Here is a 71,927-nt window from a genome sequence, read left to right as displayed (position 1 = left end):
TTTTGAAAACAAAACAATACAAAACATTCTAATGTTTCAGCCACAGGTTACATATTCTGTTTTCACAAAGGTCACTTTTTCCATAAAGTTTTATTTAGTACAAGTTTACTGTACAGAGACACTCTTTTGTCTTAATATCTATTATAAATGTCTTCTTTAAATCTAGCAAAATATTTTCCCCTCACAACTTAATCTGCCAGAGATGCAGAGCACAGCTACTTTATTCTTCACGGGTCGAGTCCTGAAATCTAATAAAAAAAGCAAAAGAGGGACATCTAGTGGTACCATGGACAAAATTAAGATTGAAGAGAGGGAAGAAAAACCTACTGCCATGCCCATGGATCTGAGATAACTGCTGGTTTTTCATCGGGAATGAGTAAAGCTTGAAGGGAAGACTGAAATAACAGGAAAGAAGAATCTGGCTATTTTACTCTTTTCTAACACATTGCCACTCACAGTGGGAATAACTGTGAGTCTGATGTGTTGGAAGAATGTTGGATTCCTCTAAATGAACTGAATCTAAATGAAAGTGCCATCATCAAACAATACTGCCACTGAACTCCAGATTGAAATAAGGACACTGTAGCCTGGCTTTCACTTGCAAAATAATCCCCAGGAAAACCAAGAGGACCTGCAGAACTAATTTCATTTACCTTGAAAGTAGGTACATCAAACTCCACCCAAGGGCCGAGCATCAAAATAAACTTCAGCCTGACAAAACTTCTGAACGCTCACCCAATGAGCCAATGATAAAATGCAGTGTTTGTCACTTATACTAACAGTGAATATGTCATTATAATCACCATGGAGTACTCATGCAGAACTAGTGGAATAAGCCATCTGTCAGCTAATGAGGCAGAGCAGCAGGACTGGAACCCTGTCCAGCTGAAGACAAGGAGAGATCAACAGCAAACCCCAAATTGCTGGAGAGACAACAAAACCCCATGAGCGACATGGTCCTAACTAACTTCAGCACCAGAGTACTCCCAACAAACTGATTCCTGTGAAAACACCCTTCAAGAGTAGAGAAGGAACTCTCACATGATGAGTATGGGTGCTGCCAGCCCTGCTCTCTGAGAAATGCAGCCTGGACCACACCTGGTTTGATGTGAAAATCCCATAGTAAACAACTTTCCACTGTATAGTTGTCAGTATTAAATAAATGAGGCAGTCATGCACACTTAGAACATAACTGCAGGCTCTTTAAGGAAAATTGAGGTTTTAGTGTCACTTTCTATCAGAAGAGGAAGCAGATTAAGTTCTACCTTTATAGCAATTATTTAGGTCTCATAGATACTTAGAGATTAAGAATTTTAAACCTACCTTGAGCGCTTCTGCAGCAATTCCACATGCACTAATCCCTACAGCTCCCACAGTGAGGGTTAAAGAGATGAATCTAAGAAATTCTTCCAAGAAATGTGGAACAACCTCCAGAGCTGACACCTTTCTGCCCAGTTCCCAGACTCACCCTTCTGAAGGTCCTTTCTGGTTCCCATGAAAGCATTGTAGTGAAAAGGAATTGTTTGATGTCAATTTGAAAGCAAGTGCCATGTAAGACTTTCCAGGCAAAAAGGAAATAATCATCCTTTCCCTCTTGCAGGTGTGATGTTATTTTGGGGGCAGTTTTTTAGTCACACAATGTCAAGAGCCATCTCCCACTGCAGTGGTCTGTGCACCACAGGCACCTAAAGGCAATGATTAAACAGAATTAGCTACACATGGGTCTTCTCCATCCTGATCTGAGGTATTTATAATCCTCTTTGCAGATATTTAAGGACTGGATACACAAAGAAAAACATTCTTAAAAATGAATTTGTTTTAAATAGATAGTAAAGCAATTTTCTAAAGCAGAAAGATACCTACCTCTCTTACCACACTTCATCCAGTTTATTCCTTGATGCTGTTCTAAGCTATCATTTCCTTCCTTTCAGTTCTCTCTTTTCCTTTTTCTCCTCATTTTTTCTACAGGACTGACACTACCTTCTGAATTTATTCCCCCTCACTGGACAAGCAGTACCCATAAAACAGTCTTCTTTTTGTCTCCTTTTTTTTGGTAGTAAAAAGACAGGTTCCTTGGAACTTCCTCTTAAGCTCTCTCCAAGTTCTCCCACATCTCCCACATATGAGAACAAAAAATAAAAGAATGATGCTGTCAGTGGTGATGCACACCAGGGCCTACCAGCAAAGAGTAAAAGCATTACATTTACACCTGGTAAAAGCATTCAGTTGTGGAGATTATATGGTACTGCTAAATTTGAGCAGAGTGCTTAGTAGGGGGAAAATGCATTATTAAAATATTTCATATTCCACCTTGCACTGCAACAATGTCATAAGAGCTGCCTTGATTAAAAAAACCAAAACAGAAAACAAAACAAAACCACCAAAAACCCCACAAAAACAACAAAGCCAACAAAACCAAACTATCTTATGTTTAAAGCTAAGTTAGTGTTCATACACACCAGAGAGAACCAATGTCACAGGAAAGAGTGAATCAATGCCTGTTTTCCTAAGCCTCTGAATGAGGATCACACACCTTTCTGGATGTCATGCTGTGACTGAACCACCCTCAGCAGAAGGGCAGCCATTCCATGGCTTCTTTTCCACCAGAGGTCAGACTGAAGGAGCTAATGATCTATTTTAGCCTTCAGAATCTATGAGTGGGAGACACTGACCAAGATTTGGAAGCCTGACTATCACTTAAAGCGAATCACAAAGAGGTATTAGGTTTCTAAGTGTCCAGCAGGCAGAGATATTTAATCATGAGAGTATTTTAACACATGTCAATAGAATCTTTCAGAGAACACTTGGTGCCATCTCAGTTGGCAGGACAACATTTGGAAAAAAGTTCTTCTTAATCTTCAGCCTTGAAAGGAAAACTCCATTAGCTTGAATAGCAACAGGCAACACATTAAAAACTATATTCTAAAAGTTCTGGTTTTATTTTTTGCTCTTAGAAAAGATATACAATACAAGCATTTTCCATGAAAAAAATCTAGATTGGATTTGTTTCTGTAAATAACTAGGAATAGACACTAAAGAATTTTTCCAAACCCCAAAGTGATTTAAGAGCCCAGGCTTTTCTTTTTCTGTATTTTGATGACAAGCAATTCTATCACTTACAGAAGCATTGACCCAGCTTCTTGAAATAAATACCTTGAAGGCGGTGAAGCTCAGACACACACTCATGTCTGAAAATTCCAGGAAATGTTTAATGTATCATTTATAGTTTTAAACCCATTCTTCATTGTGACAGGACAAAAAGTCATGATCAAACAGCAAGTCCTAGCTCAGGGCTCTTCACCAGTCATCATCTCTCCCAACATGCACCTTCAGTGCATGTGTCTGCAGCCAGGAAAACCAGCACAAAGTCATTTTGCCCAAAGGCTTTGAAGCAGTTACCCACACAAACAAAAACTAAACGGAGGAGTTGCTCAGGTTCACACTTCTGAAAACAAAGCAGCCCATGAAATTCCCTCAGAGAGGAACTCAGCTAACCAGGTTATGTCAGCTGGCATTTTGAGGTGCTTTATGGCCAACTGTTAAGAGCCACTTCAAAGATACACAACATACCTGGGAGAAGAACACAAAATGCCAGGAATAATGAGAAGATGAAAGAAACCCTGTAGTTTCTCCAGTTGCCCAAGACTGGTGGTGGGAATAATGGGCATAATAAACAGAAATGAGCATAGAAGCTGATGGTTTGTCCTCTTTTTCCATGGCTCCCATGGAACAGCCCTTTCTGTACTTTCACCAGGTCAAAGGGAGCACACCTGTTGATAACAGTCAGGTGTTTCATCAGTTACAGGTTACTTCATTTCATGATTTTGCAAGGGAACCTGATACCAGCAGGCTGAAATCCACGTGCATGCTTTAAAAGGTTAAAATTCAGTTTAGCCAAGCAATAAATTCAACTAAAACACCCTTCCTCCTTTGCTAGCTCCCCTGAAATACACCAACCCTTCAAAATGTACAGCTGTACAACAGGCACAGTGCACCTCTACAGGACAGGGAGCAGAGAAATGCAAGAGCTGTGTGACAAGGATCACTCCAACAGAGTTTTTGTGAAGCTGGCAGTCGGCATTTGATGGAATCTGGTAAGGCACATTTCCCAGATTGAGCACGTACCCCGCCCAGATGCACAGATGGTATTTGTGGGAGCAAAGGAAAATAAAATATAGGTTTAAAATAAATGCAAGAGAAACACAGAATAATATTGAATCACTCTAGGTATTTCTAAGGGTTTCCAGTTATCTTTTCTCCTTCTCAGCACATACGAGTGTACGTTCCGAGCTTTGCAACCACTGAGCAAATGTAAGGGATTTAAAACCAGTTTTGTTTCAAATATAAGATCACAAAATTAAAGACAGTCTCCAGGAATGAGATTTCTGTACAGAAGCTTGATGCAAAAGGAGCTGAAAATGCTGCTCCTGCATATGCCTGGCATTGACAACCAGGCTTGTCTGAAGAGCCTTTTCCATGCTGAAGGAGAGGACTCGCTCTGCTGCTGAATTTCAATCAGGGCCCTCTGCACAGTGGCTACATTCCCTTTGTTTGAAATGGATGCAAAGACACACAGCTGGGAGGAAGAGACAAGCCATGAAGTAGCAAGGAAAGAGTTTTAGATGCTGTTGTGATGATATAAGGAAGCCACAGTATATCATGATATAAAAGGAGCCATAGACTGACGAGAGCTGGCAGGCTGACTGACCATGACTGGTTTGGGACACAGCTCCAGGCTGCAGCCTTGCTCCATCACTGCCCCTTCTCAAACCAGAAGAGCTGCTGGCCTCTGTCACAATGCTACCATCCAAGGTAGCTGCTCTCAAGATCCCATAAAACCTAGCAGAAGAAGAAGGAACAGGAGGAAAACAGCACAGGTTGGAAGTGGTGAAGAAAGGTGTGAGAAGAAACAAAAAAAGCCCACGTTTTCTGTTGGAGCCTGTGCTAACCCAGAGATGCTTATGAGTGCTCACTCTGCCATGGCAGCCATTGAAGCACCCCAAGGTTCAACTTCAATTCATCTTCTCCTCCCATCCCCCTTCTAGAGGACCCAGCAATTTGTTATTTTACTCATTAGTTAGATTTAACTTTTGGTAAATCAGTGTTAACTTCTTGATTTCAAGTTCCACCCTCTCCTCTTTAGTAGGCATGACCCAACACTACACTTAAATTGCAATAAAAATCCTCTTTCTTTGGATTAAACCAGTCTCTCTGAATTCTTCCCCATTCCTCCTGCCACCCTTCTGAGTTGCAGCCTAACATAACATTGAACCAACCTCCACCTCACAACTGTGGGTAGGTAGGAAAGCCCTCCAGTGTTATTTTTTGCAGTACTACAATTACTGTTCCCATGTAAAAAGAACAAAATGTTTGACAGGTGGAAGCAGCAGTGAGAACTCTCCACCTCCTCTCTGGGCCATCCCTCAGGGGAACAGCTTCTGGGGTAGGAAAGGAAACCAAATGTGTTGTGCCCTAGCTTCTGCCATTTAAAACTTCTCAATGATCAGCACACTGTATGTAAAGACCTTTCTGGGTCACTTGAAATCTCCTGCTATTATTTAAGCCAGAGCTACTAAAGAACCCCAAAATAACTTACCAAACAAAAAGAAGCCAAGGAAAGTCTTTAAAGAATGTACTTCAAATTAACACATCATAGAAAGATGTATGCAAAGAGCAAAACTTCCTATCAGAAACATATTTATGACAGTATGACACACAAACTAATTATATATGTACATCTGGATTACTTGATAGCTACATTTGCAAGTGTCACTCATTTTATGCTGAATTTATTCAAAAATGAAAAAAAAATCCTCTACAAAGGATCTACACTTTATGCAGTCACAAAACCTACATTTGCAGGAACTCCAGCAAAAATAATTACTTAAAATTTTTTAACAGTGTCTCCAAACAGTACTTAGCACAAACACTTTCTCTCTTTTTCATCTACTCAACTGAAAGAAATGGAGCTGCAACACTTTAGGTTTTTTAATCCCAAAGTGGATTATATAAACATTTTCATCAAAGATTTTTTTACAACAAGACTAGCATTACTGGTTATATCTTATTATTAAGGTAAGCTCTCTTCAAAGAACTGCATGATTGGAATCTCTTCCTGATACATAGTGACATGCTATTTGCTGGCTGCAGTGAAGAGTCAAAATGAAAACAAAAATACAAACAGGCTTTTTTTTTAATCTTGTCTTTATTGATTTAGACTTCAGAGCTACAGCCAAAAATAGTGCATCTGTAGAAAATTATCAAACACTCTATCAATACAGCATCATGGCATGTTTAGAATTGTAAGCACTTGACAAATCGCAAAGGGAACATCCAATCTAGTATTTGGCAGTGCAACCCATGCACAGGGAATACAGGGAGAAGGATTCTTTTTTCCTCCAAAAAAGAAACATTTCTGAAGAGGAATAAAAAGCTTTTGTTTAAAAGAAGAATTCCAGTTACCACAGAAGCCTCATTGGCTAACTCAAGACATCATGGTACAGTGCCAGGAACTTTGTGTGGAATGTCGAAGGGGGCACAGAAACTACAGCTCTGCTACAGGAGCCACGCTGTCTTCAGGACTTTGTAGGCCATGGAGAAGGTCACTGAGTAGCCAACTGCCCAAGACAAACCTCTGCCAGGCTGGGGAAGAGGGATCAAGTATGCAAAAGTGTGAAAGATCCTGGCCCCTGCGAAGATCCTGAAGTGCAGCAGGGCCGTGGACAGCTCAGGGCCGCTCAGAGCATACAGCAGTCCAATGCCAACAAACGGGACAATGTTTTCCAGGTCATTCAGGTGGCCTCTGGAGGAAGAAGCAAAGTTATTTTTTAAAGTGTTGTATTTTGTTGAATAAACCACTTCAAGCCCCATTATTTTTCAGTATCTTCAGAGCGTGTGACCATTCAACAACTCTTGGCTTCCCCTGCAGAGGGGACCAGATTCAGCTATTGAAACAATTTTGGCATGTTCACCTGACCTCATTCTGCATCTCCTGCTGCACCCCACATTTTTAAGCTTCTGATTTTCTATATGAAAGGTATTAGTTTTTCCCCAGAATCTTGGTAATATTAAGGACTTACATGAGGTGTCTGAGTGCACCTGGATGTGCAAGAATGCAAAGTCAGGGAAGAAAAGAGGTAGCTGTTTTCTTGGAGCCTCTCTCAATTAACATCAATTAACTGGAGGGCCATGACTGAAGCTATTACAGTTCATGGCCTAGATGGTCTATTCTAATCCCATAAATCCAGTGTGTGGTGTCCATAAAGAAAATATGAAATATTCTACATATGAGCTGCTATGTTCTTCAAATGTTCATGAAGTTCCATCATCTTGAAGAAGATTATTTTTGAACATCTAACAGGTGTGACAGTTACGCTTTTCGTTCATTTTCTTCACTTTGAGCACTAAAATAACTGAAAAAATGTTTGAAATTTTGAAACCATAATTTACTAAAAATGTGTTGAGACTGAACTCCTATATCTTGAAGTGTTCTTTCACACCCCTTCCTAAACCTTCTCAGCTCCCTTCACCTCTTTAGATAAATTATACTTCCAGCCCAATTTACTGATTGAAACAATGTCCAAGCCTTACTAATGATGTCAAATTTCAGAGCCAACTGGAATCAAGTCATGGCACTGTCTTGCAGCTGCTTTTAGAATATATTTATAATTACAAGGAAACATAGCCCTCCAGATTTTTTATTCTCATTCCCCATAAAAGTACTCTGAAGAAAGTAATCTTTTTTCTTGGGAAAAAAAAATCTTTTTTCCCCATAAACTGAACACATTCCAATCACTTATACAAAAGAGAAACCATGCTAAATGTATGTGGCATTATCTGTTGCCATGAAGCTTGCAGAAGAAAATATATTAAACTTCCACTAAGAACCACAGTTGGGAGGAAAATATGGATGCTGCAACACCAACATAGTAACTAGAACCAAGCTTACCTGCTATGTCTGGGGATGTCTGAAAAACTCTACAAAACAGTAAAATAGGATTTGAAAATTCAGTGTTTTAAAAATCTATTCTGTGAAAATTACTGAGGTGGTTGTCATTTCTCTACCACAAGAGTTTGAGTTAAATGGGTCATAAAGTTAGTCTCAACTTAGCTGGCCTCTTACAATTTACAAAGAGAAATGAATTACCCCTCACCAAAGAAGTTTCCACTTTTATGTAACACCCATGAAATTAAGCAACAACTTCCCTGAACTACTCAGGGGCAGAAAAGGAAGGAGAAGAACAGTTTTACAGCCCACTTAGATTAGGCTCTTCTTTCTGAGATTTTAATCCATAAGAGGCATACAGAAATATGCCTTGTGAAACAATAGCCATTATTTGCAAGGATGCAGTGTTCTTAAAAAAGCACTGGTATATATTTTCAAGATCTTCCCTAATGGAGCTTTAAATGAGAAGAGTTCACTGACATTCAAGTTTTTGGTATAAAAATAAACTTAGCTTCATCAAGCAAGCATGGAAGGCATTCAACTAAAGCTCTTCTTGTTAGCACAGGTGTATCAGACAGCATCCTGAAATTAAGGATTTTGGAAACAGAAAATTTTGCCATGAGCTACATCAATTTATGGTCATATTTTACAGTGTTGTCACCACTTTGCCCATCTGTCCTTTAGACAGGACACTACCCAAGAGTCAGATACTATAACTAGAGAGTGGCTTATTGTTTTGAGAATGCACACTGACCATTTGAACGTGGAATGGTTTGTTCATTTAAACTAATTAATGTATTAGATTGCTACATAAAGCACCATAAAACAGACACAGGCTTGACAGAGAATGGGGTGGAATTAACTCCTTGATTTAATATTATTCTGTTATTTAAAATAACTTTTTCAGGTTCCTGTGTATTACCTGCGTACACGTTCAACATCTGGATCAGTCCTCAGGAATTTCTTAGCACTGTCCCCTTTTCCAAATGATGCTGTATCTTCTGGGTTGACAAATGCCTGTTTCAAATACAAGCACACAAGTGACATTAGCAGCCAAAATGCTTTACCCAGTCAAGGCAGCCTGCTGTAAAGGTTACTCTTTTTACCAATGCCTCAATAACCTCACTTAACTTACCTGAAGTTAAAAGCACAGGGAATAAAACAATGTTTGCTGCATTACTGTTTTCTTGAGCCCAGCCTGTACATTTGTGTGCTGACAAATTAATGCAATGCAATTTAGGCATTTAGATAAAGCCTTCTTGTGAGCTGGACAAGCCTGAAGTAAAGCCAGTAGGCTGACAGAACATAGGCACCTACAAGGTGGGAAGGTCTCAAGTCTCTTTTTCACCATTCCTGACAATTATCTGAAAGTGCTTTTGGATCCCTTCCTTCTGCAGAAGTCAACACAGCAATAGCATCCAACAGCCTTATTCCCATTCTCATTTATGACCAAGGAATGTCTCCCTTTTCTCTTAGATGCATGAAATGACCCATTATTACCTCAAAATACTGCAAGACACTACTTGAAGACAACATTTGATTCAGGCAGTGCAGACTCAATGTACTGTTGATTTCTCCCTGCTGACACATGTAGTAACACATGCATTCTGCGGACTGCTCAGGCTATGCAGATGTAAGTCAAGAAAATATTTTGATTTTAGGAGAGCTACATGACTGCTTTCCAAGGCAGCCTTGATCCCTATTTGTGAAATATCCTCAGCCTCAGAATTCTAGAGGTACATTAAGAGTATCACGAGCAACATTTTACATTCTCTTGCTTCACTTCTTTCCTGTTTTTCTCTTCCAAGATTTTTTTTATATTTAATAGAAAATTAAAATTATTTTACTATTTTTTCTGTTTGCAATATTACTAACACAATGAAACCAAGACTTCCAAATTACTGAAGGCCTTATTGTCATCTGCATCCACCTGGAGCAGTTCAGCTGGGTTCTCCTGCAACAAGCAGGAGCAAAAATCAGCTCTTCAGCAAAAGGACTGCACCAAAATCTTGAAGCACAGACCATCTTGCAGAAGCAGATCTCACAAAAACAGCCAGATGAAACCCACTCAGGGCTCTTTCAGCCCAGGACCAATATAAATGTCAGTCTGTTCTCCCAGCCAGTATTTCCAAAAGATTACCTTCCTTGTGATCCTGAAGTATGCTGTTATCAGACTCATTAGCATCATCTTTAGAAGAACAATGGCCGTGTAAGTAGCGTAAGCCCGGAAGACTTCATTGTCAATTAACTGCGTAGATTTGGCCATTTCTCCCCTTCTCACTGATGACCTCTAAAAAACATTAAAGTTAGTTAAAGCTAACATCGTTGCAATCCAAAGTTCTGACAGCAACATTGTGTTAATAGCCTTGTTTTTTAGCATCGCTGCAATGACAACATGATTTTGCCACCATAGAGTTTCTTTTTAAGCCATTTTCTACTCTCTTTTTTTTCACAATAGCATAATATAATACCTTAAGATGATAAATTATAATATTTTGCTTCCATTATAAGTGCTTATTAAACTGTCAAAGTACAAACTACCAAAATATTTAATGTAATTGCAGAAACAACACTTAGTCACAGAAATTAGCACTCTTTTGAAATAACACAAGGATTTAGACCAATTTTAGACCAATTCATTTGAATTAGCAAATTTCCCTAAGCAGTTACCAGGATAGGAGGAGTATGTGACAATACTACGAACTATGAAATGTAAAGAGGAAAATTAGTATTGCCTACCCTTTTTTGTGTGTAAAATGACACAATTATAATTGCACTTCAGCTTTCAAACTAACCAGTATCTTCCTACCCAGCAGTAACTTGTGATCAAACCGAGTTGAACAGCAATTTTTCCCCTTTGAGACCTTGTTCTTAAAAATTGCTTTTAGCATGACTCACAGGCAAAGATTAAGTTGTAATGACAAAAAGGAGAGGACTATTTCTGCTTTTATCATGGGAGGTTTAAACTAATGAAGTCTCTTTCCAATGAGACCTTACCAAATCCACAATCCTATGGAGGCAGTACCTTTTATCAACACCAGAAAGTTAAGAGGTGCTGAGGAGTGAATGCAGGTGGAAAAAAAAAAAAGCAAATCCCCGTGCACATTTATTTTTGCCCTGCACAGACCCAGGCTATTGCCTCACCAAGTGCTTCAACCATGCATTTAGTGACTAGGAATCCATACAACTAGGATGTCTTAGCTTCACTAGAGACCGAAATAAATGAATTTTTTTTGTTACACCTAACTCACTTCTTGTGATATAATTTTAACAATAGCAATAAAAATGTTAACATTCACTTGACTACACTTTTAACAACCTCTCATCTCGCTTTCAGCACAGTCAGCTATTGCCAAACAAGGGGAACTTGACGAGCAAAGAGCACGATGGCAGACTTGCTCTGAAGGCGTGTCCTCGGTAAGGAAATGAGGAGAATGGAGGTAAGCAGATGTTTGCTCAGTGAAAACAGAGCTCGCCTTGCCTGGATCTGCCTGCTGTGGTGATGGGATTCTGCTCCCTCTTTTATCCTTTCTGAAACAGTGCTTGGGTCACTGGGCCCAGCACAGGGTCTGTGGAGCCTGGGAAATTAACTCAGTGTAACTCGCCCTCCTCTCTCATTACAGTCCAGCTTCCAAGCTGGACTTGGGAAAGAAATGGACAGTAACTGTTCCCATTCATTTTAACAATCTTGTTACAACAGAACTGTCCTGCTACTCTTAACTTTGTATCACAGCAAAAAGCACACAGTGTTCCGCACAACAAAAAATAAAGTAAATCCACGGCGTCAGAGCATTTTCCCCTAAACTATGCTGAAAATGCATCCGAGAATGATGCCAAGTCATTGTCAGGGACACTGTTCATCAGCACTTTGGGAGCTCCGCCACATTTCTCCATCTCCCCTCGCTGCCCTCCGAGCTCCCAGCATGCCCAGGCCCTGCCTTCAGCACAAAATGGAAGGGCTCCGAAAAACCCGCGATTCCCGCGCCAGCAGAAACTGCAAAAACAAACCCCAAGTACGCCAGCAGCACGGGGTTTTCAGGGATGTGCTCATTACGGTTACAAACAGCCTGATGTACATGGGTAATAGTAATAATAACAATGGTAATAAGAATGGTATGGCTCGGAGCAGCGGCTCAGACCCTCCCGCCGCCCCCACCACGCGTGTCCCGGGGCCGCGGGCCAGCACGGCCCACGGGGGCCGCTTTTTTGTGCGTGTTTCAACCGCGACTTGTCCAAGCGCCGTGTGGCCGCAGGCTCCGCTCCCAGTCCAGCTGCAGATTCCCGGCCCGGCCCCGCGGCAGATGTCGCCTCCCCGGGCCGGCCCCGCGGCCCCTCACGCCGCGCTCCCCGCACCGCCCTCCCGCACCCCGGCGGGCTCGGTTCCCAGGCCCCGCCGGGCCCCGCCGCCCCCGCGCAGCGCCCGCACCTCGGCCCTGCCCGCACCTCGGCCGTGCCCGCGGCGATCCGAGCCCCGCTGCTCCCCGGCGGACACTGCTGCCCGGCCCGGCCCGGCCCCGCCTCGCCCCGCCGGCCGCGGAGGCGGGTCCCGCCCGGGCCGCCCTCACGGAGCCCCGCGGGCGCGGGGCGGGAGCGGCGGGTCAGGCCCGGAGCGCGGCAAACCTGGGAGGAAGAGAAGGAGAAGGTGTGAGAACGAGCGAGGGAAAGCTCTGCTGTCTGGACGCTCTTGGGCAGCGGGAAACCGAAGGCTGTCCGTGCAAACAGGCACTTGTAGTGACAGCCAAGGCCAGCGACTGTGCAAATTCCCAAGAGGGCTCAAAGCTACTCTAAAAGTCTCAGTACTTAGTCCCCTCTCTTGTTCTGGTGGGCCTTAACTTTTAGCAAAGGGCAAGAAAATGAAACTTGTATTGCCAAGCTGTTCCAATAGACATGCATCATGTTGCTTTGCAAAGTGAAACAGAAATTTAAGGAGCTCCGCTGCTGGCCACAGACTATTCGTACCAATGTGCCACAGTGCGATGAACAGAGGGAGCCTGGTGTCCGAGCTTCCCTGTGGTTCTTCAGAGAGAATTATGTTCTCCCTACTGCACTCCCCTTCAACAGGAGCAATGCTTGCGACTAAGCAGTCTTGATAAGCAAGACTAAAAAAATAGCCATTAACATATTGCAAATCAATGGCGACTCCAACATTGGAGAGGGAGACAGAATGATGCATCTGACTCCATGGATATCAGAAGGCTAATTAATTAATTTATTACACTGTATTATTCTATACATCTAAAACTGAACCTGCCAAGCACTCAACCCTGCACACCTCTGCTCACACTGCACAGAATCTCGTGGCTGTCACCCGACAGTCCCAACACACACACACACCTGGCCCTGACAGGCCAAGGAAACAAAACACCATCACTGTGGGTAAACAGTCTCCAGACTGCATTCTACTTTGGCACAAACATAGGCACCGCAAATGATAAGAATTGTGTTTCTTTCTCTGAGGTTCAGAGAATGTGAATCCCAGAAATATTCTTGGGAAGAATTGTGCCTTGCTTTTCTCTGTAAAGAGAAATGTGGGGCTACTCAGATGCCCAGAAAGGGTTCAAAGCTAATCCTAAAGATGTGTACACCATAGGAAAGGGATTCAGTTTTTAAATCTGCATTCTTATGGAAAAATCTTTACTTTTAGGTACATATATTCAGTAGTCACTGATGTTGCTTCTGTGCTTCGTGTCATGTCAAACTCCTGTGTAGCTCTTCTCTAAAATCATAAACCACAGTAAAACTCATTTGAGCAAGAGCTCAAATTTTAACAATCTTGTTAACATGTTATAACAGAACTGTCCTGCTAGTCTTAACTTTGTATCAGAATTGTTTTGAAATGCTGGTAGGAGTTGGGTTCAGCAACCTTCGTTCTCACTAAGAACACAGCAAATACTGCTTCTGCTGAAATCAACCAAAAAACTCACAGGAGTGTGGGTCCATCCCAGGGAATGGATTTATTTCAAAAACATGGAAGAATTTCTGCAGCTCATGCCTTAGTTCAAGGCAGGAATTGTGTCTTCATAGTTTTTTTACCACACCTAACACATATCATGAGCACATGGTGTGACTGAAATGAAACTGCAATTATCTTCTCTTGCCACCTTTTTGTTTGTTTGGCATTCTAATCCTTACCCGCAGTCAGTTTAAAAAGCAGATAAACCTATTAAGTTAACAGTAAAACTAAACACACATTATTACACTTGAGAAGAAAAGCTGGTAATTGATTTACATGAGTTCTCAGAACTACACCTGGAAACAACAGAAAACCAGGGAAAAGGTGATTTTCATTCTTTGTAGGTAGGATATAAAAAGAAGCAAAAATGCATGTAGAAATTCTACTATTTCCATGCTTCCCTTTGGATTTTACATTCCAGTTTTTCAGATTTTGGAAATTCAGATTGATTTATGTGACTTTAAAAAAAACATTTCTGAAACTGGGAAAGCTGCTATACTCTCAGTCTTTGAATTTTGAGACAAACACCTTGTTAATTTTTTCCTCTTTGAATACCCCTAATTCTGAGAAAGAAGATTAGGAGGAAGAGAGAAGGACAGGAAGGGATGAAAAAGAAGAAAGAAAGGGAAAAGAGAAAGAATTTTTTAAACAAAACAGGGTAGGGAAAAAATACTAAAGAGAGAAAAATATAAACAAAATGAGAAGGAGAAGGCAACAGAAGATAAGAGAAAGGATAAAAAGAAAAGATAAAAGGAGACTAAAAAAGGAAAGAAATTAGAGAAGCCAAAATTTCTTGCAGAGCCTGAACCACTTGAAAGGTTCAGGTTCTTAGAGGGAAGACTCTTTGAGGGCAGAGAATAAGAAGAGTGCCAAAGTGGGGCCATAGCCTGTAAAGCAGAAGTGAACTTGTACCCAAGGTCTATTTTCTCCTCTACAGCATAAAGTGCCTGCAGAACATTTGGACAGGGCTGTGAGGCAGGATCTGAGGGAGGTTGGATACATAACCGCGCTGGTAGTTGCTCCTGAGGGGCCCATTCCCACAGTTCTTACTCCTGTGAATTATCCCTTGGATGCTAATGGGATTACTCCTGTAAATCAGGGATGCCACATCAGCCCAGAGCCGTAGTGATCATGAAGGGCTTGATCTTGCAAGCCTCATTCATGTCAGCAACCCTTTTTCATGACAATTTTCTCATTGACTTGAAGAACTATCTGTGTAGCCAGAGACAGTAGAATCAGGACACGAGTTTAGGGTCAGCATAACAGTAAGAATAAAAGAGTTTTTCATTTAACCTCCAACAAGGAATGGATACTCCCCTAGAAGGCCAGATAAGTGCAGTCATTCTCTTTTAACTGCAGGGAGGGCAAAAGAGAGGCAAGTATTGATCAGACTTGTTCTGTCCTGTCTCCTTCTCTGGCTCCATTTATTCACCATAATTAGAGTGGTAAAGAAGGTAGCAACAGTACATTTTCACCACACCTCAAGCTTTTGTTCACCACCCCCTTGAAAATATAAATCAGTTTTTTTCTTCAAGTAAAACTGGCAAATTATGCTTGCTTCATTAAATAAACCAGTGCTTTGCAGAGCACTGGTGAACACTAATCAGATCATGAACACTAAGATCCATTCCATATTTTAACCTAAAATCTGAAATGCTGTTTAAATACTACAAGAAAAGTGTACAAAAATGTTTAGTGTGATGGACTAGAGTAATTTTTTGTGCTACTCTATTAAAACCTGCACCTTCTGGTTAGCAAGCACTTTCACTATATTAAATGTCGACACCTATGTAATTTCACTGTGATTCACACACTTCCTCATAAGATCTCAAGCTGCTGTCTGGTTTCTTTGGGGAACTGCTTCAAAAACAGCAAGAAAGTATCCTTTGGGAATTCTTCCTGCTGGGTATAGCTCAGTGAAGGCTTCTCTGGCATAAGTTGCCTTTTGGTAGAGCTACTAATACCAAAACAGCAGCGTCCATCCAATCTTTTATCCATGCCACTGTTTAGAGGACAACGTTCTCAGTATTGTAATTTGCCATTTTTTTTCAGAATTCCAGATGCTCACTTGTGAGACAGAAACAGAAAATTATTGAAGTGACCAATCACAATGGGTGGTGACCAACAGGCAGTGAGAGAAAAGGGTGCAAACTCCACAAAGCACAGGAGTGGTTACATCTGCTGGTTATATGTATACGATATATACATCATTTATCATTGTGCAGAGACCCCACAAAGCTCATTTACTGATCAAGTTACCATCTAAAGTTGCTTAAAAACTTCCAGATCAAAAGTCAGGTGCAGAGCAATCATAACAAACAGTACAACACAGGAAAATTATCTGTAATCTGTAATTCCGACCAACTTTCTGTTCCACTTGAGGAACAACCCAGAAAGGGATTGGTGGGCATATAGGAAATCCTTTTTAGTAGGTCTAAACATGGACCTTTCTGTTTTGCCTTGATTCCTTTTTCACTGTGCAAGAATACTGCAACAGCCCTGTTGCTCCTGAAATCAGTCTGCAGCACAGAACCACCTTTGCAGTTAGCATTAATGCATGTGTGGTGGGGTGTTTAAAGCCCCATGCTGAATTGGAAGGGAAAGCTTCACTCAGATTTTGTGATGCTATTTGAGCTGTACAATTGTTTTGGTTAGGAAAACAAAATATTATTACCATTAAAGGACATAAGAAAGATGTTATATGATTTTGCAGCCACCATAGCAGCTTTCTTTTAAACTAATGCAATGAGAGAGTTATTTGTTAAGCATTATTGCATACAGCTCACAGAACAAAATCTGATCCTTTAAAATAACACTGAAGTGGCAGAAGGAGAAAATATTCACTATAAAAGCAGAACACTTTTCAAATTTCACTTCACAGATTGAAATGACAGAGTGTTGAGAGCAAAAGGATTTTTAAGACACTGAGGTTTTGATCATTTATATAGGAGTCCAGTGGGTTTTACTTGTTATTGTGCTACTTCTCTGCTCCAGAGACACAAGGAAATTATAAAGCTGGAGACCAGACTGGAAGATTTCTTACCACAGTGACATTCCAACTGCATGCAGAAGGCTTGAGTGAGCTACTGAGAAGTCGGAGATGATAAAAAGTATCTAGCAAGAGGTTGCTAATTTATCTCTGCAGACAAGATATTTCTGTAAGTAAACAAGCAAAAGCTTTACAGTTATTGGAAATACCTGCAAACACGCAGGCCTAGTATGTCTATAGATAAATTGATAGAGTTATAAAGTTGATTTCTGAAGCTCTCCCAGATCCTACATTGTACTGCTTGTGTAGATCTACCTATTTATATAAGGCAGTGAAAGAGCTTCGTCCTGGGGATTGCAGCAAGCTCATTTTCTCATGAGGTTTCTATTCCACTGTAGGATGGTTTGAACCTTTGGTTTCTGTTAATCTTAACTGGATTTATATCACAGTTGGATGTCAATAGGCTAAATGATCCTTGCACATTATGAGTCATCTAAAATTGGAGTTTCTAAACTCTTTATTTGTACATATATATATATCACTAATGGGATGTGAACCATGCTTAGCTAATAGAGCAGCTTCTCCCTGGCATTTTAGTGATGATTGTGAGGGCTGGAGGCAGGGAAGGAGAGGGATATTATTGCCCAGATGGTTATTTTTGTGGAGTAACCATCTGAAAGATTTAAATGTTCCATATAAGTAAAATATTGATCAGTAGTAATCACTTGTCCTTCCAACAGGCAGGTATCACTACCTGGTGGATTTCACATAGGATTCAGCAGATATTCTACATCAGAGGATGTGGGTTGAAGAAACAGGCCCCCCAAATTTGGGGTGTCTATTTTCATCCTGCAGGAAAGAAAGACAGGAGATTTCTGTCTCCAACCATTCAGCTGTGTCCAACTCCAAGACTGAAAGGAGCTGTGTAATGAATGCAAAGTGAGTAGATTTTGCTAAGTTAGAAAAGAGTGCCCAGAGAGTGCTTGTCTGGGAGTTACATTTGTGTGGGAGTTGTTCCTACAGAAGGGTTAAGAGGCAGGTTGTGTAGTCAGTGTGAGGCAAATGTCACTGTTTTAAAAATCAATTATCTGCAACTATAGGACCTAGTCTAACAGTACCTTTGCAGTATGCAGAGCTTCCCCAGGTAGCACAGCTAGTTTTATTAGTAATCTCCCCTCCTCCAGCTCTCTGTACAGAGCCAAGTTTAGAGTCAGCAAAATTACTTGGAACCAGCTCATTTTATCCCCAACAGCCCAACCAACCACAATTAAACTGTATTACCATACATCAGGCTTTAAAGGGGTTCCTTTAGTGCAGTGTATAAAAGGCTTTAAGGAGAAACAGAGAGGCAGAGGGGAAGACAAACATTCCACGTGTAACAGGTTAAAGTCCTCCTCCGTGTCTGTCCATTGGCTTCACTTGGCCAGGGGTGAATACAGACAATTCAATATTTAGCAATCAGCAGCTTTGCTTAGTCAGCAAGAAAAGAAACAATTTAAGGTCCAGAGCCTTCCCTGTGCTCCTTCTGCTTTCCTGAATCTCCACTCAGTTGCAGCAGCTCTCTCCTAACAGAAATGACACTCTGCAGGGTTGGCTCTTGGATATTTTCTGCTGTGGTGCAAGATTACTCCTCGTGGTTTTATGGGGCAGCAGCAGACTTTAATAGTCACTTGAGACAATTATTCAGATGCTGTATTGTGCAGTCAGATTGCTTTTGAACAGCTGCAGAAATACTTAGCAGAAATATACTCCCCAAAGCCCTGGGATGGGAAATAAAAACAAACAAGCCACTGTAGCAAGACGAGAGTCTGTGTCTTACTGCATCTTTTAGCTTGTAGAAAAAAGGAGTTGTGTAATTGATTTAAAAGTTAATTGGGGCAGGGACCATTTTTCATTTAGTGGTCTTTATAATGCCCAGTAATAATAGGCTACAAATACATACTCAGTCACTACTCAGACATAAATCCTCTCTGGGCAGTGTTGTGACCAAGTGTATGGTTCTTTGCCAGGCAATTCTCATTAAAAAGATAAAAAGGTGATAAGAAAGGGGTGCAATTATTCTCTTCAGTAGTGATGGTCTTCTTTGGTACAATCCTATTTACAAAGAACATCACAAAATCACACATTCCTCTGAGAAATATGGGCAATTTCTTTTCTTTAAGCTTCAGCCTTGCTATTCTGAAGAATACCATGCCTTAACAAAAATACCATTTATATTTTTTTCCCCTCCAAACCACTATAACCACTCTGCTGCAACTAATTAATTTCCTTGCCATTGCACTTCTTACTAGTCCTGGTGAATATCCTTTGGTTGTTACAACATGTTGTGGCTTGATGCTGTTGTTTTAAGTGTTAAAATACAAAGGTATTTTCAGCTGCACTGTCAATTTTGCTTGAATAAAAAGTGCTCATAAACACATAAAATTTTATGGAATCTCTTAACAGGTATCTGGTCAGGAGTCAGGAGGATCTGAAGTACAGCAGGGGAACAGAAGTACACTTGCTTAGTTTGGACTCTGAGAGGCTCCCTGTTTCTTTTAAATTCAGCTGGGCAGTTGGTGGGGGCTCACAGGGCTCTGCTAACCCACTCCTCTGCTGAATCATAACTCCTTTTCTCTTAAGATACACTTTGAATATATCCTCACCATTTTGTCCCAGGATGGCCATGCAGGCAAAGTCAAGCTGGGACAATGTTTTGTACAAAATACAGTGCATGATATGTTGGGAATTTAGTGGCTGAAAGAACTGCTTGTTCACTTTTTACTCCTGTGTGCTTCAGTGAAGTTGCTCTTGATTTATAGCTGGATCAGCAAAATCAGAATCAGACCCTTGCTGCTCATTTTTTGTGGGAGCAGGACTGGGCCTCATGTGCTCCTGTGCTCATTATGTATCTCAGCACCAAGTCTCAGCTTTGATTCATAGAGCTCTCTTTAATTTGGTACATGCAGCCTTTCAGACTAGATCACATAGCAGCAGGATAACAATCCTCAGGAGAGCATTTCAGTTTGAGAAATTCATGAAGAGGGTGACTTTGCTGCTTACCTTCAATGACACTTGTGGAATAGGAAAGAGAAGAGTGAATGAAATGGAATTGCCAGCCTGTTTCAAAATGTATGCTCTGTTATCCAGCAGATGACAAATAGCATCCTCAATAACGTAATTCTGGGAGCTGTGCAAGTTTTTTTGGGTTGTTGTTTTTTCTTCACTATAATCTGTCTTTTCACACTTAGGTTTTTCTTAGCTGTGTGCACTGCACTCAGGAGCTCTGAAATACTTCTTATGCCCTTCTGCAGAGAAGGCATCCACAGGCCTTGCCTGGGGTAGAGGCAAGCAGGAGGAGCAGAGAATTTTTAACATGTAGCAGGAAAAGGCCTTGAATTCACCCCTTTTCTATTCCCATCTCCAGCACTCTGACAAGGAGTGTTGAATTCAGAGTTGGATAGAAGTCATACACAGATTTGTAACAACAGATGTTATAGATCTGAGGTAGGTCACTTCCTCTTGGTGCAAAACACACTGCTTTTCTGAGCCTTGAAAAGCCATGTCTGTGCCTCCTTACATGGCAGGGATGGCAAAGCAGTAACCTTGCATTCTTCCAGCAGGAATGAGCCACTTTCCTGCAGGAGAAGGCATTTTACTACATATTTGGGTGTGCTGAAACCGAGAGGAAAATGTGTCCTTGACAGTAGCAGTAGTGAATCATCAATATATGCATATGTATAGAATGAGTGTTGGAGCTGTACAGCAAGAGAGAATGAGAAAGGGTTCCTAAAACAAAAGTGAGCATCTTCCCACTTTAACAGCAGGATTTTTCTCCTTTCTGTGGAAGATTTGCTTCCTACCCTGGTAGCTGCACCAAAACTATTTGGAATCGTGCTCTTGGTGTTTTTCACCCTATCCTAATTTCCACACAGGTCCCTGTTGCAAAAGGCAATGTTGGCCTCCGATGGCAGCATTAACTGCCTTTGTACAAGAAAAATTACTTTCTTGTGAAGCAAAATAAAGGATTTCCGTGGTATTACAGGTTGAAGAGTGTTGGAGAAATGTGCTTGGCTGTATCCCAAGAAAAGATCAAAGCAAAGATACCTGACACACCACCTCCTCCCAGTCCATGCCATACTGCCCTGGCAAAAATCTCTCCGAGTATGCAGATCACAACCTGGACTCTACCTCAGTAATGACCTGAAGGATCTACAAGAAGAGGTGAGAGAAGCCTTGAAGAGGAAGCTTCAGATGAACGATGGAAGCCAAGTTTGGTCTTTTCCTTGTGTTGGAGCTGACTGGGCAAGACTACAGGATTTGCCCCTAACTTTGTAATGTACTTAATAAATTATTAACAGAGTTAAGTGGTTATCCTTGAGTTGGAAGTGTGGACTTTTTCCACCCTTTTATCATTTTTTTCCAGCTGTTAACATTGCCCTGCATGATACACTCAGACATGGCATTGCCTTCCCAGTCCAGAGCAGCCAAAACAAAGAGCTGCTCATAAGTGAGCCCCTTTGGCTGCCCTGCATAACTTTCCAAGACAAGGTCAAATTCTAGCCCCATATTCTTAGACTTTATATAAGGTCGCCAATACATTTAATTCATGTTTTCTACAAAACTTCTGTGAAATTACTTCAGTCATTTAGTTCTGAAATGAAAGTGCACCATCTCATTTTTAACCTCTGAAAAGCCTCTCTGAAACTGTGCCTCCTCTACTTTGGAAACCAGTTCAGGGACTCTTATCACTCATTCTTGCCACTCAGTATTCCCTCTACTCTTCCCTTGACAAGGCAGATAAATTGATATTAATGCTACATCAGGGAGGTCAAGGGCACATCAGAGTGGCCAGATTTGCCTGAATGCAATCTTTCTGCTACTGGCTTTCTACAGAAGGTGCTGTTAAAATCTGTGGACATTCCATTAATTCCATGAAGAGGAGTGCAAGTTTTCTTCCTTCACTAAATTTTATTGAATAAACAAGCCACCTACAAGGTTTCATGACCTTTTACAATATGTTCAGAAACACCTAAAATATAGTTACTGCTTGATGAGCTGTACTGACTTGAATTCAAGTTTTTTGACTACTATTCTTGCAGAAATAAATGTCGTTGATTTGTTTCTTCCACTGCAATAGACCCAATCCAAGGCCTATGAAACACAACAGATTTTTTTTTTCTTAATTTTTGGGACATGGCTCACATCCAGTGACACACAAAGGATTTCACTAATTTTCACAGTTTTGAAAAATAACCACAGTCACAAGTAGTGGCACCTCCTTCAACCTGAATTTTCTTGGTGATGAAGAAGATTAAGAGTAGATGTTGAATGAGTACAGCCTATCTGCAGCTCACCTCTCACAAGTGCAGAAAGCAACAGCTTTCTGAGAATTTTACCCTGCAACAGCTGGAGATAACTTATCAGAATAAACACTGATGGGCCAAAGTTTCCAGCTAGTTAGTCCATGCCAGCCAGTAAATTTGGTACCTCTGATAAAGCAGTGAACTTGATTTTTCACTCCTGTGCTTCTGTGCAATAGTTTTAACAAAGAATAGTGGGTGGCTCCCTGTGCAAATTCCTTAGAGAATCAAAGTTCATTGTGTAGCACTGCAAGGAAAGAAAATAGTATTTTATTGTGTTGTATTGTACTGTACTGTGTTGTAATGTCTTCCTACAGAATGGATGGTTAAACCAGAATTTCTACATTTCTCCAGAATGGTGGTTAAAATGTGCTGGCCAAAAGTTTTCTTAATGTTTTGTCAGTTTGATTTATGTATTGGGAATGTTGGAGGTTTAAGACTGGTTGTAAAGAAACAAGTTTAATTTCTCTATTTTCTTGGTGGTATCAATGTTCTAAGTGTAGCATTCTGCATTAAAATGAGTATTGTTTGATTTTTTTAAATGGATAAATAGCTACAGGTTCCAGTCTAGCTACATCCTTCAAAAGCATAAAATAAAAGTCTGACCTAAAATGGATATATATGCTTAACTGTGCAATTGCATTAATGTCAGTAATGTGTACATTGCACAAAAATTTAGATATGACCATAACTCATTGCAACATTCAGGCTTATTGGAGCAGTAATAATTTTTTAATTTTATTTTCCTACTCATTTAACAAACAATAAGAGAGGTGACAGGAAGACAAAAGTTATACCTGGCAAAGTCTGATTATAAATTGCACAACCTGGTGATGATTCCAGTTAGATTTGTGGAAATACATGAAAGAAACTGCAGAGGGATTTGGATAGAAGGAGCTGAGGTGTTTATGGAAGCTCCCTGTGTTGGCCCTATGGGGGCTGAGTGAGGTGAGTTTTTCTTTAACTTCTTCCTTGTAACCTGCAGGTGTTGTCTCATGCAACTCAGCACTGCTGATGCTTGGGATCATGTTGCAAGTTCTTTGATACTCTATGTTTTTCCTGAAATCTGAGTTCTTCAGGCAGATGAATCTCTGAAAATTTCTCTTGGTAATTCTTTGTGCTAGTAGGGAAGGAAAGAGTTCCTCAAAAAGTATGGCTGAGTACAGCCCTAAAGGTCAAACAACAACACAGGCAACACTGAGAAACATAATCCTCATTCAGAAAGGCAAAATGATAAATATTTTCATTTAATTGATTTAAATGAAATTAATTTATTTTTTTATTATAATATTTTCACTTAAAGACTTTGCCTTTTCTAGACCTGTTTTTTTTTGAAACATTGATTTACTTCCTGAATCAGTTCCTTTGGTTTTAACTTGGGTTAAAGGTTTGGCAACTGTTTCCCCATATTTTTATTTTAATGAGACTATCCCTGATTTTTATATTGTCTATTAAAACAGTATTTAAAAACTGCAAAGTCTGCAAGGCCTACTTTTCTGGTCACTACGGAGTGCCCTCACATCACATTGCTCTTAATGTAAATTAATTGTATCATGCTTATAGACCTTGGAGCAGTTTTGCAGATATTAGATTCTTAGACATCTGTGGTGTTTTATTATTGATTAAAGAATGAGAGGAAATCTCATGGTTTAAGACCTTGTAGTGGGATTTATGAATTAGTCCTTTTCCTATGTGACCCTTGGCAGGTCATTGAATCTGTCTTTCAGTTTCCCATCCGTGAAGCAGGGAATAATGATGATTTTCTGCTGCTGCTCTTTGTCCATCATGCCTGCTTAAATAGTTCACTCTTTGGAACAGAACTTGCTATGGGTAGTGCAGAAAAATTTCATCCTGAGTTCAGATCTGCAGCTGTAATACAAATAATTAATACCAGCATTAAACAGTCAAAGGTATTACATCCAAGATGCATTTGGCCTGAGGCCTGCATAGTTCTTAAAATGATGGATTTTTAATTGATTATTTGGAATGAGACCTTTTCTCAGGCTAGCTAAACTGCTTGAGACCCACGCACACCAGCTATATTTAGAGGTGAGGAGGTGTCAGAGTAATGCTTAAAGTGCTCTGTTTCTAATAACCCAGGTGAGTGACAGCCTGGGAGTGCTGCCTCTCTTAAAGCAAACATGACTCACAGCCCCCAGGCTGCAAGCATGTGCAGGTTAGAAATTGTGTTGAACTGTCCCCATTCAAGGAGCCAGGAAATGCAGCCAAATTCATAAACATGTAATTTAATAATTTCAGGTTAGTACAACAGGGTAGTCACACTAATGGCTTAGCATTTCTAGCAGCAAAATGCAAAAGGACTGTGTAAAATTGGGGCAAGGTTAGGGTGAGTCTGGAGTAAATAAGGCAATATCTTCATCCCACAGCACATGTTGATGCTTTCAGAAAGCATTGTGAAGAAATTGCATTTTTATAAGAATATCTCCAGAGTCCAAATAAAAGGCAAAATGGGAATGGCCATTAATTCTTGTTGAAATGGACACACACACACACACACACACACACACACCATTGGCTGCTTCTGCTTCCAAGGCATTCCTTGTCCCCAGCGATTCCCAGCACCCATGAATGGTCTCTCTGTCCCACAGGGAGTGTACATGGTGAGATGAAACCATGCCATGAGAAACTGCCAGGAGTGAGCACCACCCCATGCCTTTTCACATCTCTGATCAAAGCTAAAATAAGCAGCAAAACACAGAAAAACTGGTTTCCCAGTGGGAGAAGAATATTCTGGCTTCTTGAAAGATGCTTTATGTCACTGGGGCTCCTGGAGACAATGGACCCAATAGATTCTTCTTTTGTGTCCTAAGCTTGTCACTGACCTTGGCACCCAGCCACATTGCAGTGTTTCTTTTTCTGTGAGATTACCCAAGGCAAGCTCTTCTCTGGGAAACTGAGTCTTGCCAGGAACTCCCACTGATGTAACCAATCTCTTTCATCACAAGCTGCAAAGAGCACACACTCTCAGCTTTAAATGCAATATCAGTCCTCAGCCAGGCTCTGGAATAGCTGCAGCTTTGTTCCAGGAGATTCTCATTTAAGAAGTTAATGGCTACTTTAAAAATTAAGCTAATTCTAACTACTTTTTCTTTTAAAGGGAGTTTCACTAGAAATCAGATATGGTCCTTCTTCCCTCAGTCATTGCCTCTCTTTGAGTAGTTGAGTAGTAACACTAGTTTAATGTTTCATTCCCAAATATTTGCATTTAGTAAGTGTGAAGATAGGTGGAAGACACAATGGTTTTGGTTGAGAGTTTCCTCACTTCTTTTCTTCCTTTAGAGCAAGCACAGTATTGACTTTGCAGTTGCCTCCCAGTTCTGCTCCTGGTCACTGAACCCAGTGACAGGTGAGAGCAAGGCAGAATATCTGCTAAACAGCCAGTGCACACCCAGCTCTGCCAATTTCTCATGTCAAAAAGCCAGGTAGCCATTACTCAGACTAGGAATCTCTGCATTTTACAACCTCTCCTTCTTGTGAACCTGAGGGAACCTGACAGGTCTGAAAAATGAAGACCAGTACCATGCTGCAAGAATCTGGTGATGAAGGATGCTCAGTGTCCTCCCACCTACCTGCAAACACACCCTCAACTCTGACCCTCTTTGCTGGGTGCTGTCTCATGTATTCCTTCACCTTTTTAAGATTTGTGCGTGTAAATAAAGGAATAATATATATATGCATCTTTCATCATTGTAAAGAGGCTGCCAAGTTCTGAAGCTACCAGGGTGTACTAGATGTAAGGTTCATCTGGTTCCTGTAAAAGCTGGATGTTGTAAAAGCTAAGATCAACTTAATAAAAGTACTGGGAAGGCTGAGAACCAGTAAGAAGTGCAATGTGTAGTGCTTTGTGTAACATCTCTTAACTGGAAATATTTTCATGCAAGTTATTGCCAAAGATTCAGATTTTTTTTCTACTTTCAGAAGTTCCTTTATGTCCACAACATACAGTTAACCATTTATTTGGGGGAACCTAGTTAACTACTTTTTGTCAGTTTAAACTGCTCAGTTTATAGTTGCCAAACGTATGAAGCATGAAATTTAATATCTTTTCCTCACATTTGTTCCTCAAAATCAATGATTCTATAGATAATTTTCATTGTCTGCATAAATATCCGGTTCCTTTTTGTACCCTGTCAAGTTCTTGGCTTCCAAGAGCAATTAATGGCAAAGTCCAATTGTAAGATGAGTAAAAAAAGTATTTTTTTCTCAGAGTTGGATTTTATTCTTCCTAGTGGTGTTGAACTGAATTTGTGTTCTGATTCTGTGTTAGGAGACAGTGAGAAAATAAGCTCCCTGTATCTTTGTTAGTGATACTCACTTTCAGGATTTGCCTTTTTATAAAGGGCAGGCTTATTATCCTCATTTAACCAGGAGACAACAGTTTCAGGGATAGATGGAGTGATTAGCAGTTGAATCATTATGATTCAGGCTAATATTCTCAGGTTTTTCTTCCTTAATATTTGCTTTTATCACAACCAACTTCCAAGAAAGGCTTTCCATCTGCTTCCTGTGCCCCCCCTCTTTACCTGCTATAGTTAACCCTTTCTCTTCCAGGCACTCTGCCTCTAAAGCCCCAAAGAAATTGTGGGAGGTCCCTATTGATTGCAAAATGCTTTTAATCTGGTGATTACAGGGGAAGTGAGGTGTTAAAGGGAAAGTTTTCTTGATTGTTTTTCTCTTCTGACTCAGCCTGGGAAGATGTGGCACCATTTCCAGACTGTTTCAGTCTCTCTGAGAGAGGATTAGGATTCAGTTTTGTTAGTTTATATAGAAAAATTATAATACATAAGCTGACCTTTTCTCCTAAACCCAGGATTCTTTTGGTGTGTGTTTATTCCCTTTAAGATTCTTCTTAATGGGTTGTTGCCTTGAGTTGTAGGTTCTGTTTACTACAAGATCTAACTTGCTTCATTTGTTTGCCTCCACGATACAGGACTTTAATGTTGAAATCATATCCCCCATAAGCCATTAGTCTAATCAGCCCAGCTCTTGAGGAAGCTGATAAATCAACAGTAATCTGAAGCCAGGTTCCCTTCAAGGACCCTGTGTCAAAGGGCTTTGGTGTTCATGTCCTTCTGTGAAATGAGCTCTGCCCTAGAAGGACAGAGAAAATATGGCTTGATAGCTGATGAATGTTTGAGATTCCTTCTCCTGTGATCCTCCTGCATTTCAGTAAAATACTTACAAGCTAATTTAGTCAGTGTGTTGGTGGTGGTTAGCTGTGGATGCTTGACCACTAAAAACTGAACTGGCAAGCTACATGCTCCTTTCTGCTTAAAGTCACTTAAGAGAAGGGGAAGTGATTATCTAGAGTGAGCTGTCAACCTTTATGCCAGCTTTCCTCCTGATATGATTTATAAAACAGCTAAGATAACCTCTGGGGGGGAGCTTTGCAATGGAAATAGCAAGTGATTTTTATTCTAATGAACATAACACTGTCACAAGTTTAAAGTTCAAATCTGAGGTACGAAGGTTGGGGGGAAAAAAAGAGGTCGTAAAATATAAATGTGACAGCATATGTGTTCCTTCCCTGCACAGTGTATGAAACAGGAGAAATAGGCAAACTTTATTTTTCTAATGAGGTTTAAAATGTTTTTCAGTCTTTATCAGGCAGAAGGCCCTCAATACCAGTTGTTTTTTGGTGGCTGAGTTTTTTTTTTTTCCTTCACAAGCTTCCCGATTAAGATGAGGCATTTTTCTCGTGGCACGTTGTGCTGTGCCCTTTGGTCCTTCAGCATTGCAAAATGTCCTGTCACTATTGGCACTCAGTAAATAACCCTTGGTTGGCAGCTGTGGCCAACAGGCAGAAGGCTGAATGGGCTACAGGAATTTGAACTGCTGGAGGAGGCTTGTCCTGACCAGCATTTAAAACCACCAAATGACAATTTATTGCAGAACTTATTTCTTCCCATTCTATTAAAAAAAAAAATAGGCATCAATTACTGGGCATTTGACAGTTTTCATTGCTATCTAGCCTACTTCAGAGCTGCTTTAAAAATAAAATCAAACCCTTCTCTAGAAACAGTTACATGCAAAACAAAAACAACAACTAATTAGAAAGTTTATACATCAATGGCAGGTTAACCTACCCCTGAACTCACCCAGCATATTTCTTGTGATGAGAGCTGTATGAATGCAATTTAGGCAGTGAGCCATAATGTCTGCAGGCTTGCTGGGGCTGATAGCTTTTCACTTTCTAGTCAGTACCTTTCTGTCTCAAGGCTAGAGTTGCACTACATCCTTGCTATCAGCCAAAGAAAATCAGCTGAGTAAAAATGGGAAGTGAACTAAAACTTTAACAAAGCTCTAAAAATGCCTAAGTTCTGTTTATTAGCCTTACTTCCTGAAGACATATCTCACCTTGAAACCTTGTATTAACAGGAAGCTGCCTCGTTGGACCAGCTTTGGGGCTCATGCCTGGTTGGAAATGAGGTGGTTTTGGCTCCTGGGATTCAGAATTTCCATGCTGCTCTTTGCCTCGGTGGCCCAGCCATCCCCAGTGAGGTGGGGAAGGGGACAACAGGCATGTGACAAACTCCTGCTCAGTGGAAACCTGGAACTTTTCATTGGGACATCAGTGGAATGATTATGACCTGGAAGAAGCAATAGTGAATGTATCAGGAATCGAAAAAAACATTTCTTCTGGTGGTTTGGTAAAGTTGGTGTGAGTTGTTCACAGCCAGCAGGAATAGGTGCCACTGCCATGCACGTGCTTGCTCTGGAGTCATGCCCTGCTGGACTTCCATAATTAGAAGAAATATTAATTTGATCCCCTTATTTCTCTTTCTAAGTGCAAGCTGTACACTTATAAAAAGGTACTGAATAGCCTGAAGACACAAGGAGTTAAAAAAAAAGGAAGCATAGCTGTGCTTTCTGATGTGTCACATGATTTCAGCTCACTTTTCTTAGTGAAAAACAGAACAGAGTCTAAATTACTTTCAAAAAACAAAACAAAACAAAACAAAAAACACAAAAAAACATTCTTGGGCAGTATTTCCTTAAGCTTTGTCTGTTTAAGTAACTAACTGCTGGGACAGATGGTAGTTAAAGAAAATGAATCTCCAGGAAACCCCCAAATCCCCTTTGAATTTTTGAAAAAGAAGAAAAAAAAAACAGCGAAAATAAGATACCTTTTCATAATCCAGCTGTACCCAGATGATAGACACTACCACACCCTTGGGAACTTTGTATTTACTTTGGGAACCTGACTGCTTGAGGCACCTACCTGACACTCAGGGAGAAGTAGCCAGGTGACAAATGTTCTGTCTCTCTGTGGCAAAAAATTCCCACTGAGAGGGGACAATGCAGCTCAGTTTTCTTCCCCACATTAATGTCTCCTGAGATATGGTCAGCACAGAGTTGGGTTAGGGAATACAAAAGCTCAGTATCATGGCTTGTTAAAAAAAAAACAACAAAAAACCAAAAAAAACCCCAGGAAATCACTAGGAGTGTTTTCTTTCTTTTTCAGCAAAGTTCAAATTTCCAAAGGGGGAATAAAATCAGTAATTTCTGATACATCCAAAGCTTAGTATCACAAAAAGTTTGAAGGTAATAAAAATAAGCAGCCTCTCTGTTTTCCATTAGCAGGTGTCTGAGGCTTTGCTGAGACTCCTCCTGGCACAGGGAGATGTTAAATGCAGTATTTTGCCACCGTCACAGGGTGATTTATCTGTGGAGTACAATTTTTTATGCAGCTGTTATACCTCAAGTGGTAAATAAGGCTTTGTCTGCGCTCCAAAATTGTGCCACTTTAAATATACCGCTGTAATTAAAGTGCTACAAGCCATTGGCTGTTGTTAGAGCCCTGTAAAACATCATTCTGTCATGTACTTGTCCCTGTACAGCAAGGGGAGCAGGGTGATTTTGTACTGTATTGCACACTGAAGCTTTTTATTGATGTTACAGTTACATCCAAAAGGAAAAAAAAAAAAAAGCTACTAAAATGTTATGTTGGGAGAGATCTTGAGTGTAGATAAAGTCTAAACCAGAGGGATTGTGAGCAGCTTCAGGTACAAACTACATTTTTCTGTGGCCAGGGATAATGGTAGCACATTATAGTCTGCATTAAATACCATTAACAACGAGAAGAGTGTGGCAAAAACATTTCACCAAGATAGAAAAACAGCAGGTTTGTGGCAGCAGCATCAGCAGCCTTACCAATGAGCACAGAAGGATTTCTTAGCATCCAACTCATGTGCAGAATTAAGACCATTTTAGTTTTCTATCAGCAGTCACATTGTCACCACGTTACAAAGTAGAACTGAAGTCTGGGTCGTGGTAAAAAATTGCCAAATAACTTGAAATACTTGGAGGACAGTATTTGTTTTCTGGTTTCAAATAAGCAGTGAAAAACTATTCTTGCCAAGGGCTTCCAATAAGGTTTCTGGGTAAAATTTATTTTAATGTCCAATTTAAAAAAATCAGATTCACTAAATTGCCTTTTTGCAAGGCAGAGAAATCTAGAGTAATTCTGAAATATTATATCTAGAAAATCTAGAATAAATATTCAGTCTAGAATATCTAGAACATTTCTGTGGGTTCTGTGGATTATTCTCCCAGCAAGACAAATATCAACATAATGTTCAGTATCTTGGCAGAAAGGCTTTAAATGGTGTGCCCCACATGTAAAGCCCATGGTCTGATTGTCACAGTGTTGAATATTTCGAAAATTCTTTTGAATTTTGAAGAATATGTTGAATATTCTTGTTTTTTCCCCTCTCCCCTGTAAAATTTGGAGTGGCTTTGATTCAACCTTATATAAGTAGGGTCATTATTTAGGATCTTAGCTTTTCCTCTGATCTTATTTAGGATTCTTCATTTCTATATTTGGCCCTGCTGTTAATTTGCAAGGGAGCCACAGTTTCTCTGTACCACAACTGACCCATCTCTAGCATGGCAAACATTCCTTGCCTATCTGACAGAAACGTGCCAGACTTAATTAGCAGCAGACAATCTTTTCAGAAGTGACTGGTTAGAGACACCCTGTGAAAATTGACGCTCTTCAAGACTATCAGGTTGAGCCTCTGGATACACATTCACACTGAAAATTCACAAATGACTTGGAAAACAGTTGATGCATTGATAAGATGCATTTTAAGCACATTACTGCACATCACAGCAAATATACTAATGGGTACTTTCATGCATGTATTTTGAAACCTCTTTCCCTTATTCAAAGACTTGAACTCCTGCCTGCTCTTGGTTGGTGCATTCCATTTTGTTTAGCAGAGAAGGGCAAACTCTGCCCATCCCACCTGCAAAATCCAGAGGTGAAACACACTATGGACCATGAGAAAAAACAATTTTAAAACTTCAAATTTAAGCTTAGATCTGCTCAGGATTTTAGAGCTCCATCAGGATTTTACAGCTCCATGAAAGTGTGCTTGTGTGACTGCCAAAATCCTCCACCGTGAAAAATGTGTATTGTGGTTTCTTCACCAAACTGGAGGCAGCAGCCACTCACACAGCACACACAGGTGCTGCACAGCTGTTCATGATGGATCTCCTGCTTGCTGGCCTGATTTCCACTGGTGTTAACTCAACACAACGCTGTAAAACTCTCTGGATGATTAGAAAACATTCCTCTGAAGGATGTGAACAAACATGAGCTACGAGCCCTGTGCTGGAGATTATCTTATAAATGTAACATCTCTGCAGTGGGACAATATAGCTCTGCTATTTTTTTCTCCTGACAGCTGCCTGGATTTTTACAGTTAGTTGCAATCACATTAAACATCTCCCTGCCATTTTTTTTTTTTATCAGGAAGCAGGATTCTTTTCTCTTGGAAGGAGCCAGACAAATTTGTGTGCTCTGTCATCCATAAGTAAGTGTAAGAACTGATCTGAATTCAGTGTTTATTTTCAGGTAGTGCAATGTGATAATCTGAGAGACATAAACTCAATGAAAGTCTTCCATGGAATGGGAACTTGAAATTGTGAAAAGATACTGGAACCAAAGGTGTCTTCCTCATCCCCTGGAACACTTGCCAAACTTTTTTTTCCGTTAAAACTCGAGGTCTTCTCTCTGAAGTTGATGCCCACTGTCACACATGGAGAAAGGCAAATATTTTTTAGTGATGTGGCTGTACCACTGTGAAACCCTGCAGCCCATGTGGTGTCCTTGTGCATCACTTGGCACATGAGCTTCCCCTCCACCATTCCAGCTCAGCCAGGGCAGCTGGAGGAGGAAATTAGGGTGTCCTTGTGTTTTTCTTTTCCTGTCAGATCCTGGTGTGATAGCCAAAACTTGGTTTGCATTCCTCCACCTTCATCTCTTCTGCCACAAATACAATTACTTGATGCTCGTCTCACTGAGAGATTTCATATCTAAGATCTTCAAAAAGTCTGTCAAGGAGAAAGCAATAGGGAGAAAAGCTGAGAAACTCAAATGCAGGTTTAGGTCAATGTGCATTATGAATGTGACTAAACTACTGATGTACAAACACTTATGCATCTAACTGTAAAATGTGAGCACCTAATGCCAAATTCATTTCTCTATTATTCCTTTTCTTTCTTTTTGAATTTAGGTTCTCTTCCTGTAACAGTATCAATTATTTTTCAATAGTTTCTCACATCCCATTCTTTCTCATCTCTTTTTCAGTACCTCCCTTTTCTCTGCTAAATCATCAAAGATATTTTTGTTCTTTTATTGTGGCAGAGTCTGTAAACACGACCTTAGAAAGAGAATTTCTAAGTGCAAGCATTTGTGATGCATTTGCACTAAAAGCTTTGAATTGCTAGCTTTGATAAAGCTATTTGGTCTGATTATATTGTTTTGGAACCACACATTCAGGTGCACCTCTCTAAAAAAAGAGAATTTTTCAAAATGTAGTATATTGCATGTCTCAAAATGGAGGAGGATTATTTTTAAACTCAGTGTATTCCACGTAAACAATTGTATTTCTCTCCTGAAATTCACACACCAGCACTTAAACTGAAATTTAAAGTCCAGTGTTTAAAAAACAATAACTCTGAATCTTAAAGATGTATCAAATATAAATAAAGGTAATAATTTTTGTAGTTCTATTTCTCTTAAATTGCTTCCATGCTTTCAAAACTGCCTGGGCAGATGTTGCAGACATCTCTTGTATTGAACATGACAAATATTCTGTGTGAGCACTGAATAGCAGGTGGAAGAGCCACTGATGGCTGTAAGTGTGATTTTTAAGTGGAAATTGAAAACAGCATTTCCAAATACAAATTCAGATCTCATAGACTGCAATCCAAGTGGGAGCAACTGTGCTTTGGGAAAATTCAGTGATGTCTTTAAAGAGCCAAATGCAGTTAGCAAAAGGTGTACTCACATCATCAAATAGCAGAGGCCCAGAGGTGCAGCCAGCTATAAAGTTAGGTGATGTGTTGTTATCAGTGTTTGAGGCATGGGAAAACCTCCCCTTCCTTCCTAAACCTCTGCAGCTGAAAGCAGCCAGCACCCACCCATTCCATCGGTGGAAAGGATTGTGTGAGCCTTCTGTCATCTGTTTGGGTCCAAATCAGGCAGGTTTAACAGCAAATGGAGTTGAAAAAGTTGATCTGGTGTATTTCAGTTGAAGCTTATTTGGTAACAGTTCTGCTGTACATATCCCAAGATTAGTAGTGTAACTGCAGTTTCTCTCATTTTAGGCAAATTGCTCCCAATAAAGGACATTGTACCTGAAAGCATCACCTCCCTTTACCTGCTGACCTTGCTGACACCTGTCATGAAGACCAAAACCTCGATCAAAAATCAGTTTTAATGAGAAAATATTGGCCATTACAAGAGAAACATTTTAAATTCTGCCAGCTTCTCCCTCAAACAAGCCACAAAAGGCACTGTAGACAAGGTCTGGAGTGACTCACACATTTCTCTGCTTGTGGATGTTCAAGTTTGCAGATGGATAAATAAAATTATGTTACATTTATTTCGGTGCTAGTTTACAAGGCAGAAATGTGTGTGAACATATAAGGGAAATAGAAAAGGTTTCAAGAGGACTGTCTGAAACTTCCTGCCATGAACTTTTATGTGATCATCTGTGATTTTATGTGGGCAGGCAGTCTGGGGTTCATACGACCATTGACACAACCTGTGCAAATCTGTGAGATTCCAGATATTATTTTATGGATAAAACTGAAAACTTTGAGTACTTTTTTGAATATTTTTCCCTTTGTAAAAGGATGCTTTGCTGGGTCCAGCATTCAGCTCTCGTTTTCTACCACTCTTGGGCCAAAACTGTACTTTTCTCAGAGGGTGCTTTTCTCTCTGCTGTCTGTTGAAGAACTTCTCTTCTGTGGACATAATCAACCATTCATTGACATGGAGCCTTGCATTTGCCTCTTCCCAAATTCCAGGAGAGCAGCCCTGATCTCTCGGTTAGGAAAATCAGCTCCCATACAGCTCACAAATTTTGACACCATGTGAAGCAGGAGAGATTAAAGACTACCTGGGCACTGCAGTGGTTGGAAATCTCTTCACTGAGGTGGGAGATCTGCTCTCAATCCCCTGCTCTGATGGAGATTTGCTTCTAAAACAGATGCTGACACCTTTTCCTGGCTCCTCTGAAACGAGTTCAGTTGGATCAGGGATGAATTTAGAGCAGAAACTCCACCACCACATAGCACTTATATATGTATTTTAGAATACTAACCGCAGTCTACTAAATGGACTTGAATATAAATGAACTGTCACTATGGGAGAATATTTGAAATCATCTTGGATGTACAGATAATATTGTCTCAACTGTGAACTCTGCTTTAGAATCTCATTTCAGCCTCTATCTAAAAATCTATATGTCAAAAGAAAATATCCTGGGTGCCATCTACAAACTATAACATGACACAAAAAAGCCATCTTTCTATATGATAGAGCTACTTCTAATTTTCCCATTAGACCAAACGACACCATAAAGAATATCTGCCAACAACATGATATAAAACCACACCATGCATCATGAAAAATAATTGCAATTCAATTTCTCCTGAATTATAAAACCGTCAGCTAGGTGCAATAAAGACAAAAGCTTTAGAACATATGATAAACTGCTTAGCATAGATAATTAGATATGTTTGAACAAAATCCCCAAAATAAAACATGAGCAGTTTGAAGGAACAGGGTAATCATGCCAAAATAATTCTCATTTATAGTAAAGGTTTGAGGATCAGCAGTTTTAAAACCATCTCCCTGAAAAAAAAAAAATCAAAATAAATTAGCACTCATAGAGTGTGAAGTAAATTCCTCACTCAGAGAGGTCATGCCCTGCAACTGGGCAGGAAACATTTTCTTCTTGCTTTTTTCATCTTGCTTAGAGTCTACTTTGCCAAAGTATTTAGTGTTGTTGCTCAGCATCACAGAATGGTCGAGGCTGAAAGGAACCTCTGGCAATTTTCTGCTCTACCCCACCTGCTCAGAGCAGAGTCACTGCAGCAGCTGCCTCAGCACTGTCTCCAGCCAGGTTTTCAATATCTTAAATGCAGATTATGGGAATCCTGGTGCAGACTAGAAAGATTTGACCCACATAGTGTTTTATTTACAAATGTCAAAATTCTTGTGTTGCATTGCCAGCCTTGTCCATAGCAATTCTGTTTCCACCCCAGATATTTAGCAGGAACCACAGCCACTATGCTATGATGATGGGTAACACCCCTCATGTGTTCTTTAAAAAAGAATAAAGCTGAATTAAATTTATCTAAAAATTAGAGAGACTGACCTTTCTAGAACACAGAGGTCTAAAGCCGCTATTACCTTTTAGCTAGAACTGTTGTGCTGGACACTGAAGTTCTGCCTCTTCAATTTCAGTAAATAACACCTCTACAATAAAAACACTGACAATTATCCCTTGTCAGAGAAAATTAGTAGAAATTTTCAGTTCCAACCTGAGCAGCCTAATTCACTTGCCTAATGTTAATGTGTAGGTTCTAGTATGGGAAGAAGTAACCTTTAACCTGGGCTGGTAAGGCACAAAAGAGCAACTCTTTTATTAACAGCATAGGCTGACACCTCCATGTGAAAACAAGTATTTTTATAAACCTCTCTCCAAGATGTGACTTCCACATTTTCAGATCTTCAAAGATTTGTTTAAAAAACACAGAGAGTCCTTACTGGCAGACAGAATTACAGGCAGAAGGGCTGGATTTTGAAATAGCAGTTATTTTATGTGTCCAGTTTCTAGGAGCTTCAGATAAATCTCTACATATGTTAATGCAAATAATAGAGGTTTTTCATCGGGCTTTTTGCAGTTTTATTACCTTGGGTAAGAATAAGCCAATTGAATGCCAGATGATTCAAATAGAATTCACTAAAAAACATGTCAAGTAAATAGACTGACCACCTATAATTGCTGCAGAAGGGATTAAAAAAGTAAATCAATGAAGATCCTGTTGTTACATGAAGCTGCACATTCTCTTAACACTGCCCATGGTAATCATGGACTGATTGATCTGAGACTGCCAGCACCACACCCTTATTGATCACATGCAAAGGCAATTCAAAAGTAATCATGAAAATCACCCACTTCCTGCTTTTTAGGGCATTTATAAAACTTGGTCAATGATGCCCTTTCCCCAGCTTGTAACCCCAAATTTGGGTAAATGGAACCACATGAGGGCTAAGAGCCATCCCAGCTAGGAGCCCTGCTCTCTGTGATGCTTCCCATGATGTGATTCACTGTGAGCTGCTAGCACCCATGAGAACAGGTAAAATTGGCACTCTGAAGGAAAGCAGAGTATTTTACATTCAAATGTCTATTGGAGGAAGGGTTTATTTGTCCTTATGTTTTCTATCTGATGTTCAAATATAGTTGTATTTGCCTAAAGAAAAAGGAAAAATTATTTTGTTCATGATCAGTTAGATAAAATGTGAAGAAGATGCTCTGTTCATGCAACAGAAGATATGTGGACCTCTGAGTTAAATCACTTTTATCTGTCCTATGTTAGTTTGAGATTGGCTTCTTTAGGCTTTGATGAAGAAACTAAGCTGAGTTAAAGTTTTGACTTCTCTGGTTGGTTTGCTCAAAGGAGGATCATTTCAGCTATCATGGATCAGAAAACAGAAGTAGTTCTTGGCTTGTTAATAGTCACAGCTGTTTTCATCCCCAGTTGAATGTCTCTGAAAACAATGAAGTTTTTGCTATCTGAGTTCTTGGTTTAGACTTGCAATAGATTAAAAGTATATTTAATTTTAGGAAACAGCCTATTGCTACTTGGATTTAAACTTCAGCGTTTTTAAGCTCTGTGTCTGAATCATGGTTGCTTTTTTTTTTAGGTAATCTTGGAATCTTTATTCATGCTGGTTATATACTACTGTGCTTCTGTTTTGTGATGTAGTACTTCCCATATTCTGAAGAGGCCAAATTTGAATAGTTATAAGGACAGATGGGAGCAAATAGCAGAACCCATATCTCAACAAGTGCCATCAGAAACACTGAGAGCTGTTTAGAGAAGCTGACCTGGTGTTCCACTTCCTTGTAACTTGTGCATGCATTTACATTTGCACGAGACAGATGTGGGATGCTTCCAGGTTTTGGTGGGAGCATTTTGGTCTGGTGTTAGTGATCTTAATGAGCTCCACAAAATGCAGAAGCCAACCTGGGAAATCAGCAGACTTTGCTGTGGATAAAGTAGCAGGAACATTATAAAGCACTGTGAGTTTGGCTCTTCCTAATTCCCTTTCAAGGCTGTAATAGCTTTTGTGTGATGTGAGAGAAAACAAAACATTGCCTGTGCCCCTGCTCCTTCTGGTGCACGGTTCCTACAGGGCAGAATCTGCCTTAAGAAACAGTTTTGGACTAGGCTGTTTTTAGGTTCCTCTTTTTTCTTTTGGTTATTAATTCAACTTTATTTTAAAACTTGTTTTTCTAACTTAAACCTATTTTTATAATTACCTTTATCTAAATTTCGACCAGAAATAGAAAGAAATAGCACAATCATTTGATAATGTTAACCTTAAAAAAAAAATCCCTGTCTTTATCTACTTGCTGTTTTTCACTTGTTGCCTAATTAAAGTATTGGATGGTTTTAACCAAACTATTTTCTCAATCTGTTATTTGAATTCTGCTGAAAATGTTAGCTTTCATGTGTGTTTAAACCTTTATCTTTAACATACAGATTGAGTTTCGCATACAGTATTGGATTCACATAATTTAATAGGTAATATAATTCTGGGGGAAAAAAAATCTCTTTCACCCCCAAGTGAACTAATTAAATAAACTACTTAACTTCCTAGTGTTGCTGTATTCAGAAGACGAAATGTTCATGTAGTTCTTTGATTTTTTTTGTTGTTGTTGTTTTTTGATCCTATATGTAATATCTCAAAAGTGACAGGTGCCCTAAGAAATTGTAGTAGCAGAGTGTGGAATTCAAAGTGAGACTCTTACCAGGCTGCTAATGACAGTGGAGGAGCACAGGGGTGTACCTGTAACTCAAGCTGATCTATTCAAAAAAAAATTTAAAAAAAGAAGGCAGGCATGCCTGTTGCAGACACGCTGGAGAAGGGATTTTTGAACCACATGGCTGACAAGGAGCAACAACCTGGGAGAAGCAGCCCTGCTGGGAAGCTGCCTGAAGCTGAGAAGAGGCTGCACGAGGCCGTGTGCGTGCTGCTGGTGGAGCTGTGCGAGAGGTTCACCTTCTTCGGCATCGTGTGCAACATGATCCTCTTCTGCACTGCCAGGCTGGGCTACCCCAGCCACCAGGCAGCCATGGTCAACATGTGCTTCGTGGGCACCTCCACGCTCACCCCAGTGCTGGTGGGCTGGCTGGCAGAGTACCTGGTGGGGAGGACCAAGCTGGTGTGCATCTGCATGTTCCTGCACTTCCTAGGTGGGTGGCAGCGCCGTGTTTCGCTGGCTCTCTGGTAGGAATGCGCTCTTGAGCGTGGTGCTTGGCATCTCTGCTCCTCTAACAGCTGGTTACTCAGCTCCTCCTCTGCAAAATGCACTGAGGTGGTGTCGCCTTTGCGGGTTTCAGAGGGATGAAGCAGAGTTTGTGCGCGCATCTCGTGTAGCTGGTGCGCGAGCTCGGCCCCTCTGAGTCAGCTGCTGACAGCACGGATGCTTAAAATACTCTTAAAATTCCTCCCTGAGGTTGTGTTTGGCACTAATGCCAGGCTTCAGTCAGAGAGAGAATTTAGGAACTGCTCCCCCCCTGTTAGGAGTAAGATAATATGTAAAGGTACAAAGGACTTTTGTATATGGACAAGAGGAAAAGTATTTGAGAACACACCAGTATACACAAACTTTGCCTTAAGCATCCTAATACCTGCACTGAGGGCCTGCCTGCTGTTGGCACATTCTGAACCTTCCCTGAGTATTATTTTGAGCGTTTTTTACAGAAAAAGCACTGCTCAACCAAAATCCACCTGTTCTGTAGCAGGTAGAGCATCTCCCATGTGCTATTTTAGCCTCCTGCTGTAGGGCATCTCCCAGCACACCCTGCTGGTTACTCTACCAAATTAAACCAAGCTGATAGAAATGCTTCTTGCTTGGACCAGTTGTTGAGCAAGTCTGATTTCTACAGTAGCCAGACAGTTATTGTTATTTAGACATGCAACAATGCAAGTAAAAAAATATCAGAATATTCCTGAAATGTTCTTGGGCTGATTGCAAAACCATTCATTTAAGCAGTCTGGAAAAATGTTTGCTGTTGTGTTCCACTGATTCTCCTTTGGTGTTCTGGTTTAAATCTCTTTCTACCACTGGTCCTTTCAATGCTTTTCTTAAAATAGAAGACTGGAGACACAAACATAATTGATGCATTTGGGTATTGTTGTAACTGAAACATTTCTTCCCTTGGAGATAAATCATTAAACATTCCTGATAAATTAAATTTTAATGCACAGTCATAGTAGTGGCAAATAGTGGTGTTGTTGAAACACCAATATATCTTAAGCTTAAAGTCCATTAAAACTGAAAAAATGTCCAGCTGACTAAATCTGGAAGACTTGCTTTGCAGACTAGAAGAGGCAAATGCAATTCATGGCTTTCATTCCTTCATGCAATTCAGTGCTTCTGTAGCTAAATTTTCTGAAAATCAAATTTTCTATAAAGCTGCTACAGAAAAATAGAATGTTTCCCACCAAACTTTTGAGACTTTATTTCTTAAATTATCATTTCTATTACAATTCTGAGATTTTAGAAGAAAAAAAATTTGTACTGCACTGTGGGATGTTTTGTGGAGTTTTTTGATTAATTGGTGGTTCATTTGATAGAAGAACCTGAATCCTTGCAGGCACTTCAGAGGGGGTTTGGTTTCACAGAGGTCCAGAGTGGTATTGCTTTACATAGCAACATCCAAAAAGTTTCTGCCTCTCTACAGAATTCTGCCTCTACACTTTTCCGTTGTTTATCTTTGATTTTCCATCTGTCTTTTCATACCTGCATAAAACGTATATGCTCTAAAAAATACAAATCTTATTCATCTTGTTCTAATTCCTTTCCCATGACCATTTCCTTTCCATTCCAGGCACAGCACTGCTGCCTGTGGTGTCATTCCCTTTCGAGGACGTTCACATCGACCCACGACATGTCCTCCTCACCCTGCCCAAAAGGGAGCAGAAAATTGTCTTCTACTTTGCACTCCTCACAGCCAGCCTGGGAATAGGGGGAATAAGAGCCATTGTGTGCCCTCTGAGTGCCTACAGCCTCGAGGACTGTGGGCCCAAGGAGCTGCTTTCATTTTTCAACTGGTTGGTAATTTAATGTTGCTAAATATCTGTCAGGAGTCATAGACAATTGCCTTGAAATTCAAAGATTCTGTGGATGGTGGGTTTCGTGTTTTGTTTTTAATGGCAGAACTTTGAGATTTTTTGGAACAGCTTCCAAGAGTTAAAACAATTCCTGACTTCTTCCTTTTGCTCATAGCTGATAATCTATTTTGGCCACCTACAGAAGTGCCCAGTCAGAGTTTTCAGGATTAAAAAATTTGCCCAAATACTCAAAAGACTTGCTAACCTTTTTGCTGTTGGAACAACATACTCCATTTGGTTTTCTGCTTTAGGATATTTTGCTGTTGCCCTCTAACAGTGGCAACATTCAATGATATATTGAGATTTTCATCAGGGTAAATTTTTAGCAGTAGACTCCTGGTTTGCTGGAGGTCAGGATTGTGAGTTGTCCCAGACTAAACTCAGTGGTAGGGATCTGCTGTATTATTTCAGTTTTGCTGCTGCCAAGTTCTGGCATCTGATAAACCACCTGGAATTTGTATTTTGGTTGATTTTTTTTTTTCATTCTTTAGGAATAATTGCTCTTAAAATGGTTCTTAAAAATCAGGGTTTGGATTTTTAATTTTTTTTTTGTATTAATTATCTCTTTCTCCATGCATCAGGAAGGTAATTTTTGATGGCTTGTTTGCCCTTATTTTCCCCTTCTGTAGCCCTATAGAGAGTGCTATATTTTCTGGTTAAACCATGCAGGGGGACTCCCCATATTTCTGCTTCAAGCCAGTGTGAAAGAAAGGCCTAAACTGCCCTCTTTTTTCTCCTTTGCATGCATGGTTATTGAAATAAAAACTGAGCACATTTGCATATTAACAATGCAATGCTGAAGAATCAATGAAGATCTTGGTGAATCCGTTCTCTCCTCCTTTGGGGATGCCTTTCCTGGCTATTCTTTTTTCCTCTAATTATGTTAATATCAAGGAGTTTTGAATTAAATCCAAACTTCAGTGAATAAAGTAGCTTTACCAAAGGTGGATGAGACTGTTTAGCTCCTCAGAGCAGATTCTGCCTCCTTGACCTGCCCATAGCAGAGAAGAGGAAAAAAAAATCCTTCCTTTTTACTCTATTCTGAGTTTTAATCCTTAATTAGCAACATCATTTTGATTAAATAAGACTCTGGGGGATTAAGACTGGAGAGCAATCAGTTGTTCTGAAGGATTGCTCTGGAGAGTTTATTGTACTGTGGTCTTAGCCATTCAGAATTGTGTTTAATCAAAGTGACATTTCTCAGTGTTGATTACAAAGGAGATATAATACGAATAAAAAGTTCCTTGGGGGAATCCAAATGGGTCAGTTCTTGGAACTTTGGAAATATCAAGAAAGGCATGTGTGCAATTCAAAAAAATTTAATTTTTTTGTACTGGCACCCAAGGAGGGGCTTTGGAATACAATCTCAAAATTTAGAAAAATGAGGGGTTCATTCTAAGCATTTTCAATCTCCTTAAACCCTCAGAAAATATTCACTTTTTCTTGGTAGCCTGTTCTCTCTTGTTGGATGTTTGTCATGGGACTGAATTTTAAAATTATATAAAATGGGATGGCATACTCTTGATGAGTTTGAGTCTGGTCTTATCCAAGTTCTGTTTAAAAAAATCAGAATTATTGAATTAAAGATTGGGTTAAAAGTCCTGGTAGTTACCTGTTTTCTAATGCAATCCTTCAAGGAGATTGCTTGGCACATCTTTTGCTTGATTCTAAGCTGCAGTATGTACTGTGGCTCGGACCTTATAAATAAATAGAATATACCAATTATAAGTGAAGATGCAATTTGGGTTCTGTTGGATTAAATTTTTCTAGGTTCTGCATTTCCAGGGTTTCCAGGTTCTGTTTTGCTGGAGGATAACTGTGTTCTGTCTGTGGGGGCAGAGGATGAGAGCAAAGGGTACAGTGAGAACAGGCAGAGCTTTTTCTTGTCTTACAGACTTGTAAAAAACTGCAGAGAATTTGAGACCAGTGGTGTTTTCCATCCTCACTCTCTCTGTTTTGTTTCCACATATTGCAGATTGATTTCTGCCATTTCCTCGATACACTTTGCTTTGACATTTAAAAAACTTTTTCTACCTCTTTAGGATCTTTTCCCCCACTTTGTTTTTGCAGAGAACTCCATAGTGATTCTGAGAAAACTGACCTCCTCCTACCAAGCTGGATAAACATAAACAATACTTTTCAATAAGAACCACCTGGATGTTACTTCTTTGAAGTTTTCACCGCAAATGCATTTCTGTAAAATGTTTTAAGATGAGTATTAGGTTTATGTGGGCTTGTAGCATTTAAGTTTGTATCTGGACTGCAGTCTTGAAATGAACCTCTCAAGGTGGCTTTTGGCTCTCATTGTGAAGAGGCCTTTGAGGAAGGAGCCCTTCCCTGCAAAACTAGGCAGAATATTCAGCTTGATGTATCTAATTAATCTTCCATGCCCTGTGATGAGCTCTGAGACTCTTTATTGCATAAAGGCCCAAATACTGATCTGCTGCTGTCAGTACAATATGAGCACAGACCAGAATTCTGGCATGGTTGTTGAGGTTAGTTCATCTTTTTTTGTTTTGGCCATAGGGGTTGCTAAACACATTGGTTGGGGTTTTTTTATTCTCTATTTTGTAAAAGGGCAGGAACTTTGCATTTCTGTCATAAGGTATGTTGCTATGCAGCAGTGAAAAGTGAAAGTGCTCTCCTGCTTTTCCTGCTCTTCAGGGTTTACTTTGGATGCTCCTATTTCCAGCCAAACACTCCTAGAGTCATGAAAAATGTCAGGACCTTGGGTAGCTCAGGCACAACTCTTTAAAAAGCTTGGAAAACAGCCACTGAAGCTTCTGACTTAATTGTCAGTTAAGAATTGATTCAAAACTTTTACACAAGTTCTAGCCAAATGAGTCATGTAATGATATTTTTTAAAAGCTTTAGTTGGGTGGGTCAATATTTTTATGTACAAAATCCCTCCAACTGTATCATCATCGAGTAACATAATTCCAAATCTTTTGTCACTGAGAAGATAATTTTAGATTCATTAGCCCAAATACTCAAGTTCAAACAGCATGCATGATGCAGAAGTGGCACTGAACAAGAAAATGAGCTTTTCTTCTTCCAGTAATATGTATTAAGCTTTGTAATTGTGTATTTCACCTTTGGATTGAACCATTTTGCTATGGTTCCAGCAAAGGCAGAGGAATCTCTTCTGCTTCCAGACTGTAATCTTTGACACACTGGGACAGCACTGCTCAATAACTGTGCTCTTTTCAGGGGTTCCAAACTGCAGTAGGCCTGCCACTAGTGGTATGCCATCTCCTTCCAGGAGTGTGTGATTTATCCTTTGGATTTCTTCTGTCATTAGGAGGGGCTCAGTTCTTACTTGGGAAGCACCTCTGCTACAAATTACAGTCTCAGAGAAAATTATGGGGGGGAAACTCCTTATCAAGATATTCCAGAAGCCAACAAAAATTCAAGCTGAGCCTCGCAACTAATAACTGATAAATCAAATTTTAATATTTCTTGCATTTTTTAGCATTTAATATTTCTTAACCAAAGGGTGGTGGCATTAAGACATTTCTCTCTTAATCTTGAAGCGTACGATTGGATGATATTTCATACGCAAAACTTGTTACCAGATATTAAATGTGTAAATGGTAAATGTTGATGTATTTAATTAATGTCACCCACAAGAATATTTCCAGTACCAGACTGATAATTTGTTCAGCTCTGCTGCCTTAGTACACTTACTTTAATCATATACCTCTTGGAGCTGAGACATTTGAGTGAAAATCTGTTTTAATTGCTGTGCTAATGTGTGCATGGTACTGATGCTGTCCATGATTGCTATACTTAACCATGCCTTTAATTGGATGTTTTAATCTTCTGTAAAAGCTTTTATATTATTCAGCCTCTCCACTTTTCTCTCTCTTGTCTGTGTGTTCCAGGTTTCACTGGCTGGTTAACTTGAATTCAGCAGTGGTCTTTGTCAGCATTTCTTACATCCAGCAGTCTGTGGCCAGGAACCTTGGCTTTCTTATCCCATTTGTGTCTGGGCTCATGGCAATGATCACAATTCACATGGTTCGGGGTGAAATGATTTACAAACCCAAAACAGGTAAGAGGAAGCTCTCTCTAAGGAAACATCTTCAGAGATTACTTTCACAGAAGAAATCAGTTTGCATGTCTAAACTATTTCTTCTACAACTCTGCCTTGTTTGATGGTAGATCCTTGGGATTTAGCCCTCCAAAATCTGCCTGTGATAAATTCTATCCATCCTCTGGAGATTCTGGGTAGGCTGTAAAAGTGGGAAGCAGTCTCTGGTAAACCCACGGTTGTTTTCTGCCGTGTCAGGGCATGTGTCACAGCCTTTGCCTGGGCAGGAAGAGGTGTAACATGCCTGCTGCTGGCGGAATTTATCTTGTCATGTTTCATTCAGCCTTTTGTCTGCCCAGCCCCTCACATTCCAAAGGAAAGGAGAGGGCCATGACCACCTTGGAGACCTGGTCAGATGAGCCAGGACACAGCTGAGCTGCTGCTTTGCTGACTCTGCTGGGCTGGTCGTGGGGCACTCAGTGCATCTTCTGCGTTCAAACCTGACTGGGTTCAAACCTGACTGGGTTCAAACCCTTGAAGAGCAGCAGCACCCCATTTCTGCTTCTTATTCCCCCTTTGTGTATGTCCAATGTCCAGTGTAGGGCAAAGCAAAACAACATTTCTCTAACTTAAAACATCTCATCACAAGCTCTGCCAATGAATTGAGCTAATACCGAATTTCCTGTTGTCTTTTATTTGCTTCTGAAACTAATTCTGCTTTGAGAAGAGCCCCAAGTCCTGCTTGTTTTGTGGTTGACTTCTTAGTCAATTCACTCTGGAATTCTGCACTATTTTTTTTTTCTTTTAGTCTTCACATTTGCTCTTAAAATAATCTAGATCTGAAACATCACTTACAATGAGTGGTGAGAGAAGTTGCCAAGTACAGTCCTACAGAACAATAAAAACTCTAACAACTTTGTTTTCAGGTTTTGATTTGCTATTTCAGATTTTATCTCATAGTGACAACATTCTGCAGGTTAATTCCACACAGCCAGGGAGTTTTGAATATTAGTATATCTTATAAAATGCCCTTACTTAGTACTTTAAAGCAAGTACTTCCAGTAGGTGCCAATGGATATTTCTAGAAAATAATTTCCACATCAGAGACATTTTCGTTCTGCAATCTTAGTTCATTTTGGGTTTTGGAAAGTATTTATTTATAGATACTCAATTTATTGTGCTGCTTTAGCACTCAGAAAAACATAGAAGTGCCACAACCCCCATTTGTATGGATGGCAATTTGCCAAAGGTAAATGAACCTGCATTTCCAGGCCTGAAACTAACAATTTGTGCTCATTCTGCTTTTATTTCATCTGAGAAACAAGTTGGCAATTCCTCAACCCAGTAACCAGTCAATAAGTTTTAATGTGCCAAGTACTAGACTGGAAACTCCTCTTTTGTCCTGCATGCTACCTGGAAGACCTGAGATGATAATTCTGGCCTTGAAATTCATCCATGAAAATTCTCTTAATTCTTCAACTGTTTTTTAAAATTCCTTTTCCTTCTCACTTCACTACTGCCTGCTGAAGTCCAGTACTGCCTTGTACTGGACTTCAGCAGGCATTCACTAAATGCAAAGCAAGTATAAATTTCCTTTGTTTTTTACCTGCTCAACCAGAGAAACACATTGTGGTGCGCTAAATAACTGGTAATAAAAGGAGCTTTGCTCCATGGCTGTTGGACAGGATTGCTTCTATAACAATTGGGTGGTGAACCAACTGTGTTCAAAAAAGATTTTTCTTTTAAACAAATTCAGAGCTATTACCTTTCCCCTCCCTAAAAAGACCTAAAAGGTGAATATACCAGCTCGTGCTTTCCCTCCCAAAGTGTTTTGTCTTGGCTGATGTTTATCTTGACAGCAGGTAAAAACATATCAATGTGTCTAATTTAGATGTGTCTAACTTCTCTGCCTGCTTGCAGACAGCTCCCTGCTGACCACTTTTGGGGTGATCTTTAGTGCCCTGAAGACGTGCTGCGTGCGCCACCGCTACCTCGGCACAGCCGTGCCCAGCTGGCTGGACCACGCCAAGGAAAACCACGGCGGCCACTACAGTGAGACTCAGGTGGAGGGCACAAAGTCACTGGCCAGGCTCTTCCCCTTGTTCACCTTCCAGATTCTCTACAGAACGTGCATTATGCAGGTGGGTGCACAGCTTTTAAACAAAACTCTTGAAATGGGCTCTGGCGCATGTTTAGCACCATCTCTCTGACTGCTGCTTTGCCAGCTGAGCAGCCTTGCAAAGTAGCTCTAATTGCCTAAGAATGTACCTTGCTGTAGCCTCTGATCCCCTCAAATAATGAGAATTGACTGGGTCAAGACTCATTAAGAAGCTTGTGTGAGTGCTTGCTGCTTATTTCTTGGAACCTTTTTACTGGCTGAACCATCTTGTGTGAGAGTCCTGCTCTCCTCGTGGTGCCGTGTCACAGTTACCAAACTGAAAAATGCAATTTTCCAATGTGTTCCCTCGCTTTTGGGGAGAGGTAGCAAATCTTTGTTTGCTGTTTTGGTTGCATATTTCTCCTAGAGTTTTGGCAGGCTTGTGTGGCTGCTGCAGCTACAGCGGAAGTGGGTGGGTTTCCAGTCCTTTCACAGCCCCTCTGTCAGGCTGTCCTGAGCAGGTGTGTGGGATATAAATGTAAATGTGCCAAGAAACTCCTTAAGCTGACAGAATTCCTTCGGATTCCTTTCTGTCTGGATGATCCTGGAGTTGGAGGCAACTCGCATGATGAGTTTGAGCTAGCTCAGAAATTAATTTTTATTCATTGGCGCTAAAATGGTGCTTAAGGAAATTCTTACAAATATGTGGCATATACTGCTTCACTGACACTTCCTCATGCCATGACTCCATGTTCCATCCATCTGCCTCATTCCTTCTCCTTTTCCCTCCCCAATTCCTCCCTTCCACCCCCCAAAATATTGGAATTGGAGAGATGGGGAAGATTTTGAGAAGGTCAGAGAATCCAAATTTATTGTGGATTACAAATGCTTATATAGTATTTTAGGAAGGCTGGTAATGTTTTATTATAATGATTAATCATCACATTATAATGGTTAATCATCACATGAGCAAACTTACACATATTACAACATCTCTTGCTTGCAGCAGTTGATTTTTGTTTTCTGGTAAGTCAGTCTGATTTAATCCTCTTGCAATGTTCAAAGCTGTTTGTTCTTGCCAAGACTTCCTGTTATCAAACCTCTTATGCTAACCAGGTCCAAAGTCCATCATCTGTCTTGTGTGTCCCAATACAAAAGCAGAAAAAAATCCCAGGCAAACCAAAAAAAAATTCAAAACTAACAATCACACATATGCGACCAAGGTTATGCATTAGTGACCACATGAAATTAAAGAGATATAATCATTTATCAAGTTGATTATAAAGTATTTATCTAGAAAATACAGATGTCTTTCCACTGCTGAATGAAGTTAATCCTTTGGCAGAATTTCCTAGAAGTTTTAAGGCTCTTTCTCAAACTCAGAGATAGATCAGTATCTTTTTTTGTAAAGATTAATAGTATTTTCTTCATATTATTAAGTTAACAGCTTTCAGGGCCTATGATTCATGTTGATGATATTTTAATTCCTATTCAAAAGTCAATTCTTATTTGCAATAGGCATTGGAAAGAAGGAACCAACGAAATTTGACTCAGTTCTAAACATACATAGTTCTGTTACTGTTTATTCTCCCTTTTACAATTTATATTTCCTTTTGGAGGTGGAATGTAGGTGAAAAATATTTTCGTTAAGGGCTAGAACTACTCAAGCATTTGAGTAATTCTTGAGCACTGAACAGACTCAAAGTGGGTAGGGTTGACTCTAACAATTGATGAGAAGCCCTAGATGAGCTCAGTTAACAATTATACCTAAACATGGATTTTCAGACAGCCATAAAGCAGGAATTTCTCCCCAGGTTTGAAATCTGATCATATTGAAGAGTGTGCAACATGCTGCAGGAATCCAGAGCTCAGTAAAAAGAGGCAGAGTAAAGAAACCAGCTCTAGGTTGAGTTGTGTCATGACTTACTCTGTGAATTGCTCAAGTTGGAATTTCCCAGTCTGTGCAAAATACAAAGGGCTATGGCTCCCTGCTGCACATGAAATTAGTTAATCAAGCTTCCTCCGAAAAATCCCAAACAAACAAAAATTTCCACTGACAAATGTGTAAATCTGATGGTAGAAGCCATCAAGATTTTGATTTTACACTTTTTATAAACTCAACAGCTCTTCTGTATAGCCTCACACAATCAGGAGGAATTTTTGGCTTTTGTAGTGAGAGAGTCTTACAAATCTACTTAATTGTGTCAAATCTACTTAATAATTGCCACTGGGAGGTTCCTCATCCTCTTTCTCTCTTTGGTTTTCAGTTCCCCCAGGTAAGAGGAAATCCTCTATGGGAGCCCTGACTGTGAGTTGCACTAAGCTGGTTCTAAGGCTGTACCCAAATCTTCATTCCCTCTGGCTTTTGAAATGCTCCTACCTTGAGCACACAATCATAAGTCCAAAATCACCCTGTGCCTTGCAATTCTAAAATTAAATCACTCTTCATTTTGCTATTTCAAGATTCTGATCTGTTAAACACTGTCTGGGTGAAGTGACTGAAGTTTTGGGTGGAATTATTTAGTATAGAGGCTGATGGCTCTAAATAGTCTAAACAAACTTTTAGACTGTTGCTTAATTTGTTAAATGTAGGAGAAATTCTTATAAAAAGGAAATGTTATGTTCTGGCAGAGAATAATCTTGTCATTATGTGAAAGGTTTCTTCATGAATGTTCATTCTTTTTTTCACAGTAGGTATTTGTTTTAATGTGACTTCTTCAGAAGGAAAAATTTGGAGAGGTTTCCAAATAAAGTGAAAATCTTATCCATGGATTGTGGTTTTATCCCTCAATACAGATTCCTTCAGGATATTATCTCCAAACCATGAATTCCAACCTGCACTTTGGTGGATTTGTCTTGCCAGTTGCAGCAATGAACGTGATAAGCATCGTGCCCCTACTGATTCTTGTTCCTATTTTGGAGTGCATTAACTCCTGGCTTTTTAGCTCCAAGGACACTGGACATTCTCCAACCATTTACATTGGTATGTAAAAATTACACGTTTATCCAGCTTTAACATGTTTTCTGGTTTTGAAAGAGAAATTTCAGTGTGATGGATGATCCTAAACAATTATATCTGACTATAAATGCTAAGATGGACTTGTTTTGGGATGATGCTCAGAAGCAAAAAGGTTTCAAATAAATTATTGGGGAAAAAACAGTCCTGAGACACTTACTAGACAGTAAGAAAAAAGTATAGGTTTTGTGTAGGACAGGCTCCTCTAAAAAATAAAAATTTTAAGGCACACTCACAAATAACTAGGGATCATCCTATGGAGTTACTATTGGAGAGAAGAAGTATTAACTACTTCTGCCTGAGAATTCCTTTGACTTGGTTATCTTGTGTGTTTCTTTATCCATTATCTTTGGGAAAGTTAATTTACAATCCCAGTCTTTTTTAGAAATTAAAAATTCCTTCAGCTAGTTGCTCTCTGCTACTGGAGAAATGTGTTGCCCAAAATGAAGAGTTTGGATTCAGATAACTCAGTTAGGAATCAAGGATTTGTTTTTGAATCAAGGCTTTGTTTTTCTGTGGCTTTTATGCTGTAAGTGCATTATTGTTAGGACTGCAGCTCATGAGAGGGAAATTGTATTACCATTAGAACAGTGTCTTCCAGACTCTGCATCATAAATGAAATAAAATATCTAGTCTAATTCTGTATGTGCAAAAGGTTCTGTTTTAGAATGGATGAGCAAAAGAAAACTTGCAGAATGGTAGCAAAACAAATAGGTGTGCATCACTGGCTGCTGTTCCCATTGAACAGGCTGAATGTTTCACAGGTGGAAGGACACTTGGAAAGGCACAGCCTTCCTCCCCAGCACTATTTTCATTAGAATTAGTTTTCATTAAAATGTCTAACATGAGGTAAATGTTCAAGTGTTTAGTGTCTTCATCTCCAAAGGTGAAGTGTTACCTCTTTCTCACAGAAGTGGTCAAAGGAAGTCTTCCCTCTTGTAGATTGACACTCATTCCTGAGAAATTCATAGCCTAGAAGCAATGGTAACTTTAATAAGAGTTGGGCTACCTTCTCTTGACACTGATGTGGTTTCTTTTATTTATTTGTTTTTCAATTACCCCAAACCTCTTCTGCAACACTCTTCAGATGTCAGCTACATGTAGTACCAGCAGTAAAGCATCTTCCATTCTGTATTCACTTAAAACTATTCCCTTTCATAGATACTCTCATTTAACTTCCTACATTTTTTAGCTTCCAGTCTGCATTGCAAACCTCAGATGAAAATATTTATAAACCACTATTTTCTCAGTGCGCTGCTATTAATTCAGTGCCCCATGGCAGGCAGCACAGTGAGTACTGACACACACAGAGGTATTAATCTGACTAAATTAGCCTAATTAAGAGTGTTATTAAGTTTTATACAAACCAGAAGCATATAACACAGCAGGTTGCAATTAGCCTAGTTTTTAAAATAACATCTGCATTAAAGCACAAAAAGCACATTCAGATAATCATTTTCCTTTAAACCATGGAAATTTCAAGTTAGTATTAATGTTCTATCCTGTTATGTTGAACAGCAGTAGAATATATGCAGTGGTTTGTTCTTAATAGGTTCATTTATCAAAATAGCCTCCTGTTAGGGGTGATAAACTACCTGAGGCATAAAAATACCTGTGAGTACAGGCAATGGCTTCAGATATCCAAGTATATGACTGCACCTGCAAGTATGGTAGACCTCTAAGTGCCAATATTTTTGCCAACAGTTAATTAGGTTCTCAATTATTTTCAGCAACAAAATTGGAAGTATAAATAGGCAGTTGGTGTTAAGCCAGCCTATAACTATATTTTAATTCAACTCTTGTGAGAAGAGGAAACTTAAATAGTTTTCTGGAAATTTTCAGCAGGTTAAGAATAGCAGTTTTCAAGGATGAACCACACAGGCAACTGAAATACCTGGTTGCTCTGTGTTAAGGGTCTACATAAAAACTGTAATCTGTTACCCTGTAGTTGTTGGTTTATTCATAAGGGTCCATTACAGATTCTAGATAATATAAAGAACCTTGTCCCAGAATCACCCCTAAATGTTACTAAAACAACTTTTTCTCCTGTAAAACCCAAGCCTCAGACAAGTCATTCCAAGCCTCTCATTTTAAAGAGGACTGAAGGGAGAAGAGTAAAGATGAAAACTGTACCTCCAAGGCTCCTGGCTTCTTCCTCTGCCTCTTGAAGTCTAGGGGAAAAAAAAACAAAAAAAAAAAATCTGAAATTTTGGGGCACCCAGGGGTTCTTTTTTCTGAAATGTATTGGCTTTTAGTAAAGGAAAATGCTTCAAGTTTGTTGCACTGTTAGGAATACTGAACTGCTGGAGGTTTCTTCAGTACCAACATAATTTTTCACTAGGAGAACTCTTGCTTTGGATGGCTACAAGAAGCTCCTTGAGGGCTTCATACCTGGCTTTGATAAGGTGCCCTGGTCAGAAAATGCTGCTCAATTCCCTCCTGTCATCAATTTTCAAGCAGTAATTCATTGATATTCTCATTAAGCACTAGAGGAGCCTAAACAGCTTCCAAGGCTCAGGTTAGGCAGTGGGGGTAGGATATTTAAAGCTGTGAACATACAGGAAAAGTGTGCTGCAAGGAGGGTGTGAGAGTTTGGTGCTGAGGGAATAAACACAGAGGCCTGCAAAAAACACAGCAAGGTTAAGGCCTCTTAGCTATTTGATTTTTTTTTTTAATTTTCTTCTAAAAAACAGTGACACTAAAAAAGACAAAGTATATATATGTTTAAATATAATATGACACAAAAGCTGTTGATGTCCAATCTAATAAGTGAAGCAATTGCCAATCATGAAGGCTTGGTAAGAAAAACATAGTCTAAGCATTTGAGCCAAAACTGTCAAAAGCCACCAAATTCTCTGCACATTATAGCTTAGAAATACTGGCAAATCAGAATTTTAGTCAAAATCAATGGGGGTTCAAACCATGAAAAGTATAGATAATTCAGGTTCAGAGACTTGGAAACCTTGCTTTCTTTGTGCTTTTCTTTTCTGAGAAGATACAACCATTTCATGCTGCCAAGATCAAGAAATAAAAAAAAATATATATTTTAATAGTATCCTCTATGCAATGGGTGAAGTGTGGGGTAGTTATAACACATCTGAGTTTTGGAAGAATTTCCTGCTGCTTGTTGGTTTTGTTCCTACCCTTTCTCTTGTAGTATCTGGAAGGACATTTGCTTCTTATTTCTTTTGACTTTTTTTTTTTTTAATATTGAGGGAGAAAAGTTCTTCTTTGTGACTTTGGTTTTAAGAGAAGTTTTTCCTCTCTCATTTATTCTGAACTCTGAAACTGTGTGTGTGCTGAGCTGCTGTCATTTTGCCACGTATACATAGCAAGCGCTCTTTGTGTTAGGTGTCCATTAAAAATGATTTGGGGTGGGGATGGAAGCTTCTTTTGCATTTCTTAGGAGTTTGCTGCACTCTGGAGCCAGGATGGTCCTGTGAGTGTGTCCTTGGTGAACGCCCTGTGCTCTTCCCCCAGTTGTAGGTCACTTTTCTGCTGCTCTTTCCGTGCTGGCTGCTGGCTTCTCCGAAATGCACCGCAAGCGCTTCCCGCAGGTGGAGCAGACTCTGTCCGAGGAGCTGCTCCTGGTCTCCTCCATGCCTTGCTTCCACCTGGCTCCTCAGTACATCCTGCTCGGGGTGGCTGAAGCCCTGGTGACTCCCTCCTGTAAGTAAAATCAAATTGGCTAAAGGGAAGGATGTCCTGGTTCTCAGAGAACTGGATCAGCTGCCTAAAAATCATTACTGTCTGATATTTTATCCCTGGCTCTCTTCCATGGGCTTAATGAGCAGATCTGTGCTTTACCTGCTTCAGGGAAGCGTGATTTGTCTTGCTGGCTGTAGCTCAGGATGAGCAGTGATGTTCCAGATCAAGGGGAAGGGAGCACAGCCCAGCCAGGTCCCTGGGCAGCACAATTCCCTGTCTGGTCCTGGAGCTGAACCTGCTCCAGGAGTGAGTGAGCTCCTGAGACCCCTTCTGAGCTGGAGTCTCCTGTGATGATTTTATTGAGATGGAATAAAAGCACACCTGAGAGCAGAGCTGTGGTTATGCTCTGGAACCACCTCCCAGTCGGAGCAAGGTGAAGTAATTTTGATTTTTTGGGCCCAGCTAATGGAATGATTACTGTTTTTCACTGGCACAGAGCATATGTGGGCAGGTAAAAGGGACAGGTTAACCTGGAGAAGGGCGTAGGCAGCTGCAAGGTTTTTGTTAGTGCTCCCATCAGGAGTCATGAGAACATGCCTCCCCAGCTCCTCATGTCTTAGCTTGTGACATGGAGCCAGAGATAAACACTCCTGCTTTTCAGAGCTCAGCTTGTGCCTGCCATCCACACATTATGGAGTCATACTCTTGATTGTGACTCTGAACCTTTTCTGCTTTCCATAATTTACTTTTCTGGGTCTATGCTGACATTTTTGAGGCTTGTTTTCTTCTGAGGAGCATGCAGAGTGCTTACCAGTGTTTTACCTTGCAGAGCTTTTAAAATAAAAAAAAAAAAGTTAGTATTATAAAAATAATCTCGGCAACATTCACTTAGAGACACAGGTAAAGTAATTGACTGGCTGATCTCTGCAGGCATTTAATTCTCTGGGTTGAGTGTCTCTTGTTCCAGTACAGCCCCAGAAATGTTCAGGTTTGTATTTAAGAGCAGGAAATAACTTCAGTGTCTCAGCTTCATTCTTATACTCTGAGACTACCGAGAGCTGTGGGTCACAGTCTGTCATTAAAAAGGTAATTTTCCCTAGTTTTAAATACTTAGCACTTTCATAATGCCTCTTCATCTGATAGCTCTCAAGTACTTAACTGAGACAGGTTTCTAGGCAGGTAATTTGGTTTCTAGGTTACAGGCTAAGTGTAACTGAAAACTGTGACCTTCTCTGTTTAGCTTAACAAAAAAAAAGGTGAGGAGGTGACTTGCTTACAGTCTTTTCATGCAAAAGCAGGAGAAGAATATTGCTGGTAGAATAAGGCCTTTTAATCTAGCACACCGGGACACAACCGGAGTCCAGTGACGGGAAGGTTACATTAGCCTTTAAAAAAGAAATAAAACTCCATCTTAGGAGTTGTCTTTTTTTTTTTTTTTTAAAGACCTTTTTAAAGGATTGTGGTTATAATCTCTTAGGAAGAAAAGCTGTCCTTCCCCATTTAAATAGGGATTAAGCATCGTGCTTAGAGCTGCAGTGAGAGGTGTGACTTAAGAATGGGACTAAGTCTAAAGACTCGCAGATAAAAAGCTAAAGGGAGGTGTCTAAAATAAGATATTGCTGTAGCTGATGGGGAAAAAGGTCTGCATTCCTGGTAAAAATTGGTGCCTGGCCCTGTTTGTGACAGAGTGCCTTGGCTGTGCAGGCAGGACAAGCCAGCTCTCTGCAGTCTGGCACTTGCAGCTGCTGATGGAGAGGAGCCTGGTTTTCCCCCAGGTCCACTCAATCATCTCCAGTCTCTGCATTCAGTTCAGGCTTCTGAACTGAGCTCTGGTTTTCTACTTCAGTTTGAACTGAATTGCTGTTCAGGACCCATTCAGTGAATCTCCATGGATGTCAGTGACAGCCTAGACCCTGGCAGAGCTGTCCCACCTTTCCTGACATCTGCCTTTCTTATGCAGAAGGTCAAATTCAGTTGTTATAATAATTTACTGGACCTGAAAGTGCATGATCCAAGCTGAGGAGGGGAATGTTGACTCTCTTAAGCAGAGGGAAGAAAGGAGACAGCTCATTTCTGATGAGCTTGGTTGGAGGTGTTAGTTTTGGCACACTGAACTCTTTATTTTCATTAGTCCCTCTCTTATTGAGGTTGGTCAGCCTGGAAAAAAGACTTCAAGGTGGCTTAATTGTCATTTCAGTACTTGACAAGAGCCTACAAGAGACAGAGATTATTTACAAGGGCATGTAGTGAAAGGACAAAGGGGAGCAGCTTCATACTGAGAGTAGGTTTAGATTAGATATCAGGAGGAAATTCTTTGCTGTGAGGGTGCTGAGGCTCTGGCACAGGTTACCAGGATGTGACTCTTGCATCCCTGGCAGTGTTCAAGGCCAGGCTGGGCTCTCAGTAGCCTTGTTTAGTGGAAGGTGTCCTTGCCCAAAGCAGTGGGGCTGGTAATGGAGGAACCTTTCAAGTCCCTCCCAACCCAAGCTATTCTATAATTTGGTCCCTGATACTTAGAACTGTGTTTATACAATATTTTTCATTATTTTGTTAAAAGGAGTTTTGAATAATCTGCTTCAGGTGACGTGAGCATCTCTTAGAATAATATCTGCCACTAAGGAAATCTGAAAAATGAAATCAAACAATGGTATTGCTCTCCTCAACAGAGCCACAAAGTTCTCACTAGCCTCTGACAGGCTGAATTTGTAACCCCAGTGGTTTAAAGCAGGAAGCTACAGCTCTGTTAGTTGGAGGATATACTGGGGATGGCTTTGCCCACCAATAAATTGCAATAGTCTCCAGGGGGAAATGCAGCAGCTGTTTAACAGCTCCCAGCAGCACTGTGGGGAAAGGGAGGAGTGGAGCAGGCTATTGAAACAGCAGGGGTAATTTAGGTAAGTAGGATGCAATTAGCCAGGCTGAATTTGTCCAAGATGCATGTTTTGCACCTCTGCTTTTAGAAGGGAGGAACAACTTTTAAGCCTTTTAGGGCCTCAAGTTTGCTGTACAGTGCTTCAGGCTGTTGCATCTACAGGTAGTGACCCGAGCTCACCTGCTTTCTCTTGCCCTCAGGCTTCTGGTTCCTATTGTGAGTGAGGAAGAAAACACTGTTTGTGGTATTTTTTTCTTTCATATGTTTTCAAAGCTCTCATTTGGACATCCCAATTAAGAATGGTGAAAGATGGTGATTGCAAAGTTTCATTTGTATTCAGAGGTGCTTCAGGCAACTCAGCATCCAAATAAGACCCTCTGCTGGGAAGTTTTTCAAGCTGGAGGTCATTCTAATTCAACAAATAAAACAGGTGGGGACACTCTGGGGTTGGGAGAAAAAGTGTGGAGGAGAACTCAAGGAGTGAAATGAGGAGAGAAAAGTTTTTAGTGATCAGTGAAAATTGCACAAAGAGAACAGCTATCATAAAGTCTTGCTGTTACAGCCAAATTACAGCTGGTGGGATTATTTATAGGCATCCGTGCTACAGCAGCATGCTGCAGCTTCCCCTCTCCACCAAAGCTGCTGCTGCTTTTGGTGTTTAGCCTTCTGGCAAGAAAGTGAGGAATGAGGTCTTAAAAATGAGCCAGTGAGCTTGGGGGCTGCACTCCAGGGAACAGGAGCATTGTCCAGCCTGAAGGTAAAGCAAGCTAACTGTCCAAATTAAGGCAGAGCTCCAGATTTTGGAAGTATTTACAAGTGGCTGTGCTGCACTGGCTCTGAGATAGGAGGTTCTGAATTAAATATCCCATCCTTTGTCTTCATGCTTACTGGCTGTGGTGGTGTTTCTCTGCTCTTGGCTGAGGTTTTGAAAGGTGCAAGCAAATGTCTGGGTGAAAGATCTTCCTGCACTTGTGGAATCTGGATAGCTGTGTGTGGGGAGGTTATTACAGGTATTCATTTAGGCAGTTCAGATAATGCTTTGTTACAGGGTACATATTGATATGTTATAGGGTACATCTGATTGCACCTCTGCAGCAAGTAGTTCTCTGCATAAAATATGAAAATTCACTACTAGAGATGCTTTGAGGTTTTTTTGTTATCTATGTTCTACCATTATTTAACTCTTTAGTTTTCTTTTTTAACTTTTAACCATCTCTGCTTCCTTCCTAAGGTTCCTTACTTTCATTCTGGCTTGTGCCTGACAGAATGAGAGGGATTTCCATGCATTTTTTAGCTCTCTTTAATGGAGCTGGCTGCTTTGTGGGAGCTCTCATTGTTCAGACAGCCCACGCAGGCACTCAAGGTAAGAGTATGCTCATGGTGGGTGCTCCTGAGCAGTTTTCTAATATTATTGATTTGGAGAATCAGGCAGCAGAATTAAAAGGGATGCCAAAGTTTTATTGATTTGCTCTCACAATTAAGATGGAATTAAGATAGGAAATAGCCTTCCAGCTGTATTCATCCAATTTTAATGAGTCATCTTAGTTTTGATAGTCGGAGTAATTAGAGGATGGCATCTTGCAGGAAGTCCTCCAGTCCAATCTCTGTACTTGTGTCCTGGAAGACTGAAAATAAATTGGCCAGGAAGCACCTTTTTGTGTTCATGAAGTACATTTGTGTTATTCACACTAACATGGAAGCCTCTGGCCCTGAGAGCAAGACCTGAACTTTGAGGAATGGGGAATATTCCTTCTGTCTGTCCCAGTGTGGGACAGCACTGAGGTTTCAGGGCTGAGGTTTCCAAGCTGTCTGGGGAGATCACTCTCCTGCACCCCCTGGTTCCTCTGCCTTTGGGCAGCTTTTGGAACAGCCACCTTCTGTGACAGTGCTGTCTGCTGTGGGCTTGTCCTTCTGCAGATGAATGCTGCCATTCCCACAAACCTCCCTGTTTCAGGAGTTCCTGCAGGTTCAGCCTCTTGAGGTGCATTTAGTGGGAGCTCTGAATTAAGCCAGCAATGCCTTAAAGTCATTTTTCCTTTGCTGCTGAATCTTTGTTCAATACAGAAAAGATTTGTTCCACAAGTAAATTTAGCAAGGGAAGCACTTGAGTTCTTGAACTGAGGGAGAGGCATCCCAAATTTGTTCCCAAATTAGAAATAGTCCCACTTGCTGAGGGAATATTTGTGAAGATGCCATTGACAAGCTCTGGTGGAAGAGTTACAGAGAATTTTTCATTAGAGACCCCAGCTGCTGGCCCTAATCCATGACACCACTGTAAACTGGTGCAGGATTTTGTAACTGTTTAGGGTCAAAGTTTTGGGTTCTTCTCTTTCCTATGTAAAGATTCATGCAATTTAAAACCAAGCAGAAATGGGAGTCTTGAAAGTGTGACAAGAAATTTTTATTCCTACTCACAAGATCTGAACGAACAAACGATGTTTTGGCATGCAGTCCTGTTTTTAAGTTAAAAATCCAATTAAAATTTTATTACAAGGTATAAAACATCACCTGGAGATGGGTAAAAGACAGGAATGTCTACACAAATGAATCAGGCAAAGAACTATTAAGCCCCAAGAAACCCAGTGTGGAGAGCTGAGCTCCTTGAATATCCCCTGGTGGAAAAGGTTGTTTTTCATTATTGTGAGTTCAGTACAATATGGGGTAAATTAAACAAACAGCTTAAGACAGACTGTATTAATGATTATTTTTTTCTTTCCCCTCCCTCCAAGATATGGAAACTATTAATTTTTATGAGATTGAAATATTCAGTAAAACTGACATTTTACTGCAGTTTGACTTTGGAAATAATTACAAAATAATCAGGCATAATGTCAGCACCAAAATATTTTGCCTATGTTGTGTCACTATTATGTAATTGATTTCTTTACTGAGTATTTCTGCACTCTGTGATAGAGGAAACCAATTTTTGCATTTGATTTGCAATTCGGCAGGTTTTTGTCTGGTTTTCTATCAAGGTGACTAATCCTTTTTTTGTGGAATAATTTAATTGATTAAAAAAAAAAAAAGTTCTTTTCTTGCCAAAAATACTGTTTTAGCAGAGATGGTGAGTTTTTATCCTGGTTGAGACCAAGAAGGCTGAACTCTAAATCCACAGGCTGCAGTTGCCACATTCTGACCCCTTTTGCTCAGGATTCCTGGGCAAACTGAAAAGTTTTCTGGCTAAAATATTCCTTACTCTTAGAAAGTTGGGGGGCAAACTTCTCAAATTAGCTTTTCTTTTTTTTTTCTTTTTCCAAAGCTGTTTTGTGTAACTTTGTCAGACCTGCTGTTCCTGTAGGTGGAATTGACTCTGCACCATTATCCTGAGCAAAAGTCACTCTGGAATTTCCAAGGGAATCAGTGACACTCTGTATTCAGATTAAGATGCTGTGATGGGAATGACTACTGCTAAGCAGGAAAAGTCCTCTGCAAAACCCAAAAAGCTTCAGGGAAAATCAAGTGGAAAATGCTTGGTGATTGCTCTGTTGCTCGAGTTAGGAGAGTGTTAGGGATTACTTGCCCTATTAATATGTAAACAACATATTATTGGGCTCTCACTTTTTATTTTTAAAAATAATTAGGATCTCACTGGGTATCTCTTTCTCAGTGTTCCTTGCTTGAATAAGATTAATAATTCCATGTTGCCACACAATTCACAGCTTGCAAATGATGGTGATGTTTCCTGTGAGTTTGTGTTCTGACGCTCCTCTGCTCATCCCAGGCTGTTGTCCTGCTGACTCCTGGATCACAGGAGGTTTAGGATCAGACTTCTGGAGGTGGGGATAGACTACAGCAAAACATAAAACTGCATTTTAGGCTCAGTTTTGGTTTTCCCCTAATTTGGCAGGAAATGTTACACACACGATTTTTACAGTGGACAGCTTCTACAGTGGACTTTGGTGCTCATTACAATCAGCAAAATATTTTTTTTTTTAATTTAGTAAAACCTAGTGGTTGCCTAATGAACCCACTAAAGATGACTGCTGTAGGTATCAAATTTGTAGCCCTTATGAAGTCAAATTAAATTCCAATAACACAAATCAGGATTTTTACCTTTTATTTTAAGATCTGTTTAAAGAGCTTGTAAATATTCAGTATCTGGACAATTTATGAAACTGGGAGTAAATCAAACCAACCAGAATTCTTTTTTTTTTCTTCCTAAAAAAAGGCTCAGCTAATTTACTAATTGATTTATATTGGAAGAGGGAGTTCTTTCTCTTTTGCAGCAAGAGAGGATAGTGTTGATGAAATGGTTCTGTGAGATTTAACAAGGCTTAGTGAGTGACTCCTGGGCTATGGATGCTTTTGTCTTGTCCCATGATTCTTGTTTCACTGCAACCTGAGCCAAGACTATTTCTGGTTCTCCCATCTCCAGCACTCAGACCATGTTTTTCCATGTTCCTGCAGCGAAGTAGATCCTCCACTGTGTATTTTGAAGTGTTGAAGCACAGAGGGTGTCGACAAAATTTAAACATTTTTATATCCTATTTTATGCCACTAGTTTAGAATTTTATTTGGGTTTTTATTGGCAGAGTTGATCAGATATCAGTCACAGTCAAAGCTGCATTAATCATTTTTAACGCATCTATGGAGGATGGTGTGAATATGATAAAATAAGACTTTTTTTAAAAAATCTGACGAGTGCAAACAGATGATGGGTGACAGTGATATTTTCAGTACAAGCTGGGAAACTGCTTTCTTTTGGATCTCTTACCTCTCCTAACATTTTAACGGAAGAAGATGCAAGACAAAACCTGTCCTCTTATGCCAATCATTTCAGAATATATTTCTCTAAAAATATTAATATAAATATGTAAGAAAGAAATAAAAATAAAAAAGGTCAGAGGAAGGAAGCTGCCCCAGACACAGCTTTCCTGCTTGTATTTAGGGAATCACGGGGAGGGGACTGTGGTTTGAGTTTGGGTTTTTTGGTTCTTTTTGTCATTTTAGTCTTGTGTGATTCTAAATACCAAAGATGATAAAGCTAAAGGATATTTCTTGCAGTCCAGATGGTGGTGGCCACTGGTGCCTACTTAGCTAATAGGGATTAGAGGCAGAGTGAGACTTTAATTTGGATATGACCAAACACTAAATATATGCCCACTAAGTTGATGAAATGATGGAAGGCAATATAAACCTTGTTAAAATACGAATTAATTTTTTTTATAATCATAGCATAGGTTACAGGATAGCTCCAAAAATGCAGCAATGGTACAGGATAGAGTAACTTCTGGCATTTGTTTTTTTCTTCAAGGTTTTCCCCATAATCAAATAGGATAGTGCAAAAAATCAGCAAAAATCTTGGATGCCTCTCTGAGGGTGCCACCAGATCAGCAGCAACGCTGTGTGCACTAATATTTGTCAAAGACTGGTCTTTTTTAGGTTTTGTTCAATGGCTGGTATTGCCAGCAGCTCCTTGGTGTCAGTCACCCACCAGAAACAGCCCAGAAAAGTTTTTGTCCATATCCTAATCTCTGCTTCACCTCCACCTCTGCCTGCTTTGGTAGGATCAGTTGTTTCCTCTTGGTATTACTGGTAAATTTGGTAAATTTTTGGTAAATTATTCCTTCTTCTTGGACTGAGTGATTTTTGATGCAAAATTGATAGGACTCCAAAATGTCAGTGAAAGTTTACCAGGTGCTTTATTCCCATGATTGCAGAGCAGACTTGAGGAACAGACTTCATTTTCTAACTTGTTCTAAATTTGCCATAAAATACATAAGCAATTCACCTCTAACCAGTAGAGAAAATCTATTTAAAATAGTGCACCTGAAGGAAACTTATGTTTCTTTGTGGTGATTCATGCTACTAAGTATTTCTATTGTTGGAATAAAAATGGAAATCAGGAGCTTGTTGCAGAAAGTTAATTCCCAGTGAGCAATTATCTGTGTGACAAACCAACCTTGTAATTGCCACTTCTGTTGGCAATCTCCACAGAAAAGACAAAGATGCACAGAGCCCAAAGGCAGTGTCTTTTGGGGGAAAGTGAATTGTTAGTGTGTTACATGCTGAGGCAAGGATGGGGAATGCTGGACTCCTCAATCACAGCAGTGCCCAGGGTGCCTAATTCCAGCAAAACCAAAACCTGGCCCAGGGAGTCGCTGATGTTCATGGCTGAGAGTGAAATCCTGAGAGCATGAACCCCAAAGGCAGCAGAGGAGGGTGCTGGAGCCTGCAGACAGCTTGTGGGAGGTGTTGGTGGGGTCAGGGGGGAGAGCATCTGAAGGGAGTTTGGGTACCTGCAACACCTGGGCGAAGTTCTAGCACTGATGACTTTTCTCTCAACACCTCCTGCAAGCAGAGAAGAGGATTCTCTTTAAAGTGAGTATGGGCAGATGTAAATGTAGTTCAGGTTTATCCCCTATTTCATGGGGAGAAAAAAAAATTAAAAGGAAAAGTAATGAAAGAAAAAAAGAGTGAGAAGTAATTATTTTTTGGCTGTAAGTAGGAAAGGGTTTTATTAATTTTTGCTGCACCCACTGATGAAAATGTATACTGGAAGCATTATAGTCTGGATATCCTTAGGACTGCTGCCATCCTTGTTCCTCTGTAGAAGAAGGGACAACAAGCCTTGTTGTCTGATGGGAAAAGAAAGCCCTGATCCCACCTCTTGCTTTGGACTGAGCAGGAAACTGCAGAGAAATTGTGTGCTCTGTGGCAGCTGGAGCCTCACCACATCCTGCCTGATTTGTCTCCCTGCCTGTCCTGTTGATAATTTGGATTTTCCAAAGGCTCTCTGTCATTATCCTGGCCTCACTGTTTAAACACTGGTAACTCCTAAAAGAATTAGGGAGGAGACAGAACAAGGATCTTTGACCCAGACCATGGAGAAGTGGGAGTGGAATCCAGATCTGCTGGCCAGGCTGCCCTCCTGCCCTCACAGCACCAAGCAGCCCCAGTCTCAGTGCTTTTCTCTGGTGCCTTTATCAGGGATAACACAGAGAATGGAGCAAATTCACCTCTGAAACTCAGAAGCTGCAATTTATTTTTTTTTTTAATCAACTTTTTAAGTATATGTTTTCTGTTCAGGTTCCACTGGAAATGCCATTCCATGAGGAAGCTCCTGCTGCTCCTGCAGTTAGCTTAGCCAAGGTGAATAACCCAGCAGGCAGCAGGAACTCTGCTTTGACAAGCTGCAGTGCAGACCCCCGTGCATGAGTTCTCTTTCATCACATCCCCATGCTCTGGCTCTGCCTTCCCTTGCCCCTGGGGGATGCAAAATGAAAAACTATCCGCTTGTGAATGATGACAGTAAAAGTTTATAAGCTACTAAAATGAAGTTACAGCGCCTAGGAGCTCAGGCAGCTCGCAGTGTTGGATGAAGGGTTTTTAAAACTGGCTCTGGGATAATGCTGCAAAAGGAAGGGAGAAGGCAGAGGTGTGGTGGTGGCAAAAATGTAACATGGCATGGAGACAACTGTGCAGGAGCCTGGGAGAACTGGTGGCACTTGTTCTCTGCCAGTCCCAGGAGAACTAAAGGCAACAGCTCTGAAAAGAAGTGTGTTTATATCTCTAAGATATGAAGGGAAGAGAAAAATGTAAATATATGGATGTGTGTTTGGCAGGGTGTAATCCTTTGGCTGGTCTCTCTCCCATGCTGTGGAACTGCTCTTTGTCTCTAACTAGAAAAATATCTAAGGATGACAATCAATGTGTAAAAGTGGCATTAGTGGCCAAAAGATCTGTTAAGGCCATCAGGTTTTTACAATATAGCTGTGGTAAGAAGTCTGGTTTTCCTTTCTTTCCCCATTAGCTCAATCAAGGGGTGAATAGCCACATTATTTAGATGGGCAGGATTTGATACCAGACTTTGATGCAAGGGAAAGGTGACTTTGGGCACACTGGTGCAGGTGTAGTTCAGATCAGGGTATACTTTTAATCGAAATCTCCCAATAATCACTGCTTTGCATCACAGAATGATCTTGGAGCATGAGAGCAACTGAATTTTTTTTAAAGAGAACTAAACAGCAGAAAAATAAGCTCATGTCTGGTATATTCCAGCTGCTAATGGGAACTGCTCTGATGTGAGCCCCCCTGAGCTGTGGAGAGTGTGGACATGACATTCTCATCACCATCACTTTCACACTCTTCATTTCTCCATTAACTGCTGATGAAGGCAGTCTATCTGCCTTCCTCAAAGGCAATAAATATCCTGTATTCCCAAATAATGTACATGGTCATTGCAGCACTGTACAGCTCTCTGACATTCTGTAACTTCAGTTTCTGCTGGAACTTTTTTTTTTTTCACCTTGGTCTGATGGTTTTGCTATAGTTGATTCTGGTACTGATTGCCTTCAGTTGCAGACTGACTGGGGCTGGTTGTGTTTTTAACCATTTTCATTTCCAGAGTTATTCAGTTATTTGCCAGCTGAGCTTGTTTGCAGGCTGGTTGCAGTGGACACTGAAAGCAATACAGCCACAAGCTGGAGTGCACAGGAATGCACAGGCAGAGAAATCTCTGTGTGCAAGTAGCTGCTGAAAGGAGAGCCAAAATGGCCCAGACACTGCTCCAAAAACCTTGGCTTAAAAAAGTCTGATTAGTGCAAATAAACACTAAATGAAAGAAGAGGAAACCTTACAGGCTCATGGGTAAAGGCAGCTGTAAAAGAAAGGCAAAGTAAAATGGTAATGGAGCACCTTCCAAGTGAATGCCTTTAATATTTTGAATTTTAAAAATATTTTTTAACTCTTTCTATTAAAAAGAGACTGTTATAAGCATGAGAGAGATAAGCAAGGATTTCTACAGCTCACCTTAATTCTTCCTAAGATTTTCATGGCTGCCTTAGGTTTAGCAGGATGCTGCAGGTGGGAGATGGCCCTGCAATGCTGGATCAGGTTCTCTGCTCCAATTCAGATTTATTAGGGCAGTTCTTTAGTCCCTTTAGAGCTCTAGTGCCCGTCTGCAAAGCAAGAGTACCCAAAAACTCCCATGGATGCTGTGAGGGTGAAAACAGCTATTGGGGGGGGTCTCATCCTGAGTTATCCCCCTGTCCTCCACATGAGCCTGCACATCTCCTGCTGCAAGGCAAACTAATTCTGCTGCCATGTCTCCTTCACCAGGCAGCTGGTTCCCACACTTGCTGCACGAAGGGAAACTGGAGAGGTTCTTCTTCTTCTTGGCTTCCTTAATGGTGGTGAACACGCTGGGGTTCTGGGCCAGTGCACACAGGTAGGTGAGAGAAAATGAAAGCTTGGTGCTTCCTTTTTTAATTACAACAAACTGATGTAATTAACCTTAAATAGTTATAGGTCTGATTAATACAAAGAGCCCTAAAGAGAGAAGAGCATGGTATTCTTTCTTTCATCATATTCTATCTGCAAGGGTGTGTGGCATTTACTGCTGGAAACTAAGAGGTTTTGGTTGTAAAATGTTAATGTAAAATGGGTTTAAACTTAAAAAAAATTTCTGCCACAGCTTAATATTTTTATGAAGAATTTTTTTGACCACCAATCTTTCTAAAAATAAAAAACCAAACGTTTAAAAAAGCTTATTTCAATTCAGCATTTCACCTCAGAATAAAGGTATCTCATTTTTCAGTAATACAAGTTTTGACTTACTAGAAATGCTTTTCTTTTAAATCCATTCTAATTGTTTCTTTTTTTGAAGAATAAGACTAGTCTGAGCAGGGAGGAATAAGAGTGAAGACTGTTCAGTTAAACACTGATTTAGGCAGAGGGGGAAAACAGACCTTAAAACTGGGAATAAGAAAAAATACACTAAAATTTCTCTGAGGGAACAAACCGTGTTAATAATTATTTTTTTTAAAGGACACAGTACAGGTATTATTAATGTCTGCACCCAGTTTGATACTTCTCATCCTGAAGTTCTGAAAGGCTCTAGGAAAATGCATATTTGTATTTTCCTTTTTTTTTGGTTGCATTGAAGTCCAGGACTTGGAAGTCACTATAACTCAAAAAGTATTATACAAGTATTTATATATGATATAAAAAATTATATCTAAACAATGGGTGAAGCTCATACCTTAGAGGATGATTATTTTGTTATTTTCCTTCTGTCATCTCCCCAGATACAGCAACCTGCATGAGGATTGCACCAGTGGGTTCAGAGGAAGTCTTCCTGGAGAAAAACTTTTGAAGCATGAAAAAGCCATCAAGCATTATAATTCTGTCCTGAAAAGTTCTCCCATTTTGTCTCCTTTGGAGAAAACCTGATAGGATTTCACCCTGATAAAATTTTAACCCTAAATTTTGGGAGGGGTGGGGGGTTTATCTACCAGCCCTCTAAGGATTAATTACCCAGCACTTAAGTGGAGTTATGTTCTGGTATTTATGAATTATCTGGTGAATAATAATGTTATTTAGAGGGTAGCAACATAGCATTCTTCATAGGATTTGGCCTTGAAGGAGGCTGCACTGTCATAATTCACATGGGGGCCAAGGAGAGGTCACTGCTTGCCACAGTTGATGGAGAGAGGTTTTTAATCTTTAAATGGAAATAAGTATCCACATATATCTGTATTTAGGAGTGGTCAAAAATTAATAAACATGCTAATTTGTTTGTTTAGCAAGTTACTTGCTGGCAGTATAATTTACAAGTGATTTTGAATTCTGCTATTGGCTGGTTGATGTTTGCAGTGGTGGGAGTCCTGTGTACTCCTCTTGCTGTTTTGTTTCCCTGTCAGTGAAAAGGACACAAACATTCTCTGCAAATTGCTTTGAGCTCTACAAAAAATAAAACTGGAAACCAGATCCCAGCCATGAGTCCATAAGGTGTGCCATGAAACGTTGATGCTGGGGCATCTAGTCTCACTTGGCAGCGACACTGTGAGATTTGTCATTCCTCCAGGATGATACGGAGAAAATTGCAAATAGGAGAATGGGAGACTGGAATGTATTAGCACCAAAATTACTAATTGCAGCCCAGCTGAAGGGGGTGAGGGGAATTAGGAAAAGAAGACTGGGAAAGGGTAGATGCAGCTGGAGATGTGGGGTAATAATTATTGGTAAAATGCTTTCCAGTTTGAAGATCTACACAGTGTTAAACACTCCCAAAATTGGCTGATTTTGTTATTGTGAGACTTAATCTAACCCTGAACGTTTCTATTTAAAAGTCTCAATGTATTTGAGAGTTATACACAAAAGCAGAACTCTGTAATAAAGGGATAAAGTTTAAATTTTGGGCAGATAAATATGACTAGACTGTAGATGTTTTATTAACTAATGCTATTTTTTTTTATTTTTAACTGCAAAAGTACCAGCGGTTTGGAACATTTACACCAAGAACAAGAAACTTAACCCTATTTTAAGGTAAAAAGTTTTGTTTGCTGCATTCTCAGGCTGAATGGCCTCAAACTTCCCAAGACCACTGTCTTTTTTTCTTCTCAGAAATTGAAACATGAGAAGAGATGGCAGCAGATAACAGCATGCAGCCATTTGAGTTGAATTGTCTGATGGGGATAATTCTGCACAAAAAGAGGATGAGTTAACTCCTTAGAATGGGCTTTGGGATGAAGAGTTGAATATTGAATATGCTCACATGGACAGGAGAAATGCTTTTTTCTATCAGATTTGATAAAGAGTTTGGCCTTTCAGAGGGATGGCAGAAGAAAAGGGGGCACTGGATGCTGAATTTGGCCTTAGTTCAGTTGGTGGAGCAGAGGAATCTACATGCAAAAAAATCAATCAATCAATCAATGTCACTGTTATGACAGAGCAATTTAGCACTCAAAACCAACAGACAGGAATTTTTCTTGAACTGCAGCATCTAGGACTCCATTCAAAGCTGATGGAATCCTTTGTGCATACAGGGCACTGCCTAAATTATATAAATCTTGTGCCAGCATACAGTGAAATCAATACAAAAGACTCTAAAGATTTGGTCTTTGAAGGGAGCTGCTTTCCACTTCTGAAAAATTTTGTGGCTTTTACATTAAAAAAAAAAAAAATTGGAGGACAGAAAAAATAAGGATGTGTGTGTGCATGCAAAATGATGCAATAAACAGCTGGAAAACGTTAGGAGAGCCTGCTTTTGTGGCAGTTTTCACCAAGCTTGGGTTTGAGGTCACCTGTTGCCATTCTGGATTGCTTTGCACAAAGTAAATTTTGGATACTCATGTCTTAATCCTCACTGTAAAGTGAGGATTATAGTTCTGAAATATATTGTGGGAAAAGTTGCCTCCTAGATGAGATTAGGAGTGGCCAGAAGCATCCCAGTTCAGTCTTCTGTTTGATGACTGCCTTAATTTTCTAACTGTAATTAATTTTCTAACTGGAATTTCCCCTTGTAATTAGTATGAAGAACTCCAGATTCAGACAAGGCTTGGGAAGAAGTTGCTTTTGTGCAGCTCTGGTTTTAACTGGGTGCTCACCAGAGGTCATTACTGGCCTTGCAGAGCCAGATGGATTTCTGATTTCTGCTGGTACATTTTGGGAGGGTCTTTTTAATGGTTAAATGTGTGTTTTGCACTGTATTCACGAACACACACACCAAAAAAAATGGAAGTTCTGTCCCAGACAATTCACAGACCACCTCAGTTAAGTCTAAATGCATGGGACACCTTTTTTTTTTTTTTTTGAGGGGTGGGGGTGCTGAAGAAAACTTGATGGAGAGGATTAAGATCTCCATCTGTTAAGTTTGCACTGATTATCAAACACATGCTCCCAGTTGGAACAAGATGCATTAAAAGAGCAATTTCACTTCTACTGCCTAGCACAATGTCACTGAGCACCTGCAATAGTTTAAACATTAAGCATAATTGGCTTTGCTTGACATAAATCTGTGGTTTTGTAAATAAGAGCAGTTGAGTTTCTGTGCAATACCAATTAGCTATAAGGAATGCTTTGTTTGCTGAAGCCTGCAGCTTTGTGGAGGAAAGAGGGAGCTGTTAAGGCTCAGCAGTGGTAGTCAGAAGGTAGAGCCCAGATTAGACAATTACACAGGCTTTGAATATCCTTGTGCAAGTTACTTCATTTGTTTCAATCAGTTTCCCTAGAGTAGGGAAGAAAGAATAACATTTATAATTTTTTTTTTTTTTTTTTGTAAAGGGCTCTGAGAATGTCTGATCAAAGTACCCTGGAGGTAATTTTACAGCACTCAACTGAGATGTCTTGCTCTATGTTGGATTTCTTTCCCCCTCTTTTAGTGGAAGCTACTTGAAAATGCTTGAAGCATCTTGAAAATTCTTGTAAATTTTCTTGAATCACTTGTTTTCTGCCAGGGATGGAGGGAAGAGGTGCATGATCCACTAGACATGAAAACCAGTCTTGTTCAGTTCCTGTGGGAACTGTGAGTTGGAAAGGTCAGCTAGGAGAATCCCTTCCTTGTGGCATTACAGACTAGAACTGCAGAGCAGAGCTGAAGCTTTTAACTGAAGCTTGGAGTCTGTTTGCTGTAACTTGTATTAGATTTGTCTTGGCAAGGGCAAATGCAGCTGCCTTCCAGAGGATGGTTTGAAAGTCTGCCTTTTTTTTTTTTCATCTGGAAAAGAAAAGGAAATTCACAAGTCTCCTCATGATTTCTCTGCTCTGAATAGAATAAAAATTACTTTTTCCTTTCTATCTACCTGGTCTCTAGGAAGTGTCACCACAGAAGTTGTGTTCTGGTGATGTGGCACTTTAAATTAGTCGAGTTTCAATCTCTGTCTGTAGCTTTAAATATAGATTTCCATGAATCAGAGAAGGTTGACATCCAAACCTTATGAAATCTACTAGTATTGGTGATGGCTCTTTAAATTTAATCAGTTCTAATAGTCAGTGTTAATATGAGTGAAAGAAACTGCTCTGATGGGGGTTTTTCAGGGTTTTAGAGATATTTCATCTCTAGAGTACTGGATATTGCACCTTAAAACTGCCAAGTTGCAAATACAACCTACAGATTTGTTTTTTATTTCAAAAATAAAATTGGCAGAAGCTTTTTTAAAAACACTGTATGACCAACATCTTTTCCTACTTTGATTTTATTTCTTTATTTTCTTTTGAGGCTGAATTTTTGTTTATTTGTTCTCCTTAGCTTAAATAAAGGAATAGGAGTATGTATCTCTACAATTGACTTGGGGGTAGTCCACAACCTTGCTATCACCACAATTTTATGTAGAGCCAAAATGTCCTCATTCCTATCTTGCTTCTGAGAAAATGTCCAAGTCTAGGAAATATTGCAGATATCAGCTTTGCATTTTTGTGGGTTAAGCCCCTTTCCTGTTAATGTGGCAAACTCCTGTTGAAGTGGTTGCACTGTCCCACCTTAGCTTTGAACAGAAGTTTTGAAACTGAATTTTCATTCTGAATACCCAGCAGAGTGTGCTGACCAGTTGGAGCTGAATGCAGCTTATGCATATTTTCTAGATTCTCCTTTTATTATTTAAAAATATACATTCTTTTTCCCCTTTGGGATCAGAAGAAATGTTTTGAAAGCTGAAACTCTTAGCAAACAATCCGAAAAACCCAATCACCGGGGAGGAATCAGTGGGAACATCAACAGGAAAACAAACCTTAAAGCAGTGGATGTTTGTCCTACCTGCTTTGTAGCCTGGCAAAAAGCATCTTTTGAAAGCAGATCCCAAATGCTTTTATTGCCACGTTGTGTGAACTTCAGAAGCAAGATTGCCATGAGGCTGGGGGTAGCAGTCACAGCAGCACTTATTAAAAAGGCACAGGGAGTTCTCTCAGTTTCATTTTTTGCATGGTCAATGGCTGTGCTGCCTGTTTAGCTGGCAGGATGGAGCAATCTTTGATAAGAAGCAAAATTGTTAATTCAAAACTAATGTTGAATGGTAAACCAAAGGTTGCAAGAGGATGCTGCTTGAAAGCAAATCCAGCGTTACATGCAATTCAGAATTTCTTCACCTTAGTTCACAGAGTTTTGCTGTTGTCTTGAAATTGTTCCCTTTTCAAGTGTTCAGGGGAAAAACCTGAGAGATTTTAACATCGTGCTGACAGATGATAACCCCCTCAACAAGCTGTGTCACTGGTTATAAAGAGCTGTCATTTAATGGAAATGCTCTTTAAACTTAAGCTGTTTGTAAACTCAACTTTAAAGGTGGGAATATTGTGTAAAACCTTAACAGCAAAAATATTATGCAGCCTTACATATTCTGCAAAAAAAAGAACTAGAGAATGTCTGTGACTTTAGGGAAGAAATTTCATTGCAGAGATACAAACACAGAAATTATGCAGGCCTTGCAAAAATAAGCAGTTTCAAGAACAGAGAACAGCAAACTGTATGAAGAGGGGAAGGAGGTGATTATTAGCCATTTGAAAATGGTGTTACTTTATTCCCTGAAGCTTTTGATTGCTGCTCCTTGGGATAGGAAATTCATGTTTATGAGAATATGTGAGAGTG

At 40.0% G+C, this 71,927-nt stretch overlaps 2 protein-coding genes across 3 annotated transcripts; one reads left to right on the top strand and one right to left on the bottom strand.

The window, feature by feature from the left end:
• Window positions 1-6,185: 6,185 nt before the first annotated feature.
• On the bottom strand, window positions 6,186-12,490 carry MGST1 (microsomal glutathione S-transferase 1). Of its 2 annotated transcripts, none has more exons than XM_084206652.1 (4): window positions 12,389-12,490; window positions 10,086-10,235; window positions 8,868-8,962; window positions 6,186-6,802 (listed from the first exon to the last, which is right to left on the bottom strand). In XM_084206652.1, the coding sequence occupies exons 2-4, from the start codon at window positions 10,209-10,211 to the stop codon at window positions 6,556-6,558; spliced, it is 468 nt and encodes a 155-aa protein (XP_084062778.1). In that variant the 5' UTR covers window positions 10,212-10,235; window positions 12,389-12,490; the 3' UTR covers window positions 6,186-6,555. The 2 variants fall into 2 exon arrangements, with proteins under 2 accessions (XP_084062778.1, XP_084062779.1); XM_084206653.1 differs by having other exon boundaries at window positions 12,372-12,466.
• A 26,235-nt stretch (window positions 12,491-38,725) lies between these two features.
• Window positions 38,726-66,802, top strand: SLC15A5 (solute carrier family 15 member 5; the record flags this gene model as incomplete). The annotated part of the gene is made up of 9 exons (XM_084206107.1): window positions 38,726-39,038; window positions 40,680-40,902; window positions 44,847-45,016; window positions 46,916-47,136; window positions 49,890-50,076; window positions 53,590-53,778; window positions 57,861-57,992; window positions 65,690-65,798; window positions 66,658-66,802. 9 exons carry the CDS (start codon window positions 38,726-38,728, stop codon window positions 66,800-66,802), a joined length of 1,689 nt encoding a protein of 562 aa, XP_084062233.1.
• Between the last annotated feature and the right edge of the window lie 5,125 nt (window positions 66,803-71,927).

The sequence above is a fragment of the Fringilla coelebs genome (assembly GCF_963513975.1).
Source record: "Fringilla coelebs genome assembly, chromosome: 5".
Taxonomy (NCBI): Eukaryota; Metazoa; Chordata; class Aves; order Passeriformes; family Fringillidae; genus Fringilla; species Fringilla coelebs.
Note: the sequence above shows the minus strand (reverse complement) of the source record. Positions and strands in the feature narration are given on the sequence as shown.

Coding starts and splice junctions, on each gene's coding strand:
- MGST1 (XM_084206652.1), bottom strand. CDS start 10,211: ATGGCCAAATCTACGCAGTTAATTGACAATGAAGTCTTCCGGGCTTAC. Junction 8,963..10,085: donor ACTTCAGGATCACAAGGAAG/GTAATCTTTTGG, acceptor TATTTGAAACAG/GCATTTGTCAACCCAGAAGA. Junction 6,803..8,867: donor GATGTTGAACGTGTACGCAG/GTAATACACAGG, acceptor TTCTTCCTCCAG/AGGCCACCTGAATGACCTGG.